At 40.7% G+C, this 60,948-nt stretch overlaps 4 protein-coding genes across 4 annotated transcripts; 2 read left to right on the top strand and 2 right to left on the bottom strand.

Annotated features, from left to right (window-relative positions):
- Positions 1–700: 700 nt before the first annotated feature.
- Positions 701–8,543, top strand: LOC310878052 (uncharacterized protein). The gene is made up of 13 exons (XM_083792133.1): positions 701–1,017; positions 1,486–1,605; positions 2,461–2,580; positions 2,838–2,957; positions 3,936–4,055; positions 4,228–4,436; positions 6,045–6,090; positions 6,269–6,402; positions 6,589–6,720; positions 6,908–7,022; positions 7,200–7,334; positions 7,431–7,556; positions 7,895–8,543. The coding sequence occupies exons 1-13, from the start codon at positions 792–794 to the stop codon at positions 8,047–8,049; spliced, it is 1,758 nt and encodes a 585-aa protein (XP_083648259.1). The 5' UTR covers positions 701–791; the 3' UTR covers positions 8,050–8,543.
- Positions 8,544–8,659: 116 nt separating this feature from the next.
- On the bottom strand, positions 8,660–18,282 carry map7a (microtubule-associated protein 7a). Its single transcript, XM_083791228.1, has 14 exons — positions 18,148–18,282; positions 16,396–16,473; positions 16,073–16,147; positions 15,401–15,564; positions 14,613–14,715; positions 13,575–13,738; positions 12,723–12,847; positions 11,956–12,197; positions 10,938–11,118; positions 10,372–10,540; positions 10,084–10,188; positions 9,926–9,967; positions 9,600–9,810; positions 8,660–9,210 (listed from the first exon to the last, which is right to left on the bottom strand). The coding sequence occupies exons 1-14, from the start codon at positions 18,239–18,241 to the stop codon at positions 9,200–9,202; spliced, it is 1,764 nt and encodes a 587-aa protein (XP_083647354.1). The 5' UTR covers positions 18,242–18,282; the 3' UTR covers positions 8,660–9,199.
- A 1,024-nt stretch (positions 18,283–19,306) lies between these two features.
- LOC310878282 (pre-mRNA-splicing regulator WTAP-like) lies at positions 19,307–24,313 on the bottom strand. The gene is made up of 8 exons (XM_083792533.1): positions 24,188–24,313; positions 23,768–23,821; positions 22,862–22,917; positions 22,674–22,732; positions 22,445–22,572; positions 22,138–22,316; positions 20,336–20,490; positions 19,307–20,146 (listed from the first exon to the last, which is right to left on the bottom strand). The coding sequence occupies exons 2-8, from the start codon at positions 23,795–23,797 to the stop codon at positions 19,623–19,625; spliced, it is 1,131 nt and encodes a 376-aa protein (XP_083648659.1). The 5' UTR covers positions 23,798–23,821; positions 24,188–24,313; the 3' UTR covers positions 19,307–19,622.
- A 7,939-nt stretch (positions 24,314–32,252) lies between these two features.
- LOC310877716 (otoferlin-like) lies at positions 32,253–59,756 on the top strand (the record flags this gene model as incomplete). The annotated part of the gene is made up of 41 exons (XM_083791665.1): positions 32,253–32,295; positions 32,947–33,070; positions 33,243–33,297; positions 33,396–33,527; positions 33,632–33,694; positions 33,853–33,937; positions 34,063–34,222; positions 34,519–34,705; positions 34,925–35,111; positions 35,332–35,555; positions 36,014–36,122; positions 36,441–36,618; positions 36,895–37,015; positions 37,175–37,275; positions 37,386–37,476; positions 37,562–37,678; positions 37,863–38,015; positions 38,190–38,379; positions 38,695–38,819; positions 41,451–41,585; positions 42,983–43,144; positions 44,091–44,210; positions 44,762–44,923; positions 45,081–45,243; positions 47,736–47,809; positions 48,046–48,072; positions 48,330–48,461; positions 48,971–49,040; positions 50,045–50,151; positions 51,670–51,807; positions 52,093–52,224; positions 52,642–52,769; positions 52,906–53,076; positions 53,578–53,738; positions 54,602–54,744; positions 54,844–54,932; positions 55,228–55,326; positions 56,131–56,372; positions 56,711–56,889; positions 57,815–57,915; positions 59,576–59,756. 41 exons carry the CDS (start codon positions 32,253–32,255, stop codon positions 59,754–59,756), a joined length of 5,361 nt encoding a protein of 1,786 aa, XP_083647791.1.
- Between the last annotated feature and the right edge of the window lie 1,192 nt (positions 59,757–60,948).

Here is a 60,948-nt window from a genome sequence, read left to right as displayed (position 1 = left end):
GGTAGAGGACATCTCCCCGAACGTGTGGGTATGTCCAGATAGTTGCCTCGCGGAGGCCTCTTTGTCCAGTGTCCATTCTGGGTCCGGAAACGGTACTTTTTTCAGCGTTGACCACAGTAGAAGGTCTGCTGCTGTGAATTTTACACCTCTCCCGCTTAGCGGAGAGTGGGGTGTGGTACAGGACATCTCCCCGAACGCGTGGGTATGTCCAGATAGTTGCCTCGCGGAGCCGTCTTTTGTCCAGTGTCCATTCTGGGTCCGGAAACGGTACTTTTTGTCAGCCTTGACCCCAGTAGAAGGTCTGCTGCTGTGAATTTTACACCTCTCCCGCTTAGCGGAGAGTGGGGTGTGGTATAGGACATCTCCCCGAACGCGTGGGTATGTCCAGATAGTTGCCTTGCGGAGCCGTCTTTTGTCCAGTGTCCACTTTATAAAGTCCATGCACTCCAGTGAATAGCATTTATCCATTTAGATAACTTTATTATTATTATTATAAGGATTTAATTACTTATTCTTACACAGAAACATAATGTGTGTCTTATAGCATCATATAGCATCATTTAAATGCTTAATTTGTAGTTTTAATGTGCAAATTAAACTTTTTTTCAATACTCTAGAGGGTACTCTTATTTTGAAGAGATCGTCCACCGGAAGTCTTAAATTAGCTCACTAGATTAGCTCACTAGACGCTGCCACGGTGCGGTAGGTGAGTGTCTTGTCAACAACATGCATATCGTCGAACTCGAACAACATACATATTGTACATACTGTGCAGTACATTCATTGTAGTCATGGCCTCTGAGCTTTGTGGAAAGTGTGCACAGTTGCTCCGAGCCTTTACTGCTAATTTCAAGAGACTTTGCGCAGACTTTGAACAAAGGATAAGGGAGCTGGTCAGAGAACTTGGACGATGCACCTGTCTGGGGAGAGCAACTTCCCTCAACCGCCAAAGGAAGAATCCGAAGGAAGAGAAGAAAACTACGGATGAGCTAACGTTATTACATCGCCTGGATAATGGTAGGCTACACGAGAAGGAGCTGGCCTAATAGTAGTAGAAAATAGTGTGCTTGTGGGTGTTTCTCTTTTCCCCCTCGTTGTTTATTTTATTGAGAACTATGTGTACTATGTGTTAATTAGGCTATAGTAGGCCTATTACTAATCGAAATAGCATGAAAATGATTAATCTGAAAGCTAAAACAAAACAATTCTCTTTTGAGATTAGATTATTGCTTGTTTTTTAGTTTTGTTTTTTATTTATTTTTATTTTGTGTACTTTATTGGATTAGCCTTTTTATTACTGCTAAACGTGTAGCCTACAAATTACAAAACTAAAACAAAGTATCAAAAATAATAGTCTAGTTTGACATAAAGCCAATCATTTGAGCTCATTCGATTTAGGACAGACTGTTCTTGACATGACAAGAAATTGTCATGTCATGACTGCAATTTTAGGATTTTCTTTCTGAATTCTATATCTCTTCACAGATCAAGAAAACCCAACAGTCAGTCAAGAATGTCTGCAAGCACTGAAAAGACTTTCATCCTCAGACGACTGTGAACTACAACGGGCTGCCGCCTTGTATTATTTACAAGTTAGTCAACAATGTGAGTAGATAAACAGATTTGTACAGTATGTGGATTCTTAATTTCTCACATTTTGCATGTGATGAACAGTTGCATGTAAAACTTATGTAAAACTTATCAGTCAAGTGCACACATAGACATCTGTCTGTAAAACAACTGCCCTTTCCAGACCACAAATGCAGGATTTACTATGGTGAAAGTAATGCAAATGCCTCTCCTTTCCATGCCATACTGGAAGGCAGCATCAGGAGAATTGCTTTTTTCCATGTTGTACACCGCATCTCCAGTAGATAAAGAGTGCTGGGTTGCGCCCTGAAAATAGCTGATTTACAAGCTCTCAACATGTCGTAGTGCGCGTTGTGAGGTTGTAGATCTGCTATGCTGTTTTTGTCCAAAAGTTCCCTCTTACGGAATTTCAGCCCTTGCCTCTCTAACACAGTTCCCTGCAACTTATTATTTGCACCTGAGCAGCATCATATCATCATTGTGCTGATAATTACTCTTGCCTACGGTTATGACCAGTATTATGCAAATGTCCAACAGAGTTTCTGATAAAGGGTAGAAGATTAGGTTGTGTTGGGATAATGTAAACATGAGAGAGAAAAGCCTAATAGATTAAGTTTAGTGAAACCAATATGCATTATTATGAATAACATTTACAATGAGTTGTACTGTACAAAAGAAAAAAGAGATTACATTTATTCTTATGCAAATAAATGTGTCCACACCACCACCACCACATATAGTTGTACCTTTCAGAGAGGTGTGGTTTAGTGGCTTCTCTTGCAGATTTGCGCTATAGGTGAGTCTAATGAAGGTTTGAATTTAACCATGGCCTCCAGCCAAATACTCAACTTATTTCCTTATTTGTTACAGTGGAGTCTCCTCTGCCAGTTGCCTTCCTAGAGCCATTGATGGTTTTGCTTCTGTCAAGTGATCTGGATGTGCAAAAGACCACCTCTTTATCCTTGGTCAATGTGTTGGCAAAGAATAATGGTAAATTGAAAATTGTAAAATATGTATGCCCAAAATAGGGATGCCAGCCTAAGATGATTAAAGTCAGCCTACAGACAGTATGCTTTAGGGTTGTTTATCTAACCAAGATTGTACATTATACACACTTCCATTCATTAAATATACATTGTAGTTTTAGGATTTATATTGGAGGCTGGGGGGTCATTGTGGGCATACACATTTCTGCTGTCAGAGTTGAACAACCTTATGTATTTTCTTTGTTGTTCTTTTTTCCCCAGTCTGTAAAGAGTTAGTGATAGAGATGGGGATGCTGGTGCCTCTGGTAGAGATGTTTCAGTCTGCAGACCCCACTGTTCAGTGTCACACATGTGCATGTGTTGCTATGCTGGCGTCGTCAGGTTTGTATGGACACAGGGGAGATTTGTTTTTTAACTTAAACATAAAAATCCCTACAACTGAAAAGTTAATTTATACCTGATTGAAGAGCCAATTTACATCTGCCAGCAGTAATATGCAGTTAATATCTTTTACCCATTTCTAGTTGTTTAGGACAGTAATCAAGTCATTTGTACCTCATACTTGTGCTGAAAGACGAAAGTCTTACACTCTTGACATGGCAAAACAGGTGGAGACGAGCACAATCCACCTTTAAACAGAACGGTTTTAAGACTGTACTGTACTGTACTGTACTGTACTGTACTGCACCACTCACTTCAGACGGGTCTGATTTTTGTTGTTCTTAGTGTTATGCATAGGCCCTGGAGAGGGGGTCATTTGGGTCTGAATGTCCCCACACTATTGGGGAATAACTGACTGGGGAATGATTTCTTAATTTATTTTTCCCGACCGGCGCTGGTTGTCTGGTCTCTAGCACCGTTGCCATTTTGTTGCGCAATCGTGTATAGCTGCCGCTGCATGCTGGCCTCTCGTGGTCGTGTATAGCTGCCGCTGCATGCTGGCCTCTCGCCGCAATGACCGCTCTGGCTATATAGTCTCAACTCTCGATCTCAAATATTGTTCCCCCCACTTTTTACGTACCGATGGCGCCACTGGTGTTATGCCCCCCCACCCAAAAAACGTCAACTTTTCATACTTCATTGGCATGAGACCACTGTCCACCAAAGGTTACTAACCGGATTTAAAAAATAAAACGATGTAAAATTACCTTTTTAAAGATGGTGATTCATTAGGGATTTTCTTTTCTAAATGCTCAACAGATATACCGGTAGTCAAACATCTGTTGGATAATTTCCTACTTGTATGTGAAGTATTGTCCAAGACTAATATTATATCTTAACAATGGAACATAACAGAGTACCTGTATATCAGACAGTTGAGCACATGTGTAATGTGCTTTTATGTGTTTCTTTATACAGAATCAAACAGAGAGGCCATTGTGTCTGATGGAGTGATATCATTGCTGGTTTTAGCAAAGTCCTATGACTCTCGAGTACAACAAAATGCAGTTTGGGCCCTGTTAAATCTCACACAATCAGGTGGGTACTGGGCTACTGGCCTGGGTTTAATGTGTGTTGAACACATCAATCAACAAAGCAAAAAAGGTTCCATCTATATTGTTGTTGACATTGATGCTGTTTGTTCTGTGTACAATATTCAAATCATATGGAATTGTTACCCAGTGACGTGTCGTGTCCCCTCTTTTTCCAGTCTGGTCTATGAGGGTCTTATGTCAAGCAGGGGCTATTCCTGTCTTGGTGCTTCTATTGCAGTCCTCAGATTGGGAAGTTCAATTTTACAGCTGCTCTGCTTTGTGCAACATCGCTGTGGTCCAGGAGCATCATTCCAAGTTACTGGGCATCGGGGATCATTTCCTCTTGAAGTCACTGTTGACTCTCATGTCTTCTTCTGTGCAAAAGGTAATACTCAACTGACATCACACAGGCCATGTGAGGAGCTCTCTATTGTCTTTAATATTAAATATTATAATTAAAGAATATTAGGGCTGTCCCTGACTAAAGATTTGTATAGTCGACTGATTGGTCAAATGTTGTCTATGGATAGACTGGTAGTCCACTATTATTAGTCTAATTACTAATAGTCGACTATCAGACTCCATCATGGCCCATAGCACTTACCCTACCCCCTTAGATAGCATTTCTGTTGACTTGGATAGCATTTGACACATACTTATATAGCATGTTATGTAGACAGCACTATAATTGCATTGTATATAGTCATAGCACGCCATAGTACATATGTATAGCATAGTAGTAAATATGTATAGTTTATATGTATAGTGTATGTATAGTTTCATTATATACCGATATTCCACTGTGATTCCACTGTGATGATAAATGCTTTTATGTGATGTATTCCCATGCTTTTGTTCTTGCTTAATGTAAATCGCTCTGGATTAAGAGCGCCTGCCAAATGCCTAAATTGTAAATTGTATTAGACAACTGACCTTGGACTGATCGATCAAGACAGTCTTAGTCGACTACCAATCTCTTAGTCGAATAGCCAATGTTATTTTTTTGCATGATTTGACTGAGAGATTGGCAGTCGAATCAGTTTGATTTCATAACATAAACTAGAAAAAGTCCCCCTCAGGGCACAGGTCTCTACCAGGATAATAGCATTTGTGATGTTTGGACAAAATGTGTAATGAGTAATCTATGAAAAATCTAACAGAGTGCGCCATAGACATACTCTGGGGCGTATGTTATCGAGAGGGGGCAAAATATTCCCGAGATTCCTTGTGAAGCATAGCTGGCCTTGACAGCCCATACATCCAAACAGAAAAGTCCTATTTGATTACATTAAATGACTTTAAACAACATTAAATACCCTTTGTCACTCACTTTGCCACTCGATCTGCCTTTCACTTTATGCATGCGCATACCCTCTATTCATTTGACACACATGGCTCCAACAAACTGCGGCCAATGAGGCATCTATTTCTTTTTTATATCTATGGTGCCTACAAAGTTGTACACAACTCGTGCAGTTATAGGTAAGGACCTGAATTGTCCTGTTATAGCGCCACCATGAGGCTGATTAGTTTTTTTTGTAAGTAGCATTTCGTCCTCTGCCTAGTGGGAATGTGTGTGCATAATGTCACGGAAATTGCACGTTGCGTTCATGATTTGAGGCATTTTCTTCAAAACCAATCCTGCAAACTTTGGAAGGCAATTAATCTTAGCCAATGGAATATGGGGAAGTGGACGGGTCCATGTTGATCACATGATTATAGAGATATTGTATACCGTAGTGTATTTGCGTGATGTATGGATAAAATGTGTTCAAGTAATATGAAGAAATATGTTTTGCAAAAAATGTCCTCATGGTGGCGCTATAACAAGCAGTTGTTGAGAATGTAGGGCCTAGGGTCTCATTAGCATCCAGGGAGTGTGTGTGCACAGTTTGGTATATGCTGTACGCAGATGGACAGACACACACACACACACACACACACACAATATCTGCTTGACCAGTGAATATAAACCTTTTTATTCCATCTACAGAATTCATCCCAAGCATGCAGATGTCTTCTAATCCTTTCTGAGAATGGTAATCACAATGGCAATTACAGTATATTCATTTGATCTGTTTTTAGCTTAGTGTTAAGAAGTGTAGACCAAGAAAGACCAAAGAAAAAGAGAAAAAGCATAAGAGACCAACAGTGGATAGAAAATTTATGTAATTTACAGAGCCCCGCCCCATGCTGTATGTTTTGTTTTATTCATAGTTTTGATTCAAGGACAGCTGATGGAGCTGGACTGTGTGCTGCAACTCAAGTCTGTACTGTGTTCTTCTAGTCCTGCATGGGCAGAGTCAGCAATAACATTGCTGTCTACACTGTCTGCAAACCCCAAAAACAATGTAAGACTTCATAGATCATTTAAATATAGAAAAAATATATAATTTTCATGAGAATGTTATGTTGATGAGGATCCATTAGTTTGGCTGCAATCGTAAAATAAACACACAAGAATTATAACACCACGTGATACCTCAAATGGGGGGGGGGGGGGGGCAAAGTCACTGTTTCACTGTTTACAATTTCAGGAGGCCCTGTTGAGTGAGGGCATTTTGAATGCGGTTGGCCAGTTGCTCCATCATCATGGATTCAGCTCAGTTATCATCACTAACAGCTCTACCACAGTCACCAACTTGTGTAGGACCAGCACAGGCCAACAGGTCAGGCTAGTGCTGCTATCCAATCACGGTTTTAACTCTTGACGTCTTGTGGTTGTTGTTGTGCTCTTGATCACTTTGTATTTTTGCTTGTGCCTTTGTGATGGTGATAGGTCAGAGCAGAGGGTCAGCGACAGAGTTGCATGTTTGTTTGGACATTAAACTTTGGACATTTGTCATTAAAATTCAGGCTGTGACGGAAACGCAGTGTTTATCGGGACTACTTCAGGTTCTTGTGTCTCCTATTCCCTCAGAGGAGACTTTGCTGTGTGTGGCATCATGCCTGCATCATCTGATGTCCTGGGGTGAGTGTTCTGGGTGTGTGAATTTGGCTGTCATGCTGTCTTATGAATGTTGGGTTTAAAACTTTAATTATCCTGTGTTCCACTGTAGCCTTTAGACAACTTGAAATTGATAATATGCTGCCTTGTTTTCTCTAATTTACTGAATTACGTGACCTGGGTTTCATTTCACAATTTCAGATACACTTCAGTCTCATTTATCAAAAACAATAATGTCGGAACAAGTTTCAGCACTGGTGAAGTTGTCAGGACAAATGGGAAATCCCCGGTTGTCATACATTTCTGCTGCCATCATAAGCAAACTAGAAATGAATGGTAATGTGATTGCAAATAGAACTCAGACTCAAAGTATTTATATCTTTACATTTTAAATATCATTCATTGTTTTTAAACTTGGAACACTTTATTTAGGGGAAGTCATCCAGTTGCTGAGACCTCACTACACTGCTGCCTCAGAATACCTATCGATGTTCCTGAAAAACGAGGAAGTGAGATTCCAGCAACTTGGCATAGCAACTATATACAACTTCAACAAGGGTATGTAACTATGTACGTGTTTTGTAACTTAAGTTTCAAGCCATTATTTGATGGTGACAATGGAGAGAGACAGGAAATGGGGTGAGATGCGGAAGGACATGCAGCAAACTTGAGTCGAATTTGAGCCCAGGCCGGCTGTGCAAGTACTGAGCCCACTCAGCCCAGGTAGGGCCTGCCCTACTTAGTGACCGCAAACCTGTGTAATTTTGGAACAGCATGGTGACCAAACACATATGTTTAAAAACAAAACGGGAAGAGAACCGATTTGCAAGCGGGCACATAAATTATCCAATCAGGAATAATTACCCTGAGGAGTGACATGCCTTGTGACTCTGCAGATGCTGAATTTTCGGTTTTACTGGCTGGTAGTGGACTGCAGACACAGCTTTGGAGGGTGCATACACAGACAGAGGAGACAAGACGTCTACTGCAGATGATTCAGCTCCCTTCTTCTACATCTTCTGACCTTTCTTCTACTGAGTGTAAATATTGAGAGATGCGTTTACTATGAAGATTAGTACTATGTCAAGTACTAATCTTTTTTTCTTTTTTGTATACGTATGAGTAGCTAGCTCAACTATGATTCAAAGGTAAGCTGTGCTAGTTAGTCATATGAGCAAGAATGCACTAGCCAAACCGATTGAAGGTGCTAAGTTTATGTAGAATAGAACAGTAGTTCTTTAGAGTTTGTTTGTGTATTATTTTGTGTTTTCTATGTGTTACCTCATATTGTTAAATCAACACATTAACTGCCAAAGGAGACAGGCATGCTGCATAATACCAAGTTTAATTAAACATGGAATATACTTTTAAGTTTTTTACTACAAGTTAAGACGTTTTATACTTGTACAGGTTTTATATTTCATCCATGGACCAGTGTAGAGAGTAAGGATAAACCTACAAGCAACAGTTAATATCACACATACTTGTTTTTTATGAATTGCAAACAATATTGTTTTTTATATTTCAATAAATTCATTTAAGCCCTATTGTCCAAGCCTTGCATTGCTTTAAAATGAAAGCACAATTTAAAAGAAAGCAACAGTCAAGACATTAAAAACTATAGTGCAATTATTTTGTCTATAATGATGCACAGAAAATGGAAACGTGGTTGTACGACAAAGTATAAGGCTTCAGACAGGAAGTGAACTATCACTAGTGAAATGTAATACTAGTGCAAACAGTTACTACTACCCATAATTCCACAGTGACATAACTGAGGAAGGAAAAGTGCTTGAATAGCAGCATTTTCAAGATATCAAGAACAAGCTCAAGCATATGGCTGATGTAAATAGTTGTTTACAGAGACAACTCTTGCCCCAGCTGATATATACCTGCTATAGTAACCTCTCGGCTGTCTAAATATTCTGTATATCTTTGCCATTATTACTGCGAAGACTGGTTCGAACAAACCTCAGTAAATTGCTGTAGATAACCCATGCTTGTGCCACTGCTAAATCAGAGAAAAGTGAAAGAAACACAGACATCGTCCTTACAGTAGGTCAGGTTTTAGGTGGTACTGGTAGTGATGTTGACATGCTCTTTAGGAGTGCAGGGCAGAAACATGGTCTTCTTGTAGTCATTCTTGTCGCAAAGAGACCACAGCACTGAAGAAATGCTTTTAGGGTTGCCTACCTCCAAGGTCAGATGACTTCTAAAAAAGAGAGAGAAAATAGATACAGTACAATGACACAATGTTGTAGTTCAAACTAATTCAAAATATGAAGACCCTAGTGATGTTTCACAGATCAGTAGATTCAAGGGTCTAACTAAAGATGTAAAATGTAGCTACAGTAGCTCATTCCAAAACCCACAGTTTTTACATGTACATGTGGCCAAAATGTACAATTTATTTTGTGGTGTAAGTGATGAAACAAACTAAAATTGGTGTGCCACCTGAAAATGTTTAGGGACATGGAGAGTGGAGATGAGACCCATTACTGAACAAACAAAGCTATATGTAACACATTTTAGCAACAACATATCAGCAGCACCTTTAATGATCAACCTGTATATTGTAGTGCTACGTCGACAACTTCTCACCTGCACGTTGATGTGTCTGAATCTCCTCAAGGCTTGTCAGGGTTCGGAGTGACCTGCGTTCTTTAAAGGCCACAACAGGGACCATATCCTCCATTGCGTTCAGCACTTGCTGCGGAGGCTTGGCAGCTTCAGCTATTGTGCCATTATACACAGGCTCTGTATTTTCCTTTGGTTGTACTTCATTAGGTTGTATCTTTTCTGGCATGGATTTCTAGGAAACCAACATTAATCCAGTTTAGTCAAAGGGTAGGCTCTTGTCTCTTAAATTTAGTTGATCATGCGTCAGAGATCCCTAAGGCGGTTTTAAACAGAGTCATACATCTTACCATATCTGTCCTCCGTGTTCGCCGCATGATCTCTTCAAGTCTCTGGAAAAAGACAATCACATGTTTAAAAGGTTACCAAGGTTGGATTATCTCTGAAACTTGTGTTTATCACAGACAAGATTATATCTCTTCACATTACATTTTTAAACTCCCATCACCTTTTTCCTTGCTTGTCGTTCTTCTTCTTCTTTGTGAGCAAGTATTTCTCTTTCTCTCTTCATTTGGGCAGCCTTTTCTCTCTCTCTTTCTTGTTCTGCCTGTCTCTAAGCAAGCAACACAGTATACGTGATTAAAACAAAACAAATAATTCTTAAAATACGAGAGGTTTGACTTCTTTTAAGTACCAATACACAGTTTGTACAGGAACAAGTATTTGGGTAGAATAATATTTATACCTGCAGACATCAATCCCTATACTGTATATGGAGTGTATTTGAACTGCTCACCTGCTTCAAGAGAAGAGCGGCTTCCTTCATAGCCAAGGCACGTTCCTCCTCAGCTTTCCTCTGTTCTTCTATCTCCCTCCGCATCTTCTCCTCCACCAGACGCTGAGCCTCTGCCTGTAGACGTGCTTTCTCCTCCATCCTCTTGACCTCCAGTTCTTCTCTATGCTTCCTAGAAACCATGCAGCAAAATATGACAAGATGTCCATTTATGACTCATGACAACTACCCTCGTAATAAAGTAAAAAATCTTTATGGGCAGAATATTACTTCAGATATACTATAATATACTTCAGCATATTCATTTTAATTGTTATTTCTTGAACTGATGTAAACTACATGTATGTTCACTTTACCACCACTAAAGCAGACACTTCTGTGACTTGTGCTAACTATTAGATGGATGGTTGGTTACACACAAACTGAATATATAGGTATATATGTTTTAACGTATTGTATTTGCATTGTTGTTACAATGTTGAGGACGGTCTAAAAACAATAATTTCCTGCCTGCAATGTTGCTATAGTTGTTAGTGCATGTGAAAATAACAACCTTGGCTACTTCCCACCTGTCTGTCTCTTCCTGTAGACGATTCTGCTCCTCTCTCTCCTTCTGGAGACGGGCCTCCCTGCGTTTCTGAGCCAGGACACGTGAGGCCTCTTCTGGGTCTGTAGTACCGGCTAATGGCCTGCTTATGGGTTCAGGTAGGGGAGGAAGTGGAGCTGAAGGGGGTGGCATCTGGAAGGAACCTGGACATAACACATGGTCACGTTACCCAAAGCACCTTGCGTCAAATCAAACTTTATTCATAACGCATATTTACAACAATTTAGTGCAACAAAAATAAAAGTGTAACATCACATACAACAAACAGATCAAGACACAAACACTAAGTGGGTTAAAAGCCAATGAAAAAGAGAGTGGCACTTTATATAGAGGGCAGGCTGTTCCACAGTCTAGGAGCAGCAGCAATAGTCAGGTTGGTTTCGGGAAGCTCTAAGAGCAGCTTGTTAGCTGATCTCAGTGCCCTTTGTGGGGTGTAGGGCTCCAAAGGTTCGTACCGATATAAAGGGGCCAGGCGGTGCAGGGATTAATAGGTGATTAAAATAAATGTAAAATATATTCTAAAAGTGACAGGGAGCCACAGTAAAACTGAGTTATGTGTTCTCGCTTAATGCCAGAAAGGAGGCGAGCAGCCGTGTTCGATACCGGAAAGGAGGGAATTGACAGTAGTCCAGTCTGGAGGATATGAATTGTCATCTCCAGCTGTTTGGTTTGACCTTGGCCAGCAGTCGCAGTTGAAAAAAATCTGCTTTTTACTACAGTGCTTATGTGTTTATTGAGGGTAACGGTACAGTCAAGGGTGAAGCCAAGGTTTTTAATGGAGGAGCAGATATTTGAGCTGATGGTAAATGGATTAAATGTTATTGCATGCTTACAATTGTAGTTGTTTGGGTTGTTCATACTGTACGTATCAAACCTTTAACAGCAGGAGTCGGAGGACCACTCGAGACGAGAGAGACTTCATGACTAACTTGTTGCACACATGATGGAACAGCTCTAGTGTTGAAGTTTTGGATGCTTACATTTCTCTTCTTCTTTTGTACTGGTCTCAGGTTGTGTTGGAGCTGCTGGCGAGTTTGAACATGTTGTTTCTGGGGGACTCGCATCCCCTGGCCCCTCTTTCGGACTTTCAGCTGGCGTCCTAATAGGTCTCATGTTGCTAGGAGACAGGGCGGAACTACACAGAGGAAGCTCTTCTTCGGGGACTGATGGAAGCTCCAACTGTAGAGGTGTGGACAGTCTGCTGCTCGATCTTCTGAGAGTCCTTCAAGATCAAGTGTCCAGCAGGTGGACAATTTTTAGACTGTATTATTTGTCCACATTACCATGGCTATATACATATATATATATATATATATATATATATATAGACAGTTCAAGCCAAATGCACTCATGTTGCTAGGAGACTGATTGCTAGGGAACAAAACTAAAACGTGGATACTTCCGGTTGGCTTGTTGTTTAATATGATTTTGTAGTTGTATGTGAAAATCTTGAAAGCATTTGCGGCCCACACCCATCAGACCATTTAACCATGGGCCGCATGCATTTCGGAGCATGTTTACTTGAATGATCGATCAATCGATTGTATTCCAGCTTGGATCAATGGAACTACAGTATTATAATGAGATCTAATTTATTGGTATCACTTTTTAATATAAATAGTTATATTATCATTAACGTTTTTGTGTTTTGGCAATTATTTGGAGGCTCACTCGTAAAACCCTTGCAGCCCCCGGCCCACAGGTTGAGAACCAGTATCCTAAACACAAACTATAATGGTTTGCTTACCGCTCGGGTGATGGTGATGGTGTTCTGCTCTGTGGTTTTGTGATTGGCTTCACTGTGCTGTTGGCAGTGGGTGGTTTGCTGGTTAACATCTTCTTCTTGAGCTCTTGTGGGCTTCCTGGTTTGATCTTATTAAGAAAGGAACAAATTAAAACAAACTTTCTCAGAACACTTTTTTACATGCCTCACACCTCTTTGGATACAGAAAGAAACACAGCATTGTGGTGGCATATTCGATTTTGGTGATGTGTGCTGAATCTAGTAGAAAGTTAATCTTGTGTTGGAAAAATGCTTCATAGTAAGAATGCCTGCATTCTTATCCAGCCACTTAATGTGTGAATGCAGAGCGTTCTTTACCACCATGACGGTGCTTTTCACAAGTGAGTGCAACTGTTCAATATATATTTTATTATTTGTAACATGAATGGAGGAGTGTTCAACTACAAATCCAGTTATATAAGTCTCTCTCTGGTGCAGAGAGAGAGAGAGAGACACTATATGGTCGAGCAACCTAAGGTTTATAGCAAGTGAGAGTGTACTATGGTTGAGCGAACAATGCTTTAATAGTGAGTGCGAGTGACAGCAAGGCGGCCTGTGCCCTGCCTGTACCCGTGGCAAAAAATGCTTCAGAGAAATGTTGACATAACTAGAGAAAGGTGAAATGTATTTATTTATTATGTATTATATATTCTAATTATCATTTATTTGGTGTGTGAATGCAGTGGGTGGGTGATAGAGAGAGGAGAGACAGTCTCTTCAGACAGACCACCCAGCAATGCATGTTATCATTATCAACATAAGTTGATAATGATAACAATGATAATATAATAAGTCAAAGGAGACCACTGGGATTACCTGTGCTGGATTGATGCTTCTGTTGCTATGGCTGGGCAAGGCAGATGCTCTCTGTTGAGCGGGACTGAAGTGGTACCCTGGTTTTTGATTGCCAGTGGTGATGAGGGTGGTCATGGTGAAGGGGTTGTTCATGGTGGTGGTGTTATTCATGGAGTTGTATGAGACTGAACGGCGACAAACATGGACAACTGAACATGTTTTAGTGCCGTTGTTGGGAAACAATGATGGGGAAATGTATGCAAAATGGAGGAAATGTGCGAAGAGCATAAAAAGCATCTCAAGCAGTGTTTTTGAAAGGAGACAAAGGAGGAAACTGAGTTTAGTTAGACATCCAAATTTGTTATGTTCTAGTCTGGAAGTTAGTTGCTGTAGCCATAATTTAAGTATTGTGGGAATGAATATTGATAACAGCACAGCTGTATAATGTTTAAATAATACAGAATACTATATATATTCTTGGCAATAGTACCTTCTTCTCCTGAGTGACAACCAGCACTCTTGCTCCTGGCCAGATAGGAGCATGTGGGAGTTAGGAGGCGACTGATCAAGTTCTTCTCCCATGTAGTCAGAGGCAAGCGGCGTGGAACTAACATTAGCAATTAGCATACAGAATTAGATGCAATAACTGAGGAAAAAGCAGGGCAAGACTGAAATGTTAATATGTTATAAAGAGCACATACATGTATAAGTATGCTTGGTGGTGTTAAGAAAGGTAAATGTTTAGTAACAGTTTACAGTGGCATCATTTCAGTGCATCAACCAGCCCCTATGTTAGGCATATGAAAAACAATATCGGAATATGGGTGTAACTCGCAACACAATATAAATGCTAATAAAATTGTCCACTTTGTGGTTCCATTCTATTAGGCTTGAGATTTATATTTATACAATGTTTTATTGTATGCTTTTTCCATAGCTTAGAACTGGACCCATGTGTACGCTGGAATAATGTCCATGTAGACTAAAGTGTTACCAAACATTTTAGTAGGAACAAAATGGAAACCCATCTATCCTTATACAGTATACCCATTACCCTACCATTGTTCTTGCTGAGCTGTCTTCCGCGGCAGTTCTGATTGTGGTTCTGCTGAGCCCGTCGGCTCTTCTCCAGGGTCTTGCGCACTGCTGATTCATATCGCTCCTTCATTTAGGACAAATGAGCTTTAACGATACTACTTGCTCTCGCCTCAGTGACCACACCACGTTGTAAAATCATTGACTACATATACATAGATAGTATTTTATTTCTATTAATGAAAGTACGCTTTGTGCTTTATCCTTTTGTCAGGTATGTAGAATTATTTGTTTATAGGCTATATTCAATTTGTCCACAAAGATGTTGGATGTCAATCAATCAACATTTCTATGCTGCTGCTTCTTTGGTCATCTCTGCAATTTATATAGTTAGATAGTACAGTAGGGAGAAGGAGGTAAGATGAGCCACGTTTCACTTAAGTTGTTCTTGAAGCATGGCAAAATGAGATACCAGTACAAAGCATCTATGACAAAGGGCCACAAAATAGCTGTTTCCTGTTCAAGTTAATTCTCCCATAGCTTTGTTTGATTGGCTCAACAGCACTGAACTGGAAACACATGAATGTGTCATGTGTGTTTCCAGTTTAAACCTGCTGCTCAGTCAATCAAACTAAGCTATGGGTATTGGGTAGGTAAATAATGCCAAATGTCACCTTCTGAAAACTGGGACTACAGTTATGCACAGAGCCAAGCATGTGTTTTGGCTACCTATTGCAAACAAACTCCCCCTCTTTTGGAACAATAAAATAGTGAATTTGAATTCCATGCCAGACTCAACTTCAAAAACTCACTTTCTCTTCCTTCAGTCTCTGCTTGCGCTTCTCCTCAACGGCAGCACGCCTCCTCTCTTCCTTCATTCTCTGCTCCTGGAGTTTCTTCTTGCGCTCCTCCAGTTGTTTGTCATGATACTGCTTGGCCCGTTGCTCTCTCTCCAGCCAGCTCAGCTCCCGAGAGGCTGTGAACATCCGTAAAGCAACAATAATACCCAGTTAACGCATTCATATATCACTCTTGAGTAAAATTAAAAGATTGTGAATGCAATTTTGCATAACTATAATATATAACAAAATACATACATAAATGGATGCACCTGGGACGTATCCTCAGTGATGTATCCCAAGGTCATCGGGGTTTCGGGTCTCGCAACATCATACCCCTCACTCAGGTGACCCAGCCGGGAGTGATCAAGTCCCGACTTACGTCCCAGTAGCTACCCTCGATAAGTCCCATTAGGGAAAAACCAGGGCCACACAATCCATTCCTCCTGAACTACTCTGCCGGGACTGGGAGGTACCATTCTGGCACATGGAAGGACTAGGCTCTGTGGGTTGACACCTGTTCGGGCCCCTCCTACGTCTCACCAGGTCCACTCCTGCTCTCACCAGGTCAGGCCCTGTGCGTTGCACCAGACTCCCAGCACCAGGCACTTTATTCAGGAATGTTTATAACAGATGTTGACATACCAAGGAACTTCTGTTGCTCCTCTCGCCTCTCTCGTACCAGCCGCAATCTCTCATCAACATTTAGTCCATTTGCCCCTAGAACACCAGGAATTACCAGGTATAAAACAAATATATTGCAGCCACTTGAATAATGCAATTATTTCCATTACAAATATCAAATTATAAGTGAAGAAAAAGCGAAAGTGTAAAATCAAAGCAGTCAGTAAAAGTAGATCATACTATTAATCTAGAGTTCTATTAAATATGAATTCCAAAAGGAGTCTCATGACGGCTCAGCTGCTCAATAAATGCACAACCACCAGGAAAACAAAGCTTAATCAAACCTGCAGTGTTGCGTGGAGTGGCTGTGTTACAAGCAGTTTTCTTTGTCTGTGTATTTGGCTTGATGTTTGCCGCTTTTCCTGAAACGAGGAATAAAAAGACCAACGTCCTTCAGCATGCTATGATACTGAGGGACAAAAATAGCATCAGCTCCCACCTGGGGAGCTGGGAATCCAAGTCTGTATAACCAGACATGAATTCAGCATTACTTGGTCGAATGGTCGTCTTTATAAGCGTATATGGAAAAACTACACAGGAAGTATGATCCCTAAACATAACTCAGAGGACTAGAATCACCATTGAGTTTATTTGCAATGTACACTCCTTCTAGGAACTTCACATGGTGTTCGGTTTACATGAAGGTACAGTATACAAACAGATTTTGACCTACCAACAAGGCACAATATGTTCCAAAGGCAAATTAAAATACAACATACATACAGTACAGTATTGAAAAGCAAAAACGTTGGAGCCAGTTCCAGCAGATGATCAAAGTTGAACCATGAAAAATAATAAGTAATTATCGAGCTAGCAAGACATAAACCCTGTTCACACGTGCAAAACGGACTCACTCTCTAATAGTTTGTCTATTATACACTATAGACTGTTATGCCCCTGGGGTCATCTGCATTCAGTAGTAATGAAAGAAATCTACTAACAATAGAAGGAACCATGAGGTCAGTCCGCTGCCCCCCCCCCCAGGTTGGCAGAGGAAGTGTAGCGCCCAGGATTACATTAGATAATAGATAAAAGATTGGTCAATCGTGGGAAAAAATTATAAAAGCAAAGGAAAATCTACTACTCTGTGTGTGTGTGTGTGTGTGTGTGTGTGTGTGTGTGTGTGTATATGTATATACTGTACACATACATATATGTATGTATCTCTCTCTCACTCACACACACACACACACACACACACACACACACAATATCCTACATATGCCTAATATGTAGGCTACTGTAAGATTCCAGACATTCAAATGGTGAATATTATGGAACAGTATGGCCATAAGTGTATCAATGGGGATATTCCTACCATCTATTAATTAGTATAGCATGTGGTAACTCCACCATCTACCAATTAGTATAACCACTGTAAGATGCACGCAACTACCTGAATTTAGCCCCTGACGGTTGCTATTATGAAGTTATGAACTATGATGTCCCTAAGGTTATTATCGGTAAATGAAAGAGCCATTGTGAGCTGTGAGCTGCTTGTTAAGAGGCATAGAGAACAGGCCAGCACCTGACCAGTCCTCGTGGCGATGACTAAAACAAATAAACATTGAGATTATTATCAAGGATCAGAACAACATGAACACAGGCAGTCATCAGAATACTGTATATACTGTATATAGAAAGGGAAACACAATAACATAATGGTAATGGGTATATATTTATCCCACTGTTAAAAACATAAACATTGTAAGATACACTGTTATTGTTCTTGAGGTGTATTATGTAATCACTGCCACCATCTTCCTCTGAACATGGGCTCTCAAAACCTCCCATATTTAGAAAGTAGGTGTGGATGCTAGACCCCAAAACAGCAATTCAATATTTACCAACAGAAGAATAAATCATTATTCATGTTTCATTTGTCACCAACATGCCCCTAAGATCTAGTAATTAGTAATTACCATATTGCAATAAGCCCCTGCTAGGATCCAAAGGACAGGCTTATAACTGTGAGTGCTGATACTGTAAAGAGGATTTTCTTTAAAATATATAAGCATGATATGGAAGCTACTAACCTTCCAGCCTCTTGGCTCCCTTCTTCTCGTAGGTTCTGTTAGAAACCAGTCCCTGCGATGGAGGCATGCCACTCTTTTTCTTCTGCACTGCCATGCTAGTCACTGAGCCCCGATGACATACCACAACTCTGGTATTCAACACTCTGCCTTCAGCTTTCTCATCCTCCTCCTCCCTCCTGTCAATTTCTATTTCCAGATGCCTCTGGGTCCTCTCCTCCTGTGAGCGCGTAGCCGTTAAGCCAAGCTTGTCTCCTGCATCAGCTGCTTGCTGTGCACTGCAATCCAATTCAGAAAAGAACAAAAAAGTGGGCCGCAATTGCAGTCATCTAATCCTCAGGGAAATCTAAAGAAAAATAACCTTCCTCTCCTATTTGTGATAATACTGTACAACTCCAGAAACTCGTATCCTCCCTAGGTTGAGGCTAAAATGGTAAATTCCTTTTAAATATTTCATCCTAGTCTGCTGCTCTTTAATTGCATGTTGCAAAGCTGTGTTGCTTGAACTCTGCCCACTGTACTCTTCTCTAGATGCAAGCAGCCAGAGGGATGTAGAGTTTCTAGATGCAAGCAGCTTGAGGGATGTCAAGCTTCTATGTAAGCAGCCAGAGGTATATAGACGTTTGATGGCAGAATGAAAGAAGGAAAAGCAGAGTGCGTGTGAATGGTTACCAGGACAACAGTGGTTCATGCACTTGCATACCGGTAGACACTGACATGTACTGCTAGGGCATTTCACCGCTCTGATGCACACACTGTCCTCAATAAAAGAGAGGCACTGAGATGATTATTTTTACCCATTTTACCCATAATGCTCCACTGGTAAATGAAAAGATGCTACCACTAGATGGAGGGCTTTCCTTTTGAAGATCAAGCTCACTTATAACTTAATGGAATTCATGTGCTATTGCTGTCTCTGTGCAGGGTCTAAAATTATTCCGACCTTTTCTTTTATTGCAGACTTTACATGGAAAGTAAATATCTGAGTCAGGAGAATGAAAATTAGATATTCATGGGTAAACCTTGTAACTCCCAAACCAGAGATCAATACTCTTTTCAGACCATATATTAGTTTACCTAGAATAACTCAGTTGCTGAGCACAAATATAGATTTATAGTCTACTACTATGAACAATTTATATTTTTAAAGCAAAAAAGTAAATTTTAGATGTTAGACATAAAAATTTATTGTAAGTAGATCTACCCCTCTTCAAAAACAAAAAAAGGTTCTTTACAATAAACAGAAAATCACAATCATATCGGTAAAAGAAAATAGCAGCACTTGACAAAGTTCCACTTGACTTTAAATAATTACATTCCTAGTTTAAAGCCTAACATGTTAAGACAATGCTTTACAGTTTCATGGAGAAGTTGTCCACCATCTCATCCATTCCTGGGAAGTGCATGCACATAATATAATAACAGTACCCTAATGGGGCAGGGGGTGATTTTCTATTCTAATAATGTCTCAAAGGAACCTAAATTGTAGAATCCAAGCCGTTCAGGACATGGCTTGACTCTGCAGTCCTGCTACCCTTCCCTGCGGATGTCCTGTCCTCCTGTGAGTCTTGGCTCGAGTCTGCGCCAAGGGAATGTTGTGTAAAGGAGGTCTCACTACCAGTGGGGGAGTCAACTGTCTCATAGGCTTCGCTAAGCTGGCTCACGGCACCACTGTGGTTAGAATTAAACAGTTTCCTATCTGTGTCAGTGGAGGGGGATGGTATTGAACACTGCTCGGTGTCACTGTTGCCCGTTTCCCTGGCGGGCTCTGTTGCCATCCTATGAATGGGGCTTGCTTTGCCTGGACTGTTGGTGATTCCTTCTTGGGAGTCCTTCTTGTGGGCAGGGTCTGGGTGGCCCGGGGTTGCATGACTTCCTGGAGGGCACTGGGCCTGCAGGGTCATCTGCTGCCGAGCCTCCTTCAGCTGCTCCTGAAGGACCAGGATGGTGCTCTGCATGCCCTCCACCTCCTCGTCCAGCTGGATGATGAAATCATTAAGCTCTGTAGCGGAAGAGACACCAAAATAAAATAAAAATATATATCAATGATTGAACAATACAAACAAATCTATGACATCTATTTGGGTTGTTGCAGACTGCTGGAAGATTTCTGAAAACAGTCTGCAAAGACCTTTACCATCACAATAAGTGCAGTTTATGGGAACCATTAGAAAAGGCATCTTCTTCTCACCATCCTGGCTGTTCTTGAGCTCACAGCTGTATTTCTTCTGAAGGGCCAGTTCAGCCTCCAGCTGGGCGATTCGTCCCTGGGAAAGCTGTCTACCCAGTTCCTGGTTCTCCTGGATCAGCATCCGACACTTCGCCATCAGCTTCTTCCCTGTCTGGCTGCAACGGAGAGTTCATACCTTAAAAGGAATAGTTTACCCCCAAATGACTTTTTCTATCAATTACTCACCCCATGGAGACTTGAATTCATGGATATTCTTTTGTTTTTGTCGCATTCCTAAGCCAATTAATTTGATGACCAGCAACGGTTCCCTATGGAGACACAAAGGAGACTCTTTGTGTTTCGATAGAAAACCACTGCTTGTCATCAAATTATTGGCTTAGGAATGTGACAAAAAGAATATCCATGAATCCAAGTCTCCATGGGGTGAGTAATCAAAAAATGACATTTTTGGGGTGAACTATCCCTTTAAACAAGTCTGGTGAGAAAGCAATAAAATAATTCTTTTTTTCTAAAGCTAATAAAGCCACTAGGTTTTATTCTGGTTCTTCAAGATCTCGCTCTCCCTTTAGGGACATTTAGTGCTGAATTGCATTTTAAAGCAATTCAGCACTAAATGTAGAATGCATTTTTGTTGATTTACCATAATCAACAATCTATAAATGTGTTGTCAGACTACACTCGATGTTCAACAAGACAATTAGTTCTGTTGAACAATTATGGTCAAGGCTATTGAACCCTCTTAAATGATCAACTGGTATAGCCACATTTAGAGAAATTAAACTGCAGTGCATGTACACAGATTCTGTTCAAATTAAACTATAAACTGAAAACGTATACTTGACGACAACCCATAAAACCACATTTCAAATATATTACAAAGTGAAATAACTTTGCAACAGATTAAAAAAAAATACAATTTCTGTCAATTAATTTGAAAACCACTCCAACTCCAGCTGCCTGCTAGTCTGTTCCTTTTTTCACATTTGGGTTACCGATTAGGCATTTTAAATACAGATCATTTTCAAAAGTAAACCAGAGTGAAAGAAGAGGAACAACAGTGGTGACCATATGAATTTAAGATAATTCATAACATTAATTAAAATTCAGATTAATGAAATCAAACTGTCATACCTGGACATGGCTCATATTAATGACAAACTGATGTTCAAGGTGCCTCCTGTGTCAGCTCAACTTGTAGCAAGCCCAACATCATTCCAGAGACCAACAGTCTTTAGTATTTATACAGTTTCTGGTGCCTCATGAGCAGCTCCTCCATATCAATTCTCAAAATCTATACTGTACGTGGGTTTGTGGAAATGTATGGTTTTGCCAGAGCATAACGGATTAATAATTAATTTTGAAAACCAAGTACCTGTAGTAGAGGATATATTACAGCTAGATAACAAAATGTTATGTCATTAGGTGTTAAACCTCAATAAACATAAAATGCACGAATCCTATTATCCATCCACAAAGAGTATAATGTTGTTCCTATGTTAACAGGGGCTCATTCGGAGGTTGAAAGCGACCATCTCTTCTGCTTCCTTCATGCTCCTTTGAGCTGTTATCAGTGTTCACCTGACAGTCTTTGACAGTCTATCATGAACAACAATTGCAGGAGTTGGGGGCGCCACTGGATCAGGTAACGTATTTCCCTGGTCTCTCACTCTCTCTCTCTTTTGTGTTTAAATGTCAGTCATGTTTCGAACACAACATTTTCTGCCTTTTCCCACACTTTGCATTCTTGCAGGATGTGAGTTCTCTGGTCAATGTCTCAGCAGGAGGATTGTGGTTTGGTTTACCTATCAGGTGTAAACTTCCAAGCACTCAGTTCATTTTGGGCCTGCTCCAATCTGTCTTTAGTCTCATTCAGTTCAGTCCTCATTTTGATGAAAAACAGGTTGACGGACGGGTCTAGCATGGAAGATCTCAGCTGGGCCAGACTGGGTTGTTGAGCTTGCTTGAGGTACTGAATCTGCGTCTGGATAAGAGCAGAGGACAGGTGTCACATTCAGCTCATGCAGCTACCCATCACTGCAACTGCAACCTTCCAACATGTCTGCCAAGGCTGATGATTATATGGTTGAACAGATTCACAGTGATTCTCACCGAGCATTCCTGCATTTCCTGCTCTTTCGTGGCAAGCCTCATGACGAGGATGTTCTCTCGTCGCGCAGCCTCCTGTTGCTGCTGCTTCAATTTCTCCTCTGACTCCCTCAAGTTTGTAACATCATTTGCTGTGAGACAGAAAATGGTAATGATGATCACTAGTAAATGATCAGTGCCTGGGGGCAAGTCAGAAAAACTACCAGACCAGTTTCATATAAATAGAGCTTACAATTTAACGCTGAATATTTTTTTTCTAGAACTTCGACATATGCTTCGTCCTGCTTCCACCTGGTAAAACAAATTAAAAAAAAAAAACATTAGCATCATTCAAACAGTGCTGCTCATTTGGGTCAGTGGGTGACTGACTGACTGTGGCATTTTCGTGTCGGACTCAGTCAAACTGTAACTTTGTTATACCTTTCACAGAGTTCCTCCCGAGTCAAACTGTTCACATCAGATTCATTTAGACGGACCTGCGAAAGTGGAATAAATAAATAAGTTTATCATGAATTGGAAGAACATTTAGCCGCAATTTACAACTCTAGATTGTTTTATAATGGGATGAATCTAGAGTTGCAATACCCTCCATTGACTCCCCACTCATCCAATTTGGTTTGCGATCTGCTTGTCTTAAACGACGTTAAACTCACCAACATTGCAGCTGTAGTCCAAGCTTCAATTATCCTCTTTCAATCTGCCACCGTAGACAATGTTATGATCTACTTTGTCAAGAAATTCTGTGCAGGTGATTCTTTTTCTAAGTGCTGGAGTTTGGAAGCACTCGTCATAAGTCGCTGAACGGCCCGGCGTACCACCTGTTTCGAATTTGCACATAATGCAGGAGGCAGCAGCGCGACCCGTTAACAAAAACGAGTGCTTCCAAACGAAAAAGAATCACCTGCAGAGGATGTCTTGACAGAAAGCAGCTCATAACATCTCTACGGTGGATTTTTATGAAAAACAAGCTCGGCAGATTGAAAGAGGATAATTCAAGCTTGGACTACAGCTGCAATGTTGGTGAGTTTAACGTCGTTTAAGACAAGTGGATCGCAAACCAAATTGGATGAGTGGGTAGTCAATGGAGGGTATTGCAAATATAGATTCATCCCATTATTAAAAAAAATCTAGAGTTGCAAATTGCGGCTAGAAGAACATTGCGAGTTTAGGACTACTATACCAAACTGCAAACTTCATCATGGGGTATTGGGGTTGATCAAGCATCACGTAGAAAACGGTCACAATGAAGGTAAACTATTCATTTAAAGAGGATAATCAGGCGTTTCTGATAATGGCAACAGCTGCATGGTTAGTTTATTCACTCGCCTTTTTGGGCAAAGGTTCGTCGTCAGTCATCCTGCGGCCGCTGGGTTCGGTTGGCTGTGAAATAAAATGTTTTTCATCAGTTGACAGTTGACAGTGACACCAACTTTCAGTTCGCTAGCTTAGCATACTATATTATGTTAGCAGCTAGTTTCCACGACTCGGACTGTTTGTCTATGGTCGGACAGCTCCGAGTGGATCGAGTAGTTAATCTGTTAACGACGTTGATTTAGCGCAAAGAGCTTGTAAGGAAAAGCACAATTCTACCCCGAGCTAACCTTCACTTTCAAGTTTCAACGAAATGAACAAGCCAAGTTTAGCATGGAGGCTAGCTGCATTAGCAAGCTTCTGGATATATGTTGCTATTTGTGAAAGCAATCGACCAAACTAACAAACGTTAGCTAAATAATGTTAACTTCTTACCCGAACGCAGTGTAATAGTACAATAATCGTTCCGATGGGCCCTGAATGACTGTTGAACTAACAGTGCGGATCCTATGATGATGACTGCAGTGCTCTGCAACAACAAGACAAGCCAGCTAACGGTTAGGTTACAAGGACCATTCTGTTTTGTGACCACTAGGTGGCGCTTCGATTCATTATTGGGAAAATAATATTTTATCTGGGTATTTCCTCCGAGGAAAGCCTGGCGAGTGGCGACACGAGGTTGGTGCACCAGTATCTGGGTAATAGTTAGTTAGCCCCATATGTGCCCTCTCCCTACGCTTATTCTGTAGCTCGTAGGGAGAGGGCACATATGGGGCTAGGTAATAGTTAGCCTCGGTCCCAGGTTTACTTATCTGCTAAAAGAAAATAGTAATAGTACGGTAATTACCAATTAGGCCTACTAACAATAATTGGTATTACGGTCCCTAGATGTGCTCAATGGATGTACCCAGAGTCGAGACAGTACCCAACCCAACTGTACCAACATGTATTACATGAGCGTCATCCGCGATGATTGGTGAAGCAGAGCTGACCATATTCTATCCTTGAACAGGATGTATTCTTTCTGTTAAAGGAATAAGGATAGAGCTAGATCATGGTTTTGTAATGTTGGTAATGTGATGTGAGTGACAGACTTGGACAAAGATACCTATCTATTACTATTACAGGCCAGTCAATCTAAATTTGACCCAAAGGAAATTGCAATAGTAATCGTTCATGGGTTTTTATGATCATCCAAATGACATTAAAAATCACACCCGTGTGAAGTGAGGAGTGCTAATATATTAAAGTCTAACTCATGTTGATTACCTCTCGCCTTTATTAAGGCGTCTTACTGGTGTAATGGTGATGCAACACAAACATTAAACGCCATTAACAATAAAGAGACAATATGATGTAATGAGGCACATTATGAGTAAATTTTCCCTTCATTGTCAATGGAGTTTACAAAACAAACATTGAACTAAAGACAAACATTAAACCTGTGTATAGGAGGGGCTAGCGCCCCTCAGAAATTGAGAAGGAAATACTAAGTGGATCATAGTAGTAAACTAGAAAAAGTGCCCTTCTGGGCACAGGTCTCCACCAGGTTATCCACAGATCCGTGCAGTTAGAGGTAAAAACACTTTTCGGCCAGTTATAGCGCCACCTTGAGGCTGAGTTGAAATTGTTCATGTGGCATTTTGTCCTGGGCCTAGTGGGAATGTGGGTGCACAATTTCATGGAAATCACGCGATGTGTTCATGATTTGCAGCATTTTGTTTGAAACTGAGCAGTCCTGTGAACTTTGGAAGCCAATCTTAACCAATCAGGATGGAGTCTGAGAAATCTGAAAGACCGGTTTGGTTGAATGGCTCTAGAGAGACTGTGTACCAATTTGCGTGATGTTTGGACAAAATCTGTAGGTGTACTGTGCAAAAACTTGTTTTGCACAAAGCGGCCTCCTGGTGGCGCTATAACAGGCCGTTCTGGAAAGTTTGGGGCAGAGGTTCATCGTTGGCATCCAGGGAGTGTGTGTGCAAAATTTGGCATCGAGCGGGTTGTTTTGCACAAAGCGGCCTCCTGGTGGCGCTATAACAGGCCGTTGTGGAAAGTTTGGGGCAGAGGTTCATGGTTGGCATCCAGGGAGTGTGTGTGCAAAATTTGGCATCGACCGGGTTAACGGTGGCCGAGATTAGCTGTTCACGGACACACGGACGGACACACAAACGGACGGACACACAAACGGACGGACGGAGTGCAAAACATACTCTCCCCACATGCCTTCGGCCTGGTGGAGACAATAAAGGATGAAAGTTGGGTTACCACTAACAACCTATATAAGGCGAAACATTTCAAATTTTCATTATGCTATAAGTATCACTAGACCGGTGCCCGCCGTGCCCGGCTGTAGAGCACCGAGTCGGTAACAATGGAAGTTGAAGATCCATGCCCCAATCGACTATGCAATACACGTTCTACCCGTGTCGGAGTACCCGTTAAATCCATCTGCCTGTGTCTCTTTTTATGCCCAATGCCCATATATGGAGATTCCTGGTTCTGTCTCTCTGTGTCCCTTTATTCCCATCTATGGAGTTCTGTGTCATTGAGCATGCCCAAATATAGATTGTTGTGATGTCAGAACAGGCCAGCTCCATATACGGACACTGGGCAGGGGCCCTGCAGAGCCCGGGCATCAGCCTTTTTTGGCAGATCTGGACAACCGTGAGTCCGACAGACTTGACACCGGGCACTGCACTCCCTGTGGGGGTGTGAAACGCTTGTGTCGAATGTCAGTGGGGCGAACAGTTCTCTAATTACGTGCATTACAGCCGTTACACACGTACAGACGTACAGAGATATATGGTGCATTTATAGATGGATGTGATGTGTCAAACTATAGAGTTTTCATGATTCTGAATCCATTGCAAGCTTTGGTTTTGCACAAAACATACTCCTTAAGGCCTATTCATAGTCTGGATTTTCGGTGGTAAGGTGACCACCGCTCCGGTGGTGAGCTGACCACCGGAGCTGAAATAACATTGAGCGGTGGTGAGTAAAAACAGAGAGAAGGGCTGGAGCGGTGGCGGTGGTTTGCTCTTCACCGCGGCTCGTGACGTCATGTTGTAGTTCGGCGGTCACCCCACCACCGTAAATCCAGACTATGTATGAGCCTTTAGGCTAAAAACGGCCACAGCCGTCATCACAAATGTGATGAGGACCGAGGTAATCACATTTGGGCAAGTGACTATATGGCCGAATTTATCCCAAGGAGTGTTTTTCGTGCAAAACTAATGCTTGGAATGCGTTCAGAATCATGAAAAACCCTAGTTTGACACGTCACATCATTGGTATACCAGTAGCTCCACTCCCTGCCTTCAACTTTCAAATAAACTCAACATGCTACTTAAAGCATAATGAAAGAATTTTGACTCCCAACTTTCAATCCCTGAATTTACCACGATCCACTAAGTATTTCATTAACATGTTATATTTGGATGACCCTATGGACCATAAAAAAAACTATTGCAATTTATTTTGGGTCACGTCCCTTTTTAGCTTAGATTGATTGATTGAAGAATTTAACAGATTGGAGAATTATAGTACATTTCAAGCACAACTCAATTGACTGGCCTACAATATATGGCACAAATAGCCCAATCTCATTAGTATATAGGGCCCATGTTGGGATAAAGCAATTTGAGATGTTGTAGTTAGTTTGTAGGCTCTATAACAGACATGTTGGCCTTGTTTAAGGCCATCGTCACTTAAAGGGAAATGTCACCCCTTTTGCAACCAGATATTTTAATGATGTTTGGGAGACAATAAACACTTTCTTGGGGGTTTTATGTGGGTAATACGTGTTTTTAGATATTTTATTAGCCTATTTCAAAGTGTCAATGATGTCATGACTCACTTCCTTCCTGGACTACAATTCTCATAATGCTTTGGTGCACTGCTCCTCCTTGTGGATAGGTGGAGGGCTGTCTTACTGAGACAACATGTAGTCCAGGAAGTAAGTGAGCCCAGTGTCCATGACATCATGGACACTTTGAAATACTATCTAAAACACGTTTTACCCACATAAAAACCCCAGGACAGTGTTTCTTGTCTTCCAAACATCATTAAAATAAGACCTGGTTGCACCATGAAGTGTCCCTTTAAGGTAAAATATATGCGCAATTTCCGCCAAGGAAGGCCCTGACTTAGGCCAGGGTTTAACATGAACACCAATAAGGACAATAACAAAGGGCCATGTCTATGTTTCACAGACAGTACAGTATAATGTTGATACACTACACCGTGGTCAGGTGGTGTACACACTGAGTCACTGGAGCACAAAGGAGATGACAATAACTGACAGGCAACCCAGCCAACAGAGGGTTCTGGACACTGCACGCCCAAACACGATAAGATTGCACGGTTGGTATCGGGTCGTTATGTGGTTTACCCTAGACGACACTGGGAAAGGTGTCACTTTAGGGCTCAGTTGCATGCTGCTCATGCATGTTAATTATTGCAACCTAGATAAAAAAGTACCAATAATTGTCTCCACCAGGCCGAAGGCATGGGGAGAGTTTTGCACTCCGTCCGTGTGTGTGTCCGTCCGTCTGTTACCAGCTAATCTTCGGCACTGTTTACCCGGTCGATGCCAAATTTTGCACACACACTCCCTGGTTGCAAACATGAACCTCTGCCCCAAATGTTGTTATAGCACCACCAGGAGGCCAACTTTTGAAAAACATTTTTTTTATATTACTCCTCCAGATTCTGTCCACAAATCCCGTAAATCGTTACACACTATCTCTATAAACATTTTATCTAGTTTTATATATATTTATTTTGTATCGTTTTGTCTTTATTGATAGATTACAGTAGTTTGAAATGTGGAAAGGGAAAGACATGCAGCAAAGGTCGTCGGGATCGGGAGTTGACCACGCACACACTGTCAGGCTGCATCAGCTCCTAGGTGCATGCCCTGACTGCTACCCTAGCTGTCCGGCCAAAAATCATCTTCAATGTTTGTGTTTACACACTTTTGTCTTCAATGTTTGTGTTTACACAGACCCTCAAAGCTGGACATAGGAGGGCTTAGCGCCCCTCAAAAATAGTTATTAATCATTTATGATTTAAAGGTGTTGTATTACCTCTGGCAGAGATGTGTCAGAGTCTAATGAATGTCAACATCTTCTAATGACTTCTGATGTCTTCATTGCATAGGGTCTTTTCAGTTATTTTATCTTGGAAAAGAACAAGAAAACACTTCTGGGGTCATTTTAACGTAGACCTACTCAGAATTTTGTGTGCTCCCCAGACAGTTTTTTAAGTTGCTTGATTCAATTTAGATATTTGACATTCATTTTGTCACACATGTCCACTTCCTATGCCATTGTAACTTCATTTTAAGCATGTTCGATTCATTTTTATATATTTCTTTTTCCACAGATGTCCAAAATAGGGACACCACGTTGGAAAAAAGAGCCATGGTGTACAGAGAACAGTGGTCTGCTGCAGTGGAACCTGGGAGTGTTCCTGCGCTCTTGGGAAATCCCAGTCAGAGAAATTACATTGGTGAATGGTAACCGTGCACCAATGGTGACATGGTTACTGGGGGTGCCTGAGAGGGAGAGTACTACTGTAGGTCCCCTCAACCCCTCTTGGCCTGCATTGAAACATGTAATTAACGCTGGAGTCTCTCAACAGGAAGATCACATTGGTGTCACTATGGGTATCACACATCTACACCTGGATCCTGTGCCATACATTCTGCATGCTGAACTGTAAGGAACATAACATGTCTGTTACATATTGCACAGTCTTGCCATTCAACATGCTGCAGAGCTGTAAGGAACATACAATAACACATCCGTTACATATTGCATAGTTGTGCTATACAACCTGTTGAGCTGTAGGGAATATAACCGTTACATATCGCACAGTAGTAAAACCAATGAGAAAGCAGTTGGACATATAGTTTGTGGCTTTAGACCAGAGAACTATGCACGTCCCACTTGATTGTAAAATCTTTAGTGTTCATTTGTACACTCTGAGACTGAGAGTGTACAAATTTCACTCAAAATAACATAACATACAAATTGATAAATTAACAGGCTGTCACTATGCACTGTGCACAAATGCGCAGTGATGTGCACTGTATCACTACTTATTTATGAGTAGAACATTTTTACCAAACTTTATGATACTGTTTTGCAGGTGCTCATTTTAAACAAAACATGAATCCATTGTTTTTGTAGTGAGCAGTGATACCCTAACATAATGCAGTGCTTAAATAATTTAATGCCTTGTTTCATCGGATACTAGCAACTTAAGACGTTGAAGTATGGCTTACAGGCTGGCCATATGTGTAATTGATGAGTTGTACTCGTTGTTCAATGGGAGTTTTATTGAATAGAAGTTGTCAAAGCGTGACTTAATTCAGTAAATATAATAATCAATGATTACATTTAATGCCCCTTTCTTTTTTTGTAGGAGGGACACTTTACCTGTCACGTCACATCTATGATTTTAATCGTGACTACACTCAAAATAGATACAAATAGATACCGTAGCAAGGCCCATTTTGGAACAGTACCTTATTAATGATTAAAAGGAAAGCATTCTTCCAGTTTGGCTTGATCGACTTGTTTACTTGCATGAAATTCTATCACATGTGACATGACAATTTATTCATTAGCTTCCATTTGTCTCTTGCTGAGGTCTACTAGACTGGAGCAGTACTGCATGCATAGTTTTTATATTACCTTTCAAATGAGTCCACCGTTCTGTTCTGTTTTGGAATCTTCTGTATATTTGTTGCGTTAGCTTTGTTTTTTGGGTGTTTCTAAAAGGAAACATGAACATCATTCTGGGATGATTAAAAAAAAACTTGACCTGGTATCGGTATCCTAATACCTTTGTTATACAATTTGTGCTAAAATGTTTGCATGATGTCTAATGATTCTTGGAGATCTCTTTAGTGCATGCTAGATGGATAACATTTTCAGGGAAACTTATCCACATTGTCCGGCCAATGCAATTATTCTATAAAGAATTATTCTTTAAAGTTACAGTAAACAAGTACTTTAAGTGGGTATTTAAGTAATGTATTTGCATTACATCTTATTGTATCAACAGTCTAACTGGATTGGCAGATTCAGCTCATGATGACGTCTGTCAGCAGTCCCTAGTTATAGTTACCAGGCTCGGGTTCGACAGTTCATACACTATTCATTGGCATATCGCATCACTCCAGCCCAACTTCAGTCTTGGACGAACCTAATTCTTTTCTGTGCAACCTCACTTTACGGCCTTATTACTATTTCTATGTAGGTGCTCAAAATGGTTATGTAGTGTTGTATTAAGTTTTGGAGAAGAGAAAGAAAAGTTCAGGGTCTTTTTTGGAACCTGTTTGGAGGTTCCTCTTTCTTGTTGGTATGTATGAAGCGATTCTGTTAATTTGTTATCATTATCAACAAATTCTGTTAATTTTGTTATTATAATCTTGCTAAGCTATCCATATTGTGGAGAATATGCTTTTGTCATGTGTTTGCAGAATGCGTTCAGTACATAATTAGACATTTTGTATTTTCTTTAAAGAACTTTAAATTAATATATTGCTCTTTCAAAATGGGACCATTGCTCTCATTTGTTTAAATGGTTACTTAAAATGTATTCTTGTTTGTGTGTTTAAATGTATGTTATTATTGGCAGGCTCCAAAATATTCAGAATTGTATGGCCAATGCTTTTCCTTTTTACCTGTCAGTTGCTACTTTTGCGATTTGGGTATTTCTTTGGCATACTATATGTGGTTATTGGTTTTCCCAACTTGCAATACACTAAAATGTGTTTGATCATTTGTCTAGTACGTGGCTTCAATTAAGATTGTATTAAACTCACATGCCCCATATGCTAAATTAACTGGCCTATGCAGAGTTTAAGATATTGTGCGTTGTTTTATATATTTCATATAAGTGTCAGTGTAACAATATTCAGAGAGTGTGGGTGGATTTGTTGGGGTGTTAAAAAACACCAACAACAGTGTTTTCACCTATATACGTTTATTTTTAGTATGGAAAAATGTAAAATGCATCATACCAATCAATTACTTTAAGTGTATTATTTTCCACAATGCATGTGAAATCTATCCTCTTCTAATTGATGCATTAAGGTCAGCTGAGTTGAATAATTAAAAGCTTCTATTGGAGGCTAATTGAGGGTGTGGTAGAGCAGAATCAACCCTCTGTCAATGCACTGGCATGTGTACAACAATACTTGAAGTCATGTTATGTTTAAATATGTTTCGTATGTGATAGTGATAGTGATATTGAGACATTTGTTGTTTTAATCAGTGGTGGTAGAGCCATTCGAAAGAAGGTGAATAATCCTTGGTAGTGCATAGAATATTTGTGGTCTCAGATGGTTTGGTGGCTTTAATCTGTACGAGTTTGCTATCTTGATAACAAAATCATTAAAAATAGATTCTGTTTCAATGCAATCTATCAAAGCCTAATCATCAAGCATCAACTTCTTTCCAGATCAAGGAAAGGCCTGTTTTGAACCATGCCACGCAAGCATCGTGGCAACAAGGAGGACAAGAATGGAGGTATCTGTAACATTGATGTGTCACTGTCCAATAAGTCACATGGAGTTACGAAGTTGTTGTTTGATAGTCTCATGCTGGGTTAGATATTGGTCAGGGTTTCTTATATTATTGTCACTTATTTGAGCTCCAACCAACCGTCTGATTATACATTTAACCCCACTAGAACATAACACATGACTATCACACATAGGCCTACGTAACCCTACTCATGGATGACTTTGGTTCCTGGTTTTGAGGATGGACTTTATCCTGTATATTTTGGTTATTTAAAAAATTTGATTTGTTAGATAGTGTTAAATAGTGTTCACTCTAGTTTTTACAGACATTAAACAAATTGACCCACACAAAAGGACAAACAAAACATATCTTCCACAGTGAGCGAAAGATTCTATTCAATAAGTCTTGCCTTGAAACAGTGCAGCAGATCTTCAACAGGGGGCGCCATACTGCAATTATGCAGTATTCATGGGACCCCATGACACTTTGGTAGCGTCACACAACACAATGCACCAAGCACAGCCTGACAAGTTTTTACCTGTCTGCAAACTCGATAAATGTAAACGATTCCATTGTTTTACCATTTCTATATGATAAAGCTATTACATAAAGAGGTTGTTCCTACAGTAAATATGTTTTTCCTGTGATCTCCAGATGAGGCAGCAATTCTGGAGACCGAAGACCTGGAACAGGGCATGTTCATGGGAGGAGGCCCCGACCCTGACACCATCTCACTGGCATCGGTCACGGCTGTCTGCACCAATGTGTCCAATAAGAGGCATGCATGCATCATTCTTTCTCTTATTGGAACTTATAGAGTGTCCTCACTGCTTACTAATAAATTGTGATACATGGCTATGTGATACCTGGCACGGTAACACAAATGAAGGCAATGCATCAACAATATGACACTAATCACAAACATTTTCACTGAAAATGACATTCTATAGATCCAAACCAGACATAAGGATGGAACCCAGTTCTGGGAGACTGGGAGATTACCAAGTAAGAACAACACAGTGTTATGTCTTTGGCCAAGTTCTAGAACATCAGTCATACAGTACACCGACTTAACACTCAATATATACATGCATCACTTCCAGGTCAGTGTGACAGTAATAGAGGCCAGGCAGCTTGTCGGATTGAACATGGATCCAGTCGTCTGTGTGGAGATTGGAGAAGATAAAAAGTACACATCAATGAAGGAATCAACCAACTGCCCGTACTACAATGAGGTGACATAAATAGTACCTTACACCTTTGTGCAAATCTACATACATACTATCGTTGCCAACAACAAATCTCACAATACTAACCCAATGCTCTTTTATTGTTACAGTATTTCGTGTTTGACTTCCATGTTCCTCCGGACGTCATGTTTGACAAAATCCTGAAGTTGTCTGTAAGTTTTTTCCTCTGCCTCATCTAAGTGGTTTGTTATTAAGAGACATAACTTGTGAAGAAACTGCGTCATAAAATACCAGTCCGAGGGAGAAGACATTAACATGTAAGAGTTAATTATCCAAAATGCTATTCTTTACTCCTATGACCAACCCATAGGTGATCCACTCCAAAAATCTTCTACGTAGCGGAACACTGGTTGGGTCTTTTAAACTAGACGTGGGAACAATCTACACCCAGCCAGGTAGGGGAATCTATTATTTTGGATGTACTGTACAGTATAATAATTATAGATTTTATATTCTGTATAGATGATAATACTGTATGTATTTTGTTACTATATGAAGTCCTTTCTCTGACATTTTACAGAGCATCAGTTCTACCACAAATGGGCCCTTTTGTCCGATCCTGAAGACATCACTGCTGGGTGTAAGGGCTACATTAAATGTGACGTTGCAGTCGTCGCTAAAGGAGACAGCGTAAAGACTCCACACAAGTCTAACGAGTCTGAGGAAGATGACATAGAAGGGTAATGTTGCTGCAGAATAAAGATGTTTGTTCAAAGATTTAATTAATTAATGAAAGTAATTAAAATAAATAATGAAAGATAATGCATTAAGCTGTAATAATAATAGATACAATATCAATATATAGACTGTACATGCAGGAGCCTCTGTATATTCATACATTTTCATAGAAACGTTTTTATCTTTATCATTCACTGTGCTTTGCCCAGCATCGCCAAACGCATAACCTTGTTAATTAACGCTTAACTTGGTTTAACTGTTTAAACTAGCATTTTTTTGAAAACTGTTCCTGTTTCAGGAATCTTCTGTTACCAGAGGGGGTACCAGCAGAGCGGCAATGGGCTCGGTACTACGTGAAGATCTACAAAGCAGAGGGACTTCCCAGAATGAACGCCAGTGTTCTGACAAATATGAAGAAGGCCTTCATAGGAGAGAACAAGGACCTGGTTGATCCGTATGTCCTTGTACAGTTTGCTGGGCAGAAGGTAAATGATTTAAATGTTGACTGATGGGCAGTAAAATGTGATTGCCTCCCCTTTTGTGACACCATTATAATTAAACAATCAGGTCATCATGAGACTTTAGTAGTAATTGTACAATACAAGATGGTGTGAGAATATCTTTATTGCCAAAAATGTATGCTGTTTATTTTTTATACTGTAGGAAATGGTTCCTTGGTAGCATAATTGCATCTGTCTTTACAGGGGAAAACCTCGATTCAAAAGAGCAACTATGAGCCCGTCTGGAATGAGCAAATCGCTTTCACTGAGATGTTTCCACCACTGTGCAAACGAATGAAGCTACAGCTCAGAGATTCAGACAAAGTGAACGATGTGGCTATAGGAACACACTACATTGACCTGCGGATGATCTCAAATGACGCAGACGAAGGTGATTGCGGTTTGGTCTGCTTATATTTACTGTATGCTTTAGCCAATGATTTGAGCCTATATGAGATAGAGCGAAAGGGACTCACAATGCTGTTTGTGTGTGGGTCTCTACTCAGTTATTGTAAGCTGTTTGACACTGTTGACACATTCTCCCTTAATGTTTATCTTTGTGAATTACACTTTTCTCTGGTCATGCCTCATTTTCTTCTTCTACTTTTTAGGCTTTCTTCCCACACTGGGCCCTGCCTGGGTGAACATGTACGGCTCCACCCGGAACTTCTCCCTGATGGATGAGTACCAGGAGCTGAACGACGGGCTGGGCGAGGGGGCGTCCTTCAGGGCCCGCCTGCTCATCAGTCTGGGCATGGAGATCCTGGACACCGCCTCCCCTGAGGTGACCTCCTCCACTGAAGTGCAGGTGGAACAAGTGCCCAACATCTCAGAGGTACAGTACCGTACTGTAGGTCCACCTCTGGAAGGGCAGACAGGCAGTGGAGGCCCATTGTGGCATTGCATTGTGCATGCATGGTGGTGACAGGTCATTGAGGTGCAATTGTGGGTGAATTATTGATTAGACCTATCTTTATTTAGCCCACCTGGTGCATTATTAACTTGCTATTTGCACAGATGTGGCTTCCTTTTCTGTTGATGGACAGAACACAACAGATTGAAGTGAGAACAGAGGGGTAGTCAGTGTGCTCTGTGGGAGTCGTCCATTTCATATAGTTCTGACCAATCCAACAGTGTGGGGACAGATGACAGATCACCAGATTTACCAGAGTACTATTTTATTACATAGCATAGGATAGCATCCAATCATAGCTCAGAGTCATTACACACAAGGAGGCAGGATCCTGTTATTCACATCACATGCACAATACTATTGTTTGTCCTTCTTCACAGAGTTCCACTGGAAAAGTAGAGGAGTTTTTCCTTTTTGGGACATTCCTTGAGGCCACTATGATTGATAGGAACAATGGTGATAAGCCCATCAACTTCGAGGTCACCATAGGTAATGACCAGGTCTATTCTTTATGGTACTGCTCCATATAATGCATCCTAACTATACTAACCAAAATCTAAATATTCATTTGTTACATTTTCTATTTATATGTTTAATTTGGATGAAAAAGTTAATAAAAGTGAATAAATAGTTAAATTCATAACTATATTCATAATAATTGTAATGCTTATAGACTTTGACTTGAACTTGTCCGTCGTTGTTAATAAAACCTGTCTGTCAATGCTAATATAAGTATTCAATAAGTAATTAAATGCAGCACATTCAGCGGTCTGTGTAGCAATAACATCATTATTTGTTTTCATATAGGTTACTATGGAAACGAGGCTGATACGGTCATCCAACCTAAACCAAAGGGTAGCAGGAGAAGTGATGGGGAGGATTCTGAGCTCATCCAGCACTCTGACGACGACGAAGAGATGGAATATGATGGAGACATGACCTCGGTGTCCTGCACTCCGCCCATGAAACCTGTCATTACTGACCGGTCAGAATCATAACATGCCAGTACAAAGGAGAAACAAATTATTATATATATGGAGAGTTGTTATATATAGTTCATACTGTTTAAAGTACCACCACATGTTTTAGTTTTGTGATGTTAATCGTTGCATAAGAATAGCAAATAAAAAATAGCATATATTGTTTAGGAATGACCCTTTGTATTTAATTGCATTCTGTATTCATTGGAGCAGACATACACTAAGTTATTTTAATCTCTTCTGATTGTTGAGCTGTTTCCATTCATGTGCTGTATCTACAGGAATTACTTCCACCTGCCGTATTTCGATAGGAAGCCATGCATCTATATCAAGAGCTATTGGCAGGATCAGAGGAGGAGACTGTACAATGCAAACATCATTGACAACCTTGCAGATAAACTGGCAAGTCATGAACTTTATCAAAGCAGGAGATAATGTATGTATGTAGAGTACAAAATACAAATACATCAGGCCCATCATTCCCTATCTTCTAGAATCTAGCCTAAACTGAAAGTATTAGATGTTTTAGTTTTACATCAACATCCTTTACTGCTCTAACAGGAAGATGGGCTCAACGATGTGCAGGAGATCATTAAAACTGAGAAGGCCTTCCCTGAGCGCAGGCTGAGGGGCGTCCTGGAGGCACTCAGCCAAGGATGCAGGTCCCTAATGGCGCTCTTTTACATTGCATTATAAAAAGAGCAACACTTGTTTCATAATCCATTAGATGTCATTGTAGACTTTCAGATTGACTGAGTTGTATTTCTTTCAGTCAGTTCCTATCACTGGCAAACAAGGACTCGAATCAGAGTGGGAGAACCAGACTTGACCGGGAGAGATTGAAGCTCTTGATGGCAGAAATGGTATGGCAAACATAAAATATTCTTGACTTTGTCTTTATTCATTCTGGTAATATCATGCTAAGTGTCCGGATGTTACTGCTTGTAGGAGAGCATTGGCCAGCAAGCTAAAGTCATGAGAACACAGGTGAAGAAAAGTACTGTGAGAGACAAAATTAAGTTGGCTCAGAACTTCCTTCAAAAGCTACGCTTCATGGCAGATGAGGTAAGATACATTTATCATGCATTGTACATCATATCATGCTGATTATGTTTATAATATAATACAGTATGTGTGTGTGTAATATGTTAGTTGTATCAGGGATATTTTTTTAATGATAGGGTAAGTGAAATAGCACACCTTATTTGTACATATTACATATATGAACATTCTGTGTTTGTTTCATCAGCCACAACACAGCGTCCCTGATGTCTTCATTTGGATGATAAGCAACGGCAAGCGCATTGCTTATGCCCGGGTCCCCGCCAAAGACATACTCCATTCTGGTGTGGAGGAAGAGATTGGAAAGGACTGTGGAAAAGTCAAAACACTTTTTCTGAGGGTGTGTTTGCACCTTTGCACCAGAACAGACTACTCACTATGAATGAACGAACTCCTATAGTGATAAATGCTCTAAAAAGTGTATTGATGTTCCACCAGTTATTTATGGGCCTTCCGCTTAAAATGGCAATAAACTAATGTTGTGTTCCACAATTTATTTTGTCATTTACTGAAGATCCCTGGTAAGAAAGGTTTTGGACCTGCTGGGTGGACGGTGCAGGCGAAGGTTGAGTTGTACCTGTGGCTGGGTCTGAACAGGCAGCGCAAGGACTACCTAATTGGCCTGCCTAATGGTTTTGAGGAGAACAAGTTGTCAAAAGGACCTGGCATGGCAGTCTCTCCTCCCATCAGCCTCACATACACGAGTAAGTTTGCACAGTAATTAACAACACCGTTGATCACCTCCTTATATTCATCGCCATTAATTAATCACGGCCATTCCCCAAATGTACTGAATAGAAATGTTACCATAAAATTACCATTCGGTCTTTAAAACAATCTTTTTTCAAAATCTAGGATTAACTGTGCCCAGTATACCCCTTTTGTGCTGTCATTTTGTAAGAGTACATAGATACAGTATGATATGGAATGCAGTTCTTCAAAAGTAAATCACATAACGGGACTCTATATATCTATAAACTGAATAACTAATTCGATATTTGCTTCTTTGAACTCCACAGTGAAACAGATATTTCAGCTGAGGGTCCATATGTACCAGGCTCGTAGCTTGTATGCAGCAGACAGCACAGGCTTGTCCGACCCCTTTACCAGGGTCTTCTTCTCCACACAAAGTCAGGTCACTGAGGTGAGGATGCTGTATATGGAAATTGAGTGATTGCCAGAAAAGGTTTCATGACCCATTGAATGGTATTGCTTGTGAATTGTGATCTTATATGTTTAGGTGCTCCTCCTTTACAATACCATTTACTATTGACCTATGTAGTTAACTATTCAGGACAAATATGGTCAGAAGGTTTGACCAAGAGGATCAAGGGCCAATTTGTGGGAGGTGGGCAACCAGCCAACCAAAGTTGCAGCTCTTAGGGATGTACCGATGAGACATTTTGGCCGATATCGATATCCGATATAATTAATTGCTGTTATGGCCGATAACCGATATAACCGATGATCTCATCTCATTCTTTATTAAGAAAATATAATAATTTTGGCCATTCTGAAAAAATGCCTCTTTATTCCAAAACTAGGGATGCACCGTTATTGAAATGTCGGCCCATATACCAACATAAACAGCTTGAATGTAGTATTTTTATTTAAAAATGTTCCAACTTGTTGATTCTTTTAAAGCTTCCCCAGAAAACAATGATATCATTTGCAGCCTTCATCATAATAAAATGCTTTTTCAGGCTTTTTTAAATTTATTTTTCGATTTACCGATATATGGTAAATCGATGTCCTCCAGTCATGGTACGCCATGACTGGAGGACATTCTCCGCAAACCCTGAACTACAAGCCAGATATACAGAAGAGTTCAAGGACCTCGTTCACATACAGGATGTGAACGAGGAACTGGGCGCAGGGTACATGAAGTTCATGGAAGCACACAAGGCTGCAACAGCGAGGTATGTGCCGGTGATGCAGAAGACCAGAGGCCCCACAAGATCGAAACACCCGGATGTCATGGCAGCACGTCAAAGAGTAGAGGAAGCACGCCACACATTCGATCAAGAACCGTCTGCAGAACAACGCGAGACACTGAAGGAGGCCAAGTGACTTCTCTTCGCCGTATGATAAAATGCAGCTGATGCAAAAAGTCTGCAGAGTGGAAGCTGCTCATGGAGAATTCCAGTACAGCGACATCTCAACATTGATGACGGCCCTTTCACAGCAGGAGAGTTTGCCTGTTTGCCAAGGTCAAAGCCTCCCTAAGGCAAGGGAAAAGTGCTAGAACTGCAAGCTTGGAGATCTGCAACCAGGCTCTAATGAAAAACATCATGCCAGAAATATGGTCTCTCTCTCACATCATCCCAGTACCAAAATATGGAGATCTCTCAAAACCTGACAATTACCATGGTATCAACCTGACCTGTATCAATGCAAAAATGTTTAACCGCATGATACTGAACACTAACAGGATAAGGAGCGCAATCGACCCCCACCTCAGGGAAAACCAAAATGAATTCTGAGGGGTCTGTGCTAAGGTGGTTCACCTTAGCACAGACCCTTGCGTTAAGAAGGATCATTGAAGAGGTAAAGAGGAGCAACCTAGCAGCAGTGCTATGCTTCATAGACATCATGATGGCCTTGGACTCAATCCATAAAGGAATGATGATGAGAATACTCAAGGCCTACGATGTCCCTCCGAACCTGCTCCGAGCCATTGAGACCATGTACACGGGAACGAGAGCCCGAGTGACAATGCCGGACGGTAACAGCGAGGAATTCAACATCCAAACCGGAGTGCTGCATGGAAACACCCTAGCCCCCTTCCTTTTTATAATAGTATTGGACTATGCTCTGAGACTAGCTATTAAAGGAAGTGAGCCGGAGCTCGGCTTCACTATCGTACCCAGAAGGTCTACAAGACACCCTGCGGAAACCCTCACAGACCTGGACTACGCTGATGACATCTGCCTGCTATCTGACCACGTAAGGCAGGCACAGGCTCTCCTGACCAAAGTGGAATTGGAGTGCGCTAATGTTGGCCTCAGGCTAAATGCAAAGAAGACCGAGGTCATAACCTATAACATCCCCCAAGAACATCTGCCCCTAACAACAATAGAGGGTACTGCGCTAAAGGAAGTCAGTGACTTTAAATACCTGGCCGCATGGGTCAGCTCCACAGAGAAGGACCTTAAAGTGAGGAAAGCACTTGCCTGGAGAGCTCTTAATGGTATGACCAGTGTGTGGAAATCCAACCTCCCCCGTCATTTCAAGATCAGTTTCTTCTCTGTGGCTGTGGATGGTCTACTTTTGAGGGGACATACATAGAGTCACACCCAGTCAAAATAAACAAACTAAGTCTATTATATTTGATTATTTTTGGAGGATCCAAAATCCTTGTACGGACCATTTGAGGTCAAGTTTAGCCTGTGCGTCCGATACACTATTAGGCAATTCAAGTTAACAGTAATACTAATAAAAATCACACCCGTGTGAAGTGAGGGGCGCTAATATATTAAAGTCTAACTCATGTTGATTAGGTGATGTAATGGTGATGTCAAACAAACAGTGCAAACACAAACATTAAACGGCATTAACAATGAAGCAGTCTATGCAATGAAGAGACAATATGACGTAATGAGTCACATTATGATGTAAATTGGCGTCAATGGCGTTTACAAAACAAACATTGAACTAAAGACAAACATTAAACCTGTGTATAGGAGGGGCTAGCGCCCCTCAAAAATATATATGCCTAATATATAAACATTGTCTAAATAGAATTCCACATGTCATATACTGTATCTCTTTCCAGATCCTGCCTGAGACTCTCTGCCCTACCTGGGATCAGTTGCTGGTTTTTGAGAACGTTGAGCTGTTTGGAGAGGCCACTGAACTGCGAGACGATCCTCCAATTATTGTCCTTGAAATCTATGATCAGGACACAGTGGTAAGCCTGGATTTGGTTGTAAAAGGTTCCCTGTTTTACAGTAATCTTAAATGTGTTCAGAAAGGGATCTATGATATCAAAGAACTTCCTGCACACTGTCTGGAACTTGCAAAAAGGAGGGTCTTTATTAAATCATTTTGTAAGTTCCAAACAGTGTTCGGGACATAGAACCATTTCTGAACATTTGGACCTTCCTGGTTGTCCTATACGCACCTAAAAACAAAATAACTTAAGAATCTTAAATGTGTTAAGATCATGTAACCTAACAGCTTGAATTTACAGATAGGAACAGTCTAATCATCCATTTCATGTCCTCGTATTAATGTAAACGAGTATCTCTAACCCTTGAAATGTAAGGCTGAAAATGTCATTGCTACAGTATACTGTACAAATGTGATTTTGCATTTGAATGGCATTTAAATTTAGTGAACACGTAACCTGTAGTATGGACATATACAGTATCTGAAACTACTGATAATATCTCAATATTGTGACATACAGTATAGTATATCATCCTATATTGCTGGTAGTATATCATATTATCGTATTTGTTATAGCATAGCAATAGGCCTAGTGTTATTACTTTTTCATTGAATTTGTTTAGAATTTATAATGTCAATATCATTTATGATTCATCAGTTTTTATTCATGAACTAGTTGATATAAATTATATTTGAAGAATGCTTTTGCTGACTGAGAATTCTATTTACTGCTCCTATCATAAACACCATTGTATTGGATGACGCCTTGGATAAGTAGAGTGTGGATTCTGGTGGTTTGATGTATCGTAGAAGCACTGTATTGTGTGCAGACTAGAACATATTTGATGCCCAAAAGGCATGCAAGTGGAATAAGACATTCACTGGACTTTGTATTATTTACAGGGGTCCAAATGGGGACAAATAATGTCCTCTCCATTTAACTTATACCTCTTGCATTCCTTAAGCGGAATCTGTGTTTACTGAATGTTGTCGACAGAGGACTTTGGCTTAATCACTTGACTTAACCACTAACTGCAAGACAGACATTGCTATTACTTTCAGAAGAATAGCCCTTTTTTGCAGTTTACTGGTCATGTTGGGTTTCTTGCTTTATTTATTTTGCTCTTTGTCTTCATTGCTCTTTTGACTATACTGCCTAAAAACATGGGCATTGCAAGCCATGTTTTCATCAATGGGTACAGTATGTCAACTGAACAGTGTTGTAACAATATGAGTAATTTATTGATTTCTTTAAAAAACAAAACATTGTAACTGTAACATGGAACATGGATGACTCTTCCTGGTTTGGAGATGGTAGGCGGACCACCCCCCTCCCCCAGAAATTGTGTTTGTGTTAGGCCAATATTTATTCATTTTGTAGATCTCATGCTGACTTCCGCTCCTCTGCAATTCCAGGGAAAAGCAGAGTTCATGGGCAGAAGCTTTGCCAAGCCTATTGTTAAGATGGCTGATGAGCACTATGGGCCACCACGCTTCCCTCCTCAACTGGAGTATTACCAGATCTACCGCGGGAACTGCACGGCTGGAGAAATGCTGGCTGCCTTTGAGCTGCTTCAGGTTGGCCTCCCACATACAGTACATACAATGCAGTGCAAGTCAGTCAATGTTTATCCTGCGCCATGACAACTATTCTTATTGTCTCCACCAGGCCGAAGGCATGGGGAGAGAGTATGTTTTGCACTCCGTCCGTCCGTGTGTCCGTGTGTCCGTGTGTCCGTGTGTCCGTGTGTCCGTCCGTGACAAGCTAATCTCGGCCACCGTTAACCCGGTCGATGCCACATTTTGCACACACACTCCCTGGATGCCAACGATGAACCTCTGCCCCAAGATTTCCAGAACGGCCTGTTATAGCGCCACCAGGAGGCCGCTTTGTGCAAAACAAGTTTTTGCACAGTACACCTACAGATTTTGTCCAAAAATCCCGCAAATCGTTACACAGTATCTCCATAGTCATGTGCTCAAGACGGATGTGTCTGATATTTCATATTCCATCCTAATTGGCTAACATTGGCTTTCAAATTTTGCAGGATTGGCCTGTTTTGAACAAAAAACCTCAAATCATGAACGCAGCGTGCAATTTCACGTGAAATCTTTCACGCACTTTCCTACTAGGCTGAGGAATATAGCCCACCCATTTCACATTGCCCTGTTATAGCGCCACCAACAGGTGGATTGTGCATGCGTGCCATCAACACGGATCTGCACCATTTCCCATATTCCATCCTGATTGGCAAAGATTGGAACAAACAAACAAAAAACATGTTTATATTACTCCTAAATATTCCTATCCTCCTGGTGGAGACCTGTGCCCAGAAGGGCACTTTTTCTAGTTATTGGATGATTTCGGAAACGAGTGAATTAATGATCCTTTCGTAAATCATGAAACACACTTCAGTCAACATGTTCCGGTTGACATTGTGTCAACTTTATTAATATGTGTCGATGTTCCAAGAATTATCAAGACACATATTCCATTGTGATGCAAATGTACCTTTTCCTTCAGATTGGTCCTAATGGGAAAGCTGACCTGCCGCCCATAGACGGTCCTACAGACATGGACCGTGGCCCAATCCTCCCGGTACCAATGGGCATTAGGCCAGTGCTTAGCAAGTACAGAATTGAGGTAAAGACTTCCACTATGCTCTCACGTGAACGCAGATTGATAGACAGAAGTTACCGAAATACAATGTATATTTATATGTTGTAGCTTATATTGTTATATATAGGCTACAATAGTTAGATGATTGGTAGCCCTGAAACATGACTGTCATAACGAGCGTCATGTGAACCATGGCTAGATGATTGGTAAATGATTAACCATGACAATATTGACAACGACATACACTTTTATTTTGTACTTTCTTGAACCACAAGTAAACCGGTTCTGTGAATGGGGGGATGCAGGCACCTGACACATTTCATACTAGTATAAAGTGTGTGAAGAATCCTGAGATAATACAGATTGGCATGCAGGACATAGCGAGAGTATAGATGTGTATTCTGTCTGTCAGCCTTGAATAGGCGGTGATATACAGTACATAGCAAATATACACAAAAAGCCGAAGCAGGCCGGTGCCTTACCTGGCCCTATGTAAATCCGCGCCTGGCGCCCGAGTGGCCCAATGGACGCTACGCTTCTGGGTTTAAGTCACACTGAATATCCCCCTTCTGCAGGTGTTGTTCTGGGGCCTGAGGGATCTTAAGAGAGTCAACTTGGCTGCGGTCGACCGGCCTCGTGTGGACATTGAATGTGCTGGGAAGGGCATCCAGTCTGCACTAATCAACGACTACAAGAAAAATCCCAACTTCACCACACTTGTCAAGTCGTTTGAAGTGGTAATGTGAATGTATTAATGAAATATTAAGAAAAAGTTATATTGTTATTCATGCTGGTCCTAGATTACTTTTGTTAAACAAAAAACAATGCAGTTCAAATCAAATAAATATTGAATTCAAAATGCTGTTCTTGCCTCTGGTTAATTTTCCTTGTCAGGACTTGCCTGAGAACGAGTTGCTACATCCACCACTGAACATCCGAGTGGTGGACTGCAGGGCCTTTGGGCGCTTCACGATGGTTGGCTCCACTGCTGTCACCAACCTGCGCAAGTTCATCTACAAATCCTCAGACAAGCAGACCAACAACTGGAACACGACAGGTAACTAAACCTCCAGTCATGCTATACTAGTAGTAGCACAGCCGTCAGTCTCGAGAGACCATGGCAGAAGCACACTTGGTGGTGCTGAGGGAGCAGTGTTTTGTGTGGCTGTGCAGTCCAATTCACGAAAGACAGTCTTTCTGGAAGTGATTGCACTTGAATGCTCTGCCGTCGCCTCTTGACGCTGATTGAGGTGCTTTTCGCCTAGCTCTCCTTTCTGCTGCTGCTGCTTGACTCAGCTCCGCAACGCTCTTCTGGATTCCTATCCAGACCTCCTGCCTCCAGCAGGCACAATCGTTTGCACTATCCTCCCATTAATCCACTCTTATGCCCATGGATTTCATGTCACACTTGCACATGCTGACCTTTACTTCCCTGTGATTCCATGGGAGTGGCGTTTGACGTGAAGATGGTTATAGTGGTTATGGTATAGTATAGTGTACTTACAACCTTTCTATTCTATTCTATCTACAATGATGATCTACAAATTTAGTATTTACTATTTAGTCAATATGAACAGATATTAGGCCAATGATGAAGTGAAACCCAAACATGCTTATGGAAAAAAGGTTAAATGAGACGAGCTCAATCTACCCCATGAAGCCTTGTAAATGTACGATTTGTTGGAACAAGAGGGCCCTATTTTGCGTGTCTTAAGTACCAGGTCTTATGACTTAACTTAAAGGAGAATTCTGCAGTAGCCGTTTTTTTTACTGAATTCTGTTGATAATGTGTATGTGAACCACTATATATATATATATATATAATTATATATATATATATATATATATATATATATATATATACTGTATAGGGCGCTGGGGCTTTAAGAAGTTAGGCGGGCCAAACGCTGTATCTGGTCGAAGCAGAAACCACAGACCGACAACATTGTGTGGACTTATTTTCTTTCTTATATACACCAGATGTAAAAAATAAAGATTTTGCAAGATTGAAGAAGAGATTTACCGTCTGAACCACACGGCGATTAAATCCGCTAAATCGGCATGGAACGCTCGGCATGACGTTTTTTTTCTTTTTTTTAGGTGTGGCCAGTGTTGTTTGGCCACGCAAAACAGCATTGGCTACACTCCAAGTCTTAAGTTTTAAGTCATAAGACCTGGTAAATGGTGCATTTAATAGAACCTTTTTTCCAAGGCGCTTTACATAGTTTGTGCATTACATTCACCCATTCACGCACTGATGACAGAGGAAACCATGCAAGGCACCAACTATATAATATAGGGGTTCAGTGTCTTGCTCAAGGACACTTCGACACTAACTCTGGGGGAGCCCGGGTTCGAACTGGCAATCTTGTGGTTCCCATCTGGCCACTCTTCCCCTGAGCCACGGTAAGCCACCACCACCGACCTGGTACATAAGACGTGTAAATGCCGCAAAATATCGGTACTAGTCTTATAATTCTGTGATGGTGGACCCTCTTGTAAACAAGTGTAATGCTTAATTGGGTCGTCCACTCACAGTTAACAGTCTTTGTATTGAGTTTGTGCTTGAAATGTACTGCATTCAGTATTCATAAATATTTCAATCAATCAATCATTGATGTACTGGGGCACGATGGCACAGTTGGTAGTGCTGTCGCCTCACAGCTGGGTTCTATTCCCGCTGGGGACGCTGGGGGCGCGTTCCCTCCTCCACGTCATCAGTGCCCATACCCGAGGCGGGGTTGGCGAAAGGGCCTTTCTGTGTGGAGTTTGCATGTTCTCCCCATGACCCTAGGGTAGGTACCCTCACAAAAAACATGCAGTAATCCTGGTCTCTAAACTACCTCCCCCTGGCCAGCCGGGGCTAACCTAACTCCGCCAGATTACGGCAGTAAGTTCCCTCCTCCAACCTTGATCTGGTCTTTCTCAAGCAGAAATGATGAACCCGGAAGCAGTGGAACAAAATCTGATATCTCCATAATAATTTCGATTTGTAGTTCGGTTGTGTTTACATTCGCGTTGTGGCACAGCTACAATACGTCACCACCAGTCTCGCGTTGATCCCGCCTCTAGCAGCCGCATACGGCCGCATATCACTCCGATCAGCATTTGTTCAGAGCGCATTGTCTCAGATGGGAGCAGGAGGAGGAACTCACTGCTGCCACCAGCTGGCGGAGTCAGGTTAAGCCGGGGCGCCTGATGGAGGGGAAAGGAATTGGTTCCTGGAAAGGAATTGGTCGGAATAACGTCTGGCCGGGGAAACTCTCCCCTGTCAGGTGAAAAGAAGCAGCTTGGACTCCTCATGCATAGAAGGAAGGTCAGTCTGCTGCCCCCCCAGGTTGGCAGAGGAAGTGTAGCGCCCAGGATTACATTAGATAATTGACACTGGGTGAAAAAATGGGTTGCAAAATCTTGGGAGAAAGATTTTGGTTGTGTTCTTTTTTTAGTATCTGATGTCTCAACTGGGCACAACATTGTGACCATGGGTATAGCTAGAGTTATAGTTACAGATGTGATTTAACTGAGCCATTATTCTCTTCCATCTTTTAGATGAAATTGTGGTTGTCAGCATGGAACCAGAGGACAAAGTTAAGAAGATGGAAACTGTGGTCAAGCTAGACGGTGTACGTTACAACCAAGTCAGCCAAGTTGATTGACTGACTGATAGACTGGACGAATGAACAACAACTAAAGAAGAAACATGCTGCTTTAGTAGCTAATACAGCAATGTTTTGACCCCAGTCTATTTTAATTATGTTACCTTTTTCAAGTATTAAAATTTTATGTGCATATAATCTCTTCAGAATTGCAAAAATACCATCAAATAAATACATTTCATATTCATATGTTTTCTTTTCAGTCTTCTGATGCTGTGATCAAAGTGGAGGTAAGACTTAAAGTGCCTCTGATTATCATAATCATAAATGTCAAGAACATGAAGGCCTTGCAAGGAGAGTAATAAGAAATTTCCTTGCTATGCTGCCAACATGTAGAGAAGCCATAGCAATGAATAGTCATTACACTGTAACATTTTTAAAAGTGTTAATTTGATTAACACTTATACATTCTCAGGCCTTATTATTCGTTTTCAATTTCTTTCTTTACAATATCTTCACAAGCTCTTACACATTGTTTGTATAAAAGGATGATGAAAAGGGGGGGAAAAAGAAGAAGCGAAAGAAGGGTGGTGGTGAGGAGCCGGAGGAAGATGAACTTGATGAGAGCACATTGGACTGGTGGTCCAAATACTTTGCCTCCATTGAAACTCTAACAGAGGTGAGAGATGGTTTGATGTAGTACCTTTTGTTACCATTGAATTTACACAACAGATGTATGAACCTGATGAACATAAACAAAACTTTAAAGGTCTTTAAAAAATTACAATGTATGGATAAGCGTATTGTTTTTACAATTCAGTTTTCATGTTTGTATTCCCTTATATCTTGACTTCAAACGGTAATCGGAACGCTCACCCCAAAACAGTCACCCCCATTCCCCCCCCCCCCCCCCCCCCCCAACAGTTTTACTGAGGTTAATAAGTTTAGGATTAGGCATAGTTTTGCTGAGTTTAAGTAGGAATAAGGTTATGTTTAGGCATAGTTTTACTGAGGTTATGTTTAGTACCTGGTGTTGACCATTCCCCGGTCACCGGATTTGACACCGGGTTGAGAGTGTTTTGGGCCGAGCGTTCTTGTATTCAAACATCATGCCTGTTCCTAAACAGCTAGAGTGCAAGAGTTCTCAATAATATAAGTACAGTAAAGACTTACTGTCTGGTTTTACAGGCGCTCAAAGCACAAGAGGCAACTATGTCGGACACAGAGGAGAAGGAGGACATGGACATCGGAGATGGAGGTAAAACCAGACAAGGCCAAGTATTTTCAGCTACTGTTTACTCAGGTGTGCACTGTCCCAGCCACTTATCGTTGCATGTGTTAGCTTGCAATTCCTACAGTACAGTCCCCTGCAAGTCATAGTGCCAAGTGTTCATGTACAATGACATGAATCCTCATTGCCCCAATTCCCCCAATCAGATGCATATGAGCCACATGCCTGCCATGAAAGTTGTCATTAGGATTTTTTTGACTGTAGGTCGCAGATTACTATGAAAACCTGCAAAACCTGTCATTGACTCCGTCAGTTGTTCTGTCAGTCGTTCGTTATGTCAAATCACCATATTTGTTCGTCAGACCGTCACGCCTCGTGACACGTTATGCCACCATATATGGCCATCTCCATATATGAAGATCACAACACTGACCTCATCAACCCTGGATAGCCATACATGGAGAAGACTGGATCATCACCTAGATCTGCATATATGGAGCCGGCCAGTAACTGTTCTGACATTCCATACTGTATGTTGACCTTCCCCCACCCGTCCTTCCTCTTCGATGTCTCCCTTTTGACTGATACCTGTCCATTCAAACTCTAGACAGGCCCCCCAGTGCAGCCTGGCAGCCGGCGAAAACTAGAGTTCTCAACGGGCCTGAAAATTAACCTGAGCCCTCATAAAACCCTGTACACTAAAGACACTGCCCCCGCTGCCACCCTTAGATCTCCATATATGGAGCTGACCTGTTCTGACATTCCATATGTTGATCTGACCTCATCAAACCCTGTACACTCAAGACACGCTCCATATATGGCCAGACCTCATCAAACCCTGTACACTCAAGATACTGCCCTGCTGCTACCCATAGATCTCCATATATGGAGCTGAGCTGTTCTGACATTCCATATGTTGATCTGACCCCATCAAACTCTGTACACTCTTCCTCCCCTCCTCCTACACCTCCTCGTCGTTGTCGTCGTCATCCTCCTCCCTTCACTCTGCCCCGATGCTAACCTGAACTCAGAGATCAATCCAGATGAACCTCGTGTAAAAGGCACCAAGAAAAGGGGTAAAAAGAAGAAGCAGGTGGACCTGTCCGAGAAGAAGAAGCCAAAGTTCGATGAGCTAAAGGTATGAGACGGAATGTACTCGGCACATCTCTGAATTTGGTTTGACATGTTTTCCCTTCCTCCTGCATTGATTGCTGTCATTCCCTTTACATGGGAGTCATGTCGGTTGTCATGCAGTTATTCCAAAATGCAGCTGCTATAGGCTCCTGAGTGGCACTACAAAGAGGGACGGCATCTCCCCTATACTGGCCTCTATTCACTTGCTACCCATTATAGAAATTAGTTTAAAGTTAAATTATTTAATAATATATTAATATTATTAAATTATTATTAATAATAATAATACTTATTATTATTATTAATTATTAATATTATTAAAAACAATGCATTACAATGATTACATGGTTTGGCACCACATTATAATACCTCCTCACTGACAGGTCCTCTGAAGCTCTGACCAGTAGACCATATGCACATGGCGGCCATCTTGCCATTAAGTTAATGGCACGGTGGCAACTTGCCGCAATTTGCAATTGGCAGCCCATACATCCAAAGTCCTATCTGATTGTATTAAATCACACTCACCAACATTGCTGCAGCTGTACAAAAAGCTTGAATTATCCTCTTTGTATAAGTGTTTGTCACATAAATAATCCACCGTAAACATGTTATGAGCTACTTTCTGTCCTTGCAGTTGATTATGTTTTAGTGTTGGAGTTTGGAACCGCTCTTTGGTAATCAACGGCCCTGCGTACCACCTGTTTTGAAATGGCACATAATGCAGGAGGCACCAGGATGTTGCTTTACTGAAAACGAGTGAAAACACTTTGCAGATAGAAAGAGGATAATTGCAGATAGAAAGAGGATAATTAAAGCTTTTCGTACAGCTGCAATGATGGTGAGTTTGACGTTTAATACAATCAGATATAACTTTTCTGTTTGGATGTATGGGCTGTCAATTGCAAATTGTGGCTAGTTGCCACCCTGCCATTAATGTAATGGCAAGATGGCCGCCATGTGCATATGGTCTATTATATTCCTCGGTCCGGGTTCAAGTCCAAGGGCCAGTGCCGGATTGACAGACAGACAGACAGACAGACACTAGTTGCTGTCCATGGTGCTGAATGAATGCAACCACAAGGTGTTTTACAGCAAAATAGTTAATACCTTTTTTCACATTGTGCTCTGATAAAGTTTTACGCTTCTTTCAAAGGCAATACAAACAGTTTACTGTACATGAACATGACATCAAAATATGAACTGTTTATGATGCGGATTTGGTGGTGTGTGCATGCATGTGTGTGTGTTGTGTGTGGAAAATAGCGGACACAGACAGCAGGCAGACTTTAGACCGGATCAGGCTAACCATAACATACTAATACTTTACAATTTTATCTTTCATCTGTTTTTGTTTTTTTTACACAATCGTGCTTTTCCACTTTGACTTTGAAGATTTTGAAATAGTTTTGCCCTCTCTATTAGGTGACTGACTTGAAAGCATTTTGTAAAAGCCAGAAGGTGATAGACCTGATGAAACTGATGAAACTGTCCTTTTTACTTTCTTTTTTGTGTGTGAAAGGTGTATGCTAAGGAACTGGAGAGTGAATATGATAACTTTGAGGACTGGCTCCACACTTTCCTCCTGTTCAGGGGAAAGGGAGGGGAGGATGAGGATCATAACATGACGGATGAGGACAGGATTATCGGAAAGTTTAAAGTAAGAATGAGCAGAGTGGGATGATATGCACTGCAGACTAAGTTGTTTGTACAGATAATTTGCAACATTAAGTCAGTTAGTATACGTTTACATTGAAGTTGCATTTGAGGAGCTTTTCCTAATAAGATATTTTAAAGATATGATAGCTGCACATGATAAACATGATGGCACTATTGATTGAAAACATAGTTAATTCATACACTGTAAGGCAGAAAAATGACATTTATATGTATATAAATGTTTTGAGATGAACTCTTCACCTATGACTTTGATTCTATGTCTCAGGGCTCACTGTGCTTGTACAAAGTGGCAGATGATATGTCCAGAGAGATGGGATATGATAGCAACATGGGTACGTTCCAGAACATCCCTACCAATGAAGCAGTCAATGTCCTCGTCCGCGTCTATGTCATCAGGGTAGGTTTTATGCTCTAGTCTTCTACACTGTACCAACCGATTCTTTGCAAATGCAAGTATGATAGATACTATACATTGTGAATGTCGGTTTCTCAAATTATAACACACTGAAGGACACACAGATTTCAAATGATTTAATTTCAAATTATCATTGATCATTTCAAATGATCAATCTAGTGATACATACATACTTTAGTTATAGATACTTTATATCTTTATGTTTATGTTTTGTATTTTTGAGAACTTAACTGTATAAATAGTTCTTAATGAAATGCGCCAACCTCACTAAGACAAATTCCTTGTATGTGCAAATATACCTGGCAATAGAAATCATTCAGATTTGTACACAGTGCTTAACAATAATCAAATGGGCCAAGCTCCACATGTGTCAATCCACATTGTATTTCCTTTTGACAGGCCACTGATCTGCATCCAGCAGACATAAATGGGAAAGCTGACCCATACATTGCAATCAAACTGGGAAAGACAGAGATCAAAGACAAAGAGAACTACCTCTCGAAACAACTGAACCCATTGTTTGGCAAGTAAGTAGGAAAAATCGGCATTTCTGACAGTGCCTCATTTTGTGCAGGTCCATTTGGTTACACATGCATTTGAAATGAACAGAATTTTACTGTGAAAGCGCAACATAAATTGACCCCTTTCCCCCCCTCCCATCAGATCATTTGACATTGAGGCCACATTCCCGATGGATTCCACACTAACAGTGTCAATTTATGACTGGGACCTGGTGGGGACAGACGATCTCATTGGAGAAACGAAACTTGACCTTGAGAACCGCTACTACAGCAAGCACAGGCCCATATGCGGTCTTTCACAGAACTACTCCATGTAAGAATCACATTGTTGATGTTACTGTGACAGGGATGTGAGACAGGAATCTAATTGGTACTATATTTTCAAATCATTCCTGGACTTAGTTTGAATAATAAATGGGTGCTCTTTGCTGGGCCAGTACAATTGAGATTTGTCAGTCACTGAAAGTCAGAAGTCAGTCATTCCTAATTCTCTTTACCTGACTATGATTAAACAAACCATAGAAACTTAGAAAGTATTTGCCAATACGATTTGGCCCATATATGTTATATACTTTTTCCATGAGATCCAGCCATACACTGTATAGGTATTGTCTGGATGAAGTAACCACTGTCAATTCAAGCTGATGTACAGGTTTTATGTATGTTTTGGGAATTTTCAAAAATATGGAAAAGAAAGATATATTTGAAAAGTTTTCACAATTAAATGTCACAATTGTTTTTGCGACACCGTCATACGACAGAGTGTAAACTAGGGCTTAACTGGTTGACTCACTGCTTTTCTTTATATCTACAGTCATGGTTACAATATTTGGCGAGACCCTCTGAAGCCCACACAGATCCTGGCTAAGCTATGTAAGGATGGCAAGGTGGACGGGCCTCACTACGGCCCGGGAGGAAGGGTGAAGGTGGCCAACCGGGTCTTCATGGCTCCCACTGAGATAGAGGATGAAAATGGTATGCATTGCATTCATTGGTACCAGTTTGTATCGTCCATCCAATGAAACAGAATACATGCAAAGTTAAAAGTTAAAGTTAAAAGTCAGTTTCTATGGTGGGGCTCATCACCTAATCTCAGGGCCTAATTTCTTGTGCACACTGCCAGTTTACCAATGAAGTTCACATATGCTTTATATTTTTGAAATATTTAACTTTAAAGTCCCATTGTGTATCATTTATTTTTGTAGCCTTTTTGGCTCCCTAGTTTTCTCTAGAATTCAGTTCCCCAGACGTACTGCTCCAAATTGAATGGTGCAGGGTCATAGTGCAGAGGTTAATTGTGAATGCAAAAACATTCTCAGAATCGCTAATTATTAACTTAAAACCTTTTACATAAATAAACACATGTGATACGTTTACGATGCCTACATCATTTTGGTGCAAGTGGCAGGGGCAGATATTAAAAAAACAAAAACAAAAATACACATTCATGTGTAACGTTTATTTGTGAGGTTATTAAACCCCATCTTGTTTACATTAAGTAGGTCTGGCTTTTGATGTAAGCAGTTCAAGCAAAGTCCTCCCCATAACATTGAAATAGAGGTGACAACTTTAACTTTTAAATATTTCTAAAATACTCCAATTTAAAGGTATATTCAGTGATTTCACTCAAAAAACCTTTGGTTTCGTTTTTGGCTAGGTGGCAAAGCCTTTCATCCAATCAGGATAGAGAGCCAAAAACGAAACCTACAGTTTTTTGACCCCCAGGGGTTAACTGGGGACAGGGATGAACTCCTTATATGGTCAGCACACTCTATAGTAGAGAGGATTATCACAACAAAACAAAAAAATAAGTCTTTAAGTCTGATGATGTTCCTCAGGTCTGAAGAAGCAGACAGATGAGCACCTGGCCCTGACTGCGTTGAAGCACTGGGAGCACATCCCACGGGTGGGATGCAAGCTGATCCAAGAACACGTGGAGACTAGACCACTCCTCCATCCAGATAAACCTGGACTTGAACAAGTATGTCATTCATGCTAACTACAACCCAATAATGTATTTTCTTTTTTACTAAATAAAATGTGCTGCATGCTTAATGTGTGTTTTTCTTGTTGTTTGTAGGGGAGAATTGAGATGTGGGTGGACATCTTCCCTAAAGATATCACTGCTGCTGGACCTGCACTTGATATTTCACCAAGGAAACCAAAGAAGTGCGTTCAGACTTTAGTGAAGCTATAGATTACCTTTGTTCTGCTTTGATGCTTGTTGAGGAGGGCGAGGTCATTTTTAGCAATGATAGCAAATGAGTCCCACAAAGTTAAGACACAGTATTTGAATGATACCGTTCCATAGTACTATACTCGTATTCAAAACGTACCTGAAATGTGGTAAACCCTGGCATTTCAAGCAGGCTAATATCAAGGCTGAGAGTTGTACATATCATGCCAAAAATACTGTCATCTGTTTCATATAATTTACTAATAATCTGACTATTCCTATTTCCAGGTTTGAACTGAGAGTGATCATCTGGAACACAGATGAAGTTGTTCTTGAGGATGATGACATCTTCACAGGCGAGAAGTCAAGTGATATCTTTGTGCGAGGGTAAATAGTCTCTATTTAATGATCTGGAATACAGCATAATTGATGGGTTCACGAGTTTGACACACAAGATGCCTATTCACTTGTCTCTAATAGAATAGAAAGCGACGACAACCTAGTACCACAATATTATTTCACCAACTGCAGTGTAATGCTGTTGCACCAAACAAACATTTGTTCGCCAATTAGATATGACTGTCATGGACACTTACGCCAGGGCTCCACTGGGCGCGTCTGCGGCGCGTCTGCGTCGCGTCTGCGTCGCGTCTGCGTCGCGTCTCCGTCAACGTCGGGAATGTGCCCTTTTAATCAATGGAGGGTGGCTCCACTGCCCGCGTTGCGTTGCGTTGTGCTGCGTTCGGTGACTCAAAAATTGCCCCGGTTCGTTTTTTGACGCACGCACGCGTCCAGTCATGTACAAAAATGTTTTGCTGACGCGCAGTTTTCAAAGGCCCGCGGTGGAGCACCTCTAGCGTGACGTTGACGTTGTCATGACACGAGCAGGACGCGACGGAGACGCGACGCGCCCAGTGGAGCCCTGGCGTAATGCATTAGTCAAACTTGCACATTGTCAGCGGAATGTTGTGTCATCACAAATTCACATTACTGTGGAGTAACATAGATGCCTATGCCTAGATAAGAAATCACTGTGCTGGCTAGTTCTCGGCCCAGGGAGATACTGTATAAGGCAAATCATAACCATGACGATCTTTTTGTCTGATTGTGTAGCATAGGCAAATACTCTCTGATTTTGACGCAATCTTCTACACCTAAAACCTCTTTCTACCACCTCACAAACTTCAACAGTTGGTTGAAAGGACAGCAGGAGGACAAACAGGATACAGATGTCCACTACCACTCTATCACAGGAGAGGGTAACTTCAACTGGCGCATGCTCTACCCCTTCGACTACCTCATGGCTGAGGAGAAGATCGTCATCTCCAAAAAGGAGTCCATGTTTGCGTGGGATGAGACCGAGTACAAGATCCCAGCTCGTCTCAATCTACAAGTGTGGGACGCTGACCATTTCTCTGCTGATGACTTCTTAGGTGCTGTGGTCCATGTTGGTTACAGTAGTCGAAGCCATAATTATTCACTAACGGCACAAAATGAATGTATTAGTAGTGGTATTTTCTACAAGTTTAGGTATCTTGAAGCTGTGGTTTACTAAATTACCTTTTCTTGCTGCAACATTTTATTGGATGATTAATTTGGGGGAAACTTCAGTTAATAATTCATATTTTTAATTGTGTTTTGGAAAAGAGCTTATTGTGTTGTTTTCTGTCAAAAAACAAGGAAACAAAGAGTTCATAGTTACTGTGCTATTTATGTTATATTTATCTCAAAGTTTCCGTAGAATAATTAAATGAGTGTTTTTCTTTTGTAGGTGCGATTGAACTGGACCTGAACCGGTTCCCCCGTGGTGCTAAGACTCCGAAGCAGTGCACCCTGGAGATGGTGACCAATGAAGGAGAGATGCCCATGGTCTCCATCTTCAAACAGAAGAGGATCAAAGGCTGGTGGCCTTTTGTGGCCAGAGATGAAAATGATGAATTTGAACTCACGGTAAATTTTCTACACCAACTTTCCACCAAACTCCTGGTCATGGTTTTTTTTTAACCAAATTTAGTGATCCAGCTGTGAGAGTTGAACCTATGAATGAGTTTGTAAAATGTTAAAAATCCTAATAATAATAATAATAATAAATTGTATTTCAGTCAGATAACTAAGATTGAACCAATATTTATTATACGGCTCTCAAAATTCAATTGTATTAAGATTCACCAGGTAACGATTCGATTTGATTCTACGATGCATTGCAATGCATCACACTTTTGTATATTACTGCACAACATGGCACGTTTTTCACCAGTCAATGCAAGCAGTATACTGAACGGCATATTTTATTTAGAATTGTATATTATAATTATATATTATATATAATTATATTTAGGCTTCGATTATTGATTATTTCACATTGCATTGCTGCACGGCTGAATTGTGATGCATTGCTGAATAGATTATTTTTTACACCACTATTTACTATAGAATGAGAATACAAGTGTGGATATATTTCATCTTGGCGTTCGGCTCAGCACAATTAGACAGACAGAGGATAATCGGAGATATATACAATAACAACACCACATGGGGAACAGAACTAATATCAGAGCCTACCAGTGGTGCTGGGGTACATGTCGGTGGGAACAAACAATGCATAACAAGTAACAACAACCAGGAACACAGGAAGAACGCAGACTTAGGTGCACTTAAGCCCAAATGCACAAATACCCCGCCCAATTGGTCAGCGGATTGCCACATCAGCGAATGACGTACGGGTCTCGCATAACACTGTATTCACCCACATAGTAATGCAGCGTATTAATGGGAAGCCCGCCGTCCAAGTGGAGAGGAATCTATACACCCTGTTAGCAATTGTTGAGTGCACTCTGTACTATAAATGCATTGAATTAAGCAATCGCTTTTACAGGGAAAGGTGGAAGCAGAGCTGCACCTGTTGACAGGGGAGGAAGCCGAAAAGAGTCCAGCCGGTGACGGACGCAACGAGCCAGACCAGCTAGAGAAACCGAAGTATGCAGGATGTTCTCGCATTACATTTTCCTCACCGTCTCCACCTTTTACAATATTCATTCTTTCCGACTATCAATTTTCAAAAGACATTGTTTGCAGTAATTAATTCTTCTTTTTAAACTCTGGCCCCTTTTCCACCGGTTGGTTCCCAATGGGAACCGGTTCAGTTCTTTTTGGTTTTTAGTCCATGAGCCAGAGCTCCAAAATTGAAACGTTAATTATGAATTGAGTATGCAAAACCATACCTATATTAGGGCCAATTCATACTCCTATTTTTCCGCTGTTTCGGCGCTGTAGTGCCGAAATGATTTCGGCTCGTCAGAAATTTTCAGTAGCACCGAAGAGCCGACTTTAGGACGGTACCCGCCCCCCCGAACCTCAAATGACGTCAAATTGTAGGCTCTACAGCGCCGAACCGACTTTTATTCGGCTCTAAAATAGGAGTATGAATCGGCCCTTAGATTGTTATCACCATGAAACTTCCCCAATTGAGTACTTACACGAAGACAATGATTTATTGTATTACAAATTTTACATTTTTAAATATGCAAATGAGTCATTATGTAGCAAAATATGCAAAATAATCGAAAAAATTAAAAAGCTACTACTGTGGAAGGGTTATCATGTATTAATTTACTTGTATTGATCCTATAAACAATTTAATATAGGGTATAGTTTGCCCACCAATTTTGGAGCTCTGGCTCATGGACTAAAAACCAAAAAGAACTGAACCAGTTCCCATTGGGAACCAACCAGTGGAAAAGGGGTCTCTGTGTCAAAGTTATACACAGAGAAAACTGTTGCACCTTTCTTCGTCCTTTTTTTCAAACTTGACTACAGGAGCGGTGGTCTCAAAAACATAGAGGAAAACTTGACCGAACACGACTCGCTCACTATATAACAAAATGAAGTAAAAGCTTCTATAGACTGAGACTTAGGGAAACATTTTTCCTTTTATTTTATCATGCTCATAAAGTGCTCTGTGCTCAAAGTGCAGTTAAAAAGCAAACGTTTCGGTCCTAATAAAAGGAAAAATGTCTCAGTCTATAGACGTTTTTCCTTCATTTTGTTATACAGTGAGCGAGTCGAGTTCGGTCAAGTTTTCCTCAAAGTTATACATACGCATAGTTGCATACGCATACACAATACATGGACATCAAGGAATTCAACTTCAAATGCAATAATAAATGATAATAATGATAATAAATGCGTAATCCCCCTAAAATAACATAATTAATTAAATAAACATAATTAATTATAAACATAATAAATATCATAGTCTCTACCAAAGGTATTAAAAAAAACATTTCTAAACAGCATTAAATATAACTAAATGAAATAAATCTGAAAGACTTCAATAAGAATTTCTTACAACCTACAACAACTTCTGGACTTTTACCTACGATCTAGTTACTTTACATGGTAAGTTGCTGTTTCTTCTGTCTTTTACATAGGCTACTAATGCAAAGTATCTTTTGAATTTTCCAGATTTTTTTGTTTTTCTTTCTTGCTTTCTACTTAACAAGATTACATGTGCATAGCCAACAACTCCAATTTCTAAAGCAATATAGTTTACTTTATACTGTATATATAATCATAATCAAAATGTTAGTATTGTATCATTCCAGTATTGTTAACCTCTGTGTTCCTGTTCCATCAGCCGCCCAGACACCAGTCTTCTGTGGTTCCTCACTCCATACAAGGCCATAAAAAATTTGATCTGCAGTCAGTACAAATGGCTGACCATCAAGATAGTCACCGCACTCCTGTTTCTGGCTATTTTGGCTATTTTCCTCTACAGCATGCCTGGTTACATGGTCAAGAAAATGTTGGGAGCTTGAGGGGAACTGCCCATAATTCCAATCATTTGTCTAGCCTATGATGCTGGAGTAAAGTCTCAGTTCATGTTTTATTTATGATTTAATTTTGTTTTTATAGTGTCACTAATTTCCATCGGATATTTTTGATTCATATTTCAACAATTTCCATATTATGGTTGATAAGTTAGATTTTAGTTTTTTTAGCTTTCTTAAGTTGCCAGTAAAGTCAAAGGTGTTTTGAACTGAAGATGAAAAAGATATCCGCAATTGAAAAGTATAATTATGAGGATGAAAACAGAGATACAGAGGAGCCCTTTGTATATTCCAAAATCAACAATGTGGAGTTTGTTCTGAAGAAGGAAGAAAACATTGGATGAGCAGCCCAAGATCACTGAAGAAAGGCAAAAGAAACCAAGGGGAACCCATCTCTTGTCTGTCGAAGAATACTCCAAGAAAATATACATTCCTGAGAGGACGCAAGATCTATAGTATAATGAGTAGAGGAATATGAAGAACAAGATCTAGTGAGCAAGAGGAGTGTGGCATTTAAACGGAAATACATCTAGATGGTTATCTCTCATGATCTCATCAGCATGGAACAACGGTCAAAGAAATAAAAAATAAACGAAAACCTTGATAAGTTCTGCAAGACAGATGAGAAAAGCGATGGAAGTGCTAAACTGTGGAGGAAGAAGGGGATGCCCAAGGAAGGTCTCATGACCGAAATGTTGCTCTTATTATAAAAAAATCTCTTGAACCAGAAAATGTCAGTGTGCGCCTGCGGGTCTATCTTGTGCTCTTATCTGTATTGCCCTGTCGCCTACACAGCTGCTTAGAAGGAATCTGTGTGCGGAAGTCTTCTCTTCACACGAATAGTGGTTGGAACATGACATACAGTACGTGTACATGGGTGCACCTGAAACTGAGATGAGCACCAGTCGAATGGGAAGAACATACTGAAGAGCACTATGTAGATATTGTGTCTACCAATATTGAGATAATGGTCAGACAACTCATCGGATGGATATGTACGGCCCACAATATACAAACATAAACATGGGGACCATATAAGGGGATCATGAAAAGAAGAAGTCAGTCTACTTATTTTAAGCTTTATTTATCATGTTTTTCACTTGCTTAAAAAGAAACCGAGGTAAAATATCTACACCAGTGGCTTGGCAGAACATCCCAAAGGAACAGCCCCTATCTGGTC

The sequence above is a fragment of the Protomyctophum parallelum genome (genome assembly GCF_964188405.1).
Source record: "Protomyctophum parallelum genome assembly, chromosome: 20".
NCBI classification, from domain to species: domain Eukaryota; kingdom Metazoa; phylum Chordata; class Actinopteri; order Myctophiformes; family Myctophidae; genus Protomyctophum; species Protomyctophum parallelum.
Note: the sequence above shows the minus strand (reverse complement) of the source record. Positions and strands in the feature narration are given on the sequence as shown.

What these genes read in the sequence shown, in the direction of transcription:
- LOC310878052 (XM_083792133.1), top strand. Translation starts at nt 792, where the DNA reads ATGGCCTCTGAGCTTTGTGGAAAGTGTGCACAGTTGCTCCGAGCCTTT. An exon ending in TGTGTTGGCAAAGAATAATG is followed by an intron (nt 2,581 to 2,837) that starts GTAAATTGAAAA and finishes TTTTTTCCCCAG; the next exon opens with TCTGTAAAGAGTTAGTGATA. An exon ending in TATATACAACTTCAACAAGG is followed by an intron (nt 7,557 to 7,894) that starts GTATGTAACTAT and finishes GTGACTCTGCAG; the next exon opens with ATGCTGAATTTTCGGTTTTA.
- map7a (XM_083791228.1), bottom strand. Translation starts at nt 18,241, where the DNA reads ATGGCAGTGCAGAAGAAAAAGAGTGGCATGCCTCCATCGCAGGGACTG. An exon ending in GGGAGCCAAGAGGCTGGAAG is followed by an intron (nt 16,474 to 18,147) that starts GTTAGTAGCTTC and finishes TCCTCGTTTCAG; the next exon opens with GAAAAGCGGCAAACATCAAG. An exon ending in CCATCACCATCACCCGAGCG is followed by an intron (nt 12,198 to 12,722) that starts GTAAGCAAACCA and finishes TTGATCTTGAAG; the next exon opens with GACTCTCAGAAGATCGAGCA.
- LOC310878282 (XM_083792533.1), bottom strand. Translation starts at nt 23,797, where the DNA reads ATGACTGACGACGAACCTTTGCCCAAAAAG. An exon ending in ACGAACCTTTGCCCAAAAAG is followed by an intron (nt 22,918 to 23,767) that starts GCGAGTGAATAA and finishes CCACTTTCGCAG; the next exon opens with GTCCGTCTAAATGAATCTGA. An exon ending in CGGGAGGAACTCTGTGAAAG is followed by an intron (nt 22,733 to 22,861) that starts GTATAACAAAGT and finishes TTGTTTTACCAG; the next exon opens with GTGGAAGCAGGACGAAGCAT.